The sequence below is a fragment of the Pinus tabuliformis genome, chromosome 4_1, assembly GCF_031772625.1.
Source record: "Pinus tabuliformis cultivar Carrire ecotype Pingquan chromosome 4_1, CPIR1, whole genome shotgun sequence".
NCBI classification, from domain to species: Eukaryota; Viridiplantae; Streptophyta; class Pinopsida; order Pinales; family Pinaceae; genus Pinus; species Pinus tabuliformis.
In genome coordinates, this window is record NC_142303.1 from 735,428,069 (window position 1) to 735,500,157 (window position 72,089).

General features: G+C 34.5%; 4 protein-coding genes across 4 annotated transcripts; 1 reads left to right on the top strand and 3 right to left on the bottom strand.

The window, feature by feature from the left end:
* Positions 1-15,165: 15,165 nt before the first annotated feature.
* On the top strand, positions 15,166-16,879 carry LOC149178246 (WAT1-related protein At2g39510-like). The gene is made up of 4 exons (XM_089422034.1): positions 15,166-15,438; positions 15,552-15,703; positions 15,807-15,977; positions 16,690-16,879. Exons 1-4 carry the CDS (start codon positions 15,166-15,168, stop codon positions 16,877-16,879), a joined length of 786 nt encoding a protein of 261 aa, XP_089278160.1.
* A 5,474-nt stretch (positions 16,880-22,353) lies between these two features.
* On the bottom strand, positions 22,354-22,698 carry LOC149178247 (putative 2' cyclic ADP-D-ribose synthase BdTIR). The gene has a single exon (XM_089422035.1). It carries the CDS (start codon positions 22,696-22,698, stop codon positions 22,354-22,356), a length of 345 nt encoding a protein of 114 aa, XP_089278161.1.
* Positions 22,699-22,835: 137 nt separating this feature from the next.
* LOC149178248 (galactolipase DONGLE, chloroplastic-like) lies at positions 22,836-24,462 on the bottom strand. The gene is made up of 4 exons (XM_089422036.1): positions 23,531-24,462; positions 23,215-23,305; positions 22,992-23,076; positions 22,836-22,855 (listed from the first exon to the last, which is right to left on the bottom strand). The coding sequence occupies exons 1-4, from the start codon at positions 24,460-24,462 to the stop codon at positions 22,836-22,838; spliced, it is 1,128 nt and encodes a 375-aa protein (XP_089278162.1).
* Positions 24,463-31,244: 6,782 nt separating this feature from the next.
* Positions 31,245-33,163, bottom strand: LOC149178249 (uncharacterized). Its single transcript, XM_089423576.1, has 2 exons — positions 32,808-33,163; positions 31,245-32,053 (listed from the first exon to the last, which is right to left on the bottom strand). The coding sequence occupies exons 1-2, from the start codon at positions 32,995-32,997 to the stop codon at positions 31,467-31,469; spliced, it is 777 nt and encodes a 258-aa protein (XP_089279702.1). The 5' UTR covers positions 32,998-33,163; the 3' UTR covers positions 31,245-31,466.
* Between the last annotated feature and the right edge of the window lie 38,926 nt (positions 33,164-72,089).

The window sequence follows — 72,089 nt, forward strand, 5'->3', positions numbered from 1 at the left end:
AATCATTTGCATGACTTAAATCAAATCTTTCAGCGATGCAAAAGATATGGTATTTCTCTAAACCCAAAGAAGTCTTTCTTTGCTCTTAATCAAGGAAAACTCTTAGGCTTTATAGTATCCAAAGATGGCATTTATATTGATCCTGATCGGATTAAGGAAATTTCTGAAATCCCTTTCCCACACAATAAAAAATCGATGCAGTCATTTTTGGGTCAGATTAATTTTGTCAAACGATTTGTTCCATATTTTTCTCAAATTGTATTACCACTTCAGACAATGATTAAGAAGAATTCAGTCTTCAAGTGGGGATCAGAAGAAAAGCAAGCTTTTGATGTTATCAAGCAATCAATAATCAATGCCCCAGCCTTGAATACTCCGAATTTTTCTAATCATTTTACATTGAATACTGTTGCATCCGATGTATCCTATTCTGTAGTTCTCACGCAGCCAAATGCTCACAACTTGGAAGCACCCATTTCATTTTTTAGCTCAAATCTTCAGGGTGCTGAATTAAATTATTCCGATGTGGAGAAACAAGCCTTTGCTGTATTTAAAGCAGTCAAACATTACAGGCCCTTCCTTTTGAAAACTCACACGAAAATTATAGTCCCTTTCCCAGCGGTAAGGCAACTATTAATTCAGAAAGAACTGGGTGAAAGAAGGGCCAATTGGGTCACAGCGCTTCAAGAGTATGATTTAGAAATAAAGCCAGCAAATATTGTTAGGGGCCAAGGTTTTTGCAGGATATTGGCAGGAGCATCAAACATTCCTGAATCAAGCGATATGGATCAGACCGAATCAATCAATCAGATAAGTGCCACCGATTCTGAATCTCAATATGCAGATTTAATATTTTATTTGAAGAACGGTTATGCTCCTCCAAATTTATCTTAAAAAAATTAAAGGGCCATTAGGTTAAAAGCGAAGAATTTCACTCTTATTGATGATGTGCTTTTTAGACAAAATTATGATTCTATCCTATTAAGATGTCTTGAGAAACCTGAAGCTCAAAAAGTTTTGCAGGAGCTACATGATGGACCAGCAGGAGGACATTTTGGAGCAGACACAACAGCTCACAAAGTTATTCACGCTGGATATTATTGGCCTACTTTGTTTAGAGATGCTCATGAATACGTAAGAAAATGCTTCAATTGCCAAACTTCTAGTGGAAGACAACGGAAATCAGCTTTCCCTCTGCAACCTGTCAACATTGAACAGCCATTTGAACAATGGGGATTAGATATCATCGGGGAAATTACTCCTCCATCTTCCAAACAACATAGGTATATCCTCACTGCTACCGATTATTTTACCAAATGGGTAGAGGCTATTCCTTTAAAGGCAACAAATTCAGAGGCAATCATCAAGTTCATAGACCAATTCATCATTACCAGGTTCGGTGTCCCAAACGCTCTCATTTTTTATAATGCTTCCTATTTCTCAGGAAATGCTATATATGATTTCGCTATTAAAAGGGGATTTAAACTGAAATATTCTGCTAATTATTATCCCCAGGGAAATGGTTTAGCCGAATCTACTAATAAGAATCTCATCAAAATCATTAAGCGAACTGTTGAACAGAATCATAGAAACTGGCACAAATCTTTAGTGTTTGCATTATGGGCTGATAGAATAACACGAAAGGCTTCTATAGGTTCCTCCCCATTTAATCTGGTATATGGAAAAGAAGCAGTATTGCCTACGAATCTTGTTTTACCCTCTTTAGCCCTAGTACAGTACATTGAAGAGACTCCTTCTTCCTCTATCCAACTTAGACATGACCAAATTCTCAAATTAGAAGAAGAAAGGGAAAAAGCCAGAATCACTCATGCCAAACATCAACAAATCATCAAAGCATCCTTTGACTTAACCTCATCCGGTTCCAAACACTTTCAAGTTGGTGACTTAGTTCTCAAATGGGACAAGGCCCATGAAGATAAAGGTAAGCATATCAAATTTCAGAAAATGTGGCTTGGACCATTTCAGATCTGTGAGAAGATAGGCCATTCAACCTTTATGTTGCAAGACTTATCAGGGTTGAGAGATTCTCTCCCTGTTAATGGCCTGATCCTGAAGAAATTATTTAATTGAGAAGGTAATCCCTTCTCCTCTTTGTAGATTTGTGTAGTTTGTAGGATCGGTAGGAAATAAAACTGTAGAGTATCCCCATTGACCTTTTGCTGTGTTTCAACAAGCTATCTCACAAAAAAATAATAAAAATATTTGCTTTTAGATAGTAGAACTCTCAATCAAAAGGAATAATTTTTAGGAAACTAGATATCCTTGTGTTCTGAAATTACAATCTAACTTTTGAAGACTCTTCTCAAGAGGTAAAAGTTCTGTGAATCATTTTCTGTTTTCAAAACTGGTCCCCAAAGGTTATCTATTTTAAGATAGAAGCTAACCCATTTTCAGCGTCTTCAACTCTTCACCTGTCATCCATCAGCTCATAAGGAGAAAACTGTTCACCCCATTCACTAAAGTTTATGGTTACTCAGAGTGTAATTCTAAAATATAAAAGATTAAAGATAAGAGGTCTTATTACAAGCCTGCTTACCATGTTCACAGGAAAATAGTTTGACTGACATTACCAATACTGCCTACCAAAACAGGGTAATGGCTTGGAATTTCAAGACAAGAGGTCTCATCACAAGCCAGCTTGTTCAGTTAAATTATTACCAGTGAATGGCATTGTCAACAGCTGGCCACCAAACCAGGACAATGGCTTTTTATCTTATCAATGACAAAGAAGAAAAAACAGGTGAAAATTAAAATATGAGAACATATTTTGGATTCATTCTGTTAACTACACTCTTATGTGAATGGAAAAGTGAACAATACTATGGTTAAAAGGTATCCCTGTCGAGACTATAAACGTTTGCTGGCAACAGAGGCTCTACCTATGACAGAGGGGTTAATTATAAAAGCTGATTTGGGAAAGTTTTTGTTTTATCATTATAAACCAATAAAGGCCTATTTTAAAGACTTAGAATGTATTTATTTTTCTTAAAACCAAAAGGAAAGAAGTTAACAGGATAAGTTCACTTTGTTCAGAACGCATGAATATCCAGTTAAATTAGAAGTTTTCCCTTCTGATTGAGTTTCTAGTTTTGAAAAGCTTAAGTGTTTGTATTAGTTTCAGAGATAATTGGTTCTTCCAGCAAATCGCCAATTGTTGTGCTCTACAACAACCCCCCATTTCATAACATTTTCATTCACACATAAAATTAATATATGGAATGGGTCCCTTTTAAAATTTAATTGGCACCAATGCTTTTGTGTTCAAAAAGGTATGATAATCAAATGAGTTTATGTATTAAAGCCTTTTTTAATAATAGTGTTCCAATAATAAAGCAATCTTTTATTATTGCGATAGAGCGATCGCAAGATCGCATATCGCAATGACATGAGAAATACATTCAAATGGCACCTTGTTCTCCACCGATGCGATATCGCTATCGGCGATCGGTGATATTCCATGCACACCTAATAAAGGCACATAACTCACGCCCCGACGCGACGCGATATCGGTGATCGGCTATTGGCGCTGCCTCATGTGGGAGAAAAACACTTTAAGTTATACACCCCGACCCGATGCGATATCGCTATCGGCCATCGGCAAGATCTCATGCACTTTGATAAGACGCTCGGGTCTTACCCCCGATGCGATGCGATGTCGCAATCGGCACTCGGCAAGATCTTTTCCTAATGATTGTGTTGCATCTATTCCCCGATGCGATGCGATATCGCTCATCGGCACTCGGCATTCTCAAAAAACTCATCGCCTGAAGCCTTAAAGTTATATCGCCATCCGGTTGATAAAGCGCAAATTTCAAAATACCGTTAAATGCAGGGATAAGGTAATGCATGTGTATTTAAAACTTTGCCCCTTCGATTAACGAACACTTGCGTTTAACCGCCAAAATATCTGTTGCACGCTTAAGGGGGTCATTCAGCCGGATAACGGTGTGATACTCATTTAATGGGTAGCAGGCCTTAAATCACCATTAATGCATCTGCAATATTTTCCCAGTGATTGGATCCGCAGCCACTTTTGAGAATTAATATCACCACGCTTCAAATGATATATCTTTCCCTTTATGGATTGTCATCGTTATTTCCTTGTTACGATTTCTCTTGCCTTTGTGTAGAATTCATCTGTTGAGAGAAGTCTGAGCATGATGGGGAAGAAATCCAAGAGGACCGCGGGCTCCGCTGCTGCATCTGTTGCAGGACAAGCTGCCGCGGATAAGAAGAAAGGCCTAATTTCAGACACTACGTGCACTGGTCTCAATAGGACTTCATGGCAGGGCACATATAACCTATTAGAAACTGAGCAACCTGAAGTGACAGTGACAGAGGCTAGTGTGGATGTACTAAAGAAGTCTGATGCTACTCTCAAAGACTTGGCCGATTCCTTCCTACACAAGATAGCAGCCAGAGAACAGGTCCTTCCCTACACTGATGTAGTGCGCTGGGCAATCGAGGAAATTCCAATCATTGATAGAACGTTCCACACAAGAGATGGAAGGATTTTCGGGTCGTTCAAGCCAGAGCACCTAAGGCAAATGTATCATTTGCCCGAGCCGGAGAAAATCTATAACAAAGCCTTCGTGGAGAAATTTGCAGCCGAGAATGAAGTACAATCTGAACCCATCCGGGATTGGAGGCAGAATCCGGCCAAGCACAAGCACGAAAGCTCGGGTAAGTACTCCGTCGATTCTTTGGCTTCTCCCTATTGCTATGCGGGGATTATGATGTGTAGGCTATGGGGGTTACATGACTCTGCTAATTTCGACATAGAAATGGTTCCTCTGATGGAAGCAGCTGTTAATAGTACAATCATGGATTGGGCCACCATTCTTTCTGATAAGTTGGCCGTAGCTGTTCGTGACTTTAGAGCCAAATCCAGAGTTTCCGAAAGGAAAATCCCACCATTTTATTATAGCGCTTACATTATGGACACTTTATGTTTTAATTCTGAATTTCCTATCCTCGGTTGGAGGTGGACCACCCAAGACCCCTCACCCATTCATTTGTATCATCAGAAATTGTGGAAGTCCTCTTACAAGGACCATTTGTATCAAATTTGCAATGGTTTTATGGTTCCCATTCATTATTCCATTTTTGATCGACCTATTCCCAAAATTTCCTATCTCGCTTCCTTCGACTTACCAGCTGTAGCAAGTTGGTTTGGAGAAGAGCATTTTACCTATATTAGGGTTTATGGGAGCCAGGCCAAGCCGCATGTTCTCCCTTTATATGTTCCAGACAAATTGTTGGCCCGAGAAATCTCCTACCAGATTATGGCCGAGAGTGTCACACAAACTCTCAAGAAAGAAAAGAAGAGGGGCTGGCCCTCTTTTCCCTTGAGAATTGGTGTTTATACTCTGCATGATCTCAAGCATGCAGAAAAAGAGGCAACAAAGATGCAAGCTTTATCCCTGGCCACTCTCCCAAGCAGACTCTATGATCCACGTAAAACTGTCTACACTGCCCTAGAACAGGCCAAATTAACAAAAGTTGACCATCAAGAGGATATGTTTGATGACCTGTTCGCCGCCGCCGATACAATCGGTCAGGCCAAAGAGCTTGCTAGAATGAGATATAATGATGAGACGTTAACTGAGTTCAATAAACTTAGAGAGCAGAGGTTGCAAACTCTGCCTCTAGATTTATTGACAACAACCCCAGCGTCTTCCTCAAGTGAGCCTGGTCAGCAACAGACAAGCCAACCTCCTGTTACAACTAATGATCAAAAGAAACAACAGGAGGAAAGGCAAAAGAAGCTGCAGGCAGAAAAGAAAAGAAAAGAGCAAGTTGAGAGGCAGAAGAAGGAGCAGATAGAAAAACAGCAAAAGGCATAGAAGGATCAAGAACAGAGAAAGCAGAAAGAGATAGAGGAACAGAGGAAGAAAGAAGAAGAGGAGAAACAAAAGAAAGAACTGGCAGATAGGCAGAAAAAAGAATTGGCAGATAGGAAGAAAAGGGAGCAAGAAGAGCAACAGAGAAAAGAACTAGACGAGCAGCAGAGAAAAGAGTTAGAGGAGCACCAGAGGTTAGAACAAGAAAAAGAGCAGAATAAATCCCAGACAGAGCAACATAAACAGACCTCCATTGATCCTGAATTGCTTAAACAATGGAACCAATTCGATTCCATTATCAGTGGAAAGGAAGGCTCCAAAGATACAGACACCTCTAAAACAAGCGATGCGCCAGAAACCACTTCTTCTCAGGTTCTAAGCGGAACCAGCGGCCCACCCATTTCAAAGGATGTTGAGGTAATTACTATAGATCCTTCCGATCAAATTGTTCTCCAGGTCGAAGATATTCTTCCCCTGGATGTTTTCTACAGCCCAAAGTATAAAGCTGTTGTTAAGCGCTCAAGGAAGAGACGAAGGCTTGATCAACCTTCTATCTTTCCTGAGCAAACAATCACGGGCAATGTAGTGTGGAAGGAGGAATTGGATCCCTCCGATGATCTAACAAAGTTGTCGCAGTATGCGGGAGCTTATTCTGCAGCGACTATTGACAAAGCATCAGAGGTAAGTCTTCTATTGAAGACTAAGGACCAGGAAATTTGTGCGTTACAGGCAGAAGTAACCGAGGCGAAAAATAAAGCAGCGCAGGTGGAAGAGCAGTTGCTGGCACAACAGCAAGAAAACAATATATTAACCCAGCAACTGCAGACTGAAAGACAGAGAATCGACCAGAGCGCAATCCAGAAGCAGAAAGAATTATCGGAGGCATTGGCACAGTTGAGAGAGGCGAATGAGCTGATGACAAAATCAAAAGACGAGCAAATAGCTCGACTATTAGCACAACTTGAAGACATCAAGGGCACCCGGAAAGTGGAGGATTTCAGAGCAGAAGCAGCTCAAATAAATGGCGCATTAATATCTCAGATTAGACTCCTATGCCAGCAACTTACAGAGGCTGAGCCATTATGCGAAATATCTACAGCAGTATGTCAGCAGATAGAGAAAGCCAGAAATGAGCTAGATCAGGCCAAAGAAACCATAACCGGGTATCTTGATTGGCAAGATATTGATGTGGGGAAGGCAACGAACTTGCCTAGAATCTATGAGACATACAAAGACATACTCTTCGTGGAATGGAACACTCAGATGATGAAAGCGGAAAGGGCAGCTTCAAGGTGTAAGATGATTGCCAATAATATGATTTATTTAGTCAATAACGCACTCTATTTGGCAAACATGATTTCCCAGTGTACACCTGGAAGCATAACAACAGCAAACATGATTGAACAAACAAGTTATCATGACTTGGAGGAGAGGGGAAGGTTAATCGCTGGAGTAAATACTTTAACCTCCGAGGCATATTGGCTCTTTCTAATCAAGCCGCACACTCAAAGGTCGGCCCTCAAGTGTTTAACAGATGCTCTCGGATGCCTGATCCCCGACATTCAGGATGCCACATATGATGCCCAGCTCACTTCGCGTCTCAACACTCCACCGGAAGTAGAGCCAATGCTGGCGATATGTCAGCTGAGGTTTAAAGGCAAAGAGCCCACCGAATGAAGCATTGCTGCCGACTGCCAGATCGCCAAGGAAGATGGAAAATATTTATTGATGCCAATTTAATAGCTTTTCAGTTTTTGTTAGATATTTAGATTAGATTAGTATTTATAGACCCTTTCATTGTTTTGGAAAGGGTCGTAAAATTTTGTAATAGACTTAAAGGCTGAAGTGTGCACTACTGTGCTTCAACCTATATTCTTTTATGAAACTCGACCGATAGTTCTTAATTTAACGAGAAGGCTGTTTTATACAATTGTGCACTATTGTATCTTGTTTGGAATGCTTTCTGGTTTGAAGGAAGGACTGCGACATAGCGATTAATATACTGGATTGTTAAGCAGCTTACATGGTACTTTTATCTGCATCTGTTTCCTTTCCTCTTATATGAATTGCTGTGTTATTATTTTTTCTATTGTTGAATACATGTATGCGCTGTAACAGCAAATCTTCATTTCATTCCACTATTGGATGTTTTGTGATATGCCCTTTCTTTTAATCATGCATGTAGCAATGATATGAATGACAATGTGTAGTAATTCGCTATTATCGCTCTGCATAACTAATTATGCAGAGCAATCTTAAATGGTTTAAACATCTATGCTTTAACGTTAGAGTCATCTATATGCCTGCCTTAAAGCACAGATTATCAAACGCTACGCTTTGAAAGATTGATAAGTCCCGGGATTAGATTATAGATAATATATTTCGCCGATAGTTTTAGTTGTTCGCTTATCACCATCATACATCATAAGTTACTCATCTATCCCACTTTTATCCATTATTGGGAAACTGGTCGCATTATCCCCAGTCGGAGCCACTATTCCAAACGGAAAAGGAGCTGTACTAAGGTCCGGACCGGGTGGTTTCCCCTATGTTGTTGCAACGATTTTCATGGCCTCAACAGGCATCTATGTGAGAAAAATTATAAAGTAGTCTTTGAAAATAAGACATGTAGTATCTATGATAAGAATAAGGGAAATAGGGTGATCATTGTTGTGCCTATGACAAGAAATAGGATGTTTCCCTTGACTTTTGATGAACATAACAACAATATTTCACATATCGCTTATTAGAATTCAAGTTGGTTATGGCATCTCAAGTATGGGCATTTAAATTTTCACAGTTTGAAGTTTCTAACCTCACATGCATTAGTTTCTCGTTTGCCCAACGTAGAAGAGCATAAGGAGGTTTTTGAAGGATGTGCTAAAGGAAAGCATGCAAGGGAAAGGTTTCCAAAGGGCACTGCATGGAGGGCTCATCACCCACTTCAGCTTCTTCATTCAGATATATGTAGTCCTATGTAGACTAAAAGTTTGGGTAAGTCATCATGTTTCATCACCTTTATTGATGATTACTCACAAAATTGTTCGGTATATTTTCTAAAGGCCAAAATTAAAGCCCTGGATACATTCAAGAAGTTCAAAGCCCTTGTAGAAAATGATAAAGGGTGCAAGATCAAATGTTTGTGGACTGACTGTGGAGGATAATTCTTCTCAAAAGATTTCCAGAGTTATTGTGATATGAATGGCATCAAGAGGCAGCATACTATGGCATACACACCCCAATAGAATGACATAGCTAAAAGGAAGGATCACACTATGGTTGAAATGGCAAGATGTGTGTTACAAACAAAGAGTTTGATCAATTCTTATTAGGGAGATGCAGTTACTACAACAGTGTACATCATCAACTGTAGCCCAACCAGTGCACTTGAAAATATGACTCCTTATGATGCTTGGTATGGAAAAATGCTTAATTTTTATCATTTCAAAGTTTTTGTTTGCTTGGTTGATGTGCATGTACCTAATCAGAATAGAAAAATGTTAGATGCAAAGAGTGAGTTATGTATTTTTATTGGGTATAGTGAGACAAGCAATGCTTATAAATAGTATAATCCTCTAACTAACAATCTTATTGTATCAAGAGATGTAATTTTTGATGAAGGGGGAGTTTATGGTCATCAAAAATGCCATGTTGAGATGACAAAACCTGTTTTGAATGATGATATAACTGCTAATATTGATCATGAGCAGCCAACTAATGTTTCTATAACTAGTGGGTTAACTCCACCAAGCATCCCTTCATCAATTTCTTCAATATCAAGTTCAAGTCCAACTTCTTCTCCATGTTCTACAAGGAAGGTAAGAAGATTGAATGATATTTATTAGAGGACTGCAAATCAAGCACATGAATAAATCCCAATAGGTGAGATAGTCAATTTCGCTTTATTAGCAAAGGCTGATTTTGAACCATCATGTTTTGAAGATGCATGTACTAATGAGGTTCGGATGCAAGCCATGCAAGAAGAGATGGATTCCATTCAAAGGAATGACAATTAGAATTTGACAACACTTCCACATGACAAGAAAAGGATTGGCACCATATGGGTATATAAGACTAAATTTAAGAGTGATGGAAGTGTTGAAATACACAAAGCAAGATTAGTTGCTTAAAAGGATTCACACAGAAGTATGGAATTGATTATGAAGAGACATTTGCACCAATATCAAGACATGAGACCATTAGAATGTTTGTTTCGTTAGCAGCTTAGAAAAAGTGGAGCACACATCATATGGATGTGCAAAGTGCCGTCTTGAATGGGTACTTAGAAGAGGAATTAAATGTGGAGTAGCCACAAGGTTTTGAAGTGGAAGGAAAGGAGAATAATGTCCACAAGTTGAAGAAGGATTTGTATGGTTTCAAGCAAGCACCAAGAGTGTGGTATGCTAGGATTGATGGATACATTCAGGGAAATGGCTTCCAGAGAAGTAAGAGTGATCCTTCCCTTTACTACAAAAAAGAAGGTATTGATATTCTAATCATAAGTTTATATGTTGATGATCTATTGTATACGGGTAGTAGTTCTAAGATGAATGATAAATTCAAAGTTTCTATTATGAATGAATTTGAGATAAAAGATCTAGGCATCATGAAATATTTTCTAGGAATGGAGGTTTATCAAAGTAAGGATGAGATTTTCATTTGTCAGACAAAGTATGCACATGATATGCTAAATAAATTTCATATGCTTGATTGTAGTCCATCCCCTACTCCAAGTGCTCATGCAGATATGTTATGTAGAGATGATGGTGTCAATTTAGTTGATGAGAAAAATTATAGAAGTATTGTGGGGGGCTTGATATTTCTAACCCACACAAGGCCTAATATTACATATTCAGTTTCACGTGTTTCAAGGTATATGAAAAATCCATCTGAAATACAAATGCAGGCAGCCAAGAGGGTTTTAAGGTATGTGAGAGGAACTCTAAATTTTGGTATTCATTACTACTCTTATGAAAATTTCAATCTTGTTGGATTTAGTGATTGAGATTAGGGAGGTAGTATTGATGACCGTAAGTTCACATCTGTAAATTGTTTCTCTTTTGGTTCTAGTTTAATTACGTGGACCTAAAAAAGAAAAAAGCATTGTTGCCCTCTCATCCACAGAAGCGGAGTATGTTGCAATTACCTCTCATCGACAAAAGCGGAGTATGTTGCAATTACCTCAATAGGTACACCAGCTCTTTGGCTCAGAAAAGTTTTGGAAGAAATTGGAGAAAAACAAATTCAACCTACAATGATTTATTGTGATAATGTAAATGTCATCAAGTTAGCAAAGAATCCGGTTCATCAAAGTAGGACAAAGAATTTTGACATGAAATATCACTTCATTCGAGATTTGTTGTAGAAGAAGGATATTGAATTGAAGCATATAAATACTTAGCATCAGCTAGCAGATATCTTCACCAAAGCAGTTGCAAAAGCTCAGTTTTTGACACTACAAGATAAGATAGTACACCCTCATTAATCATTAAGGGGGAGTGTTTGGAATAATGCTTAATTTTGTTATGTAAATTGTTGACAAATTAGTCAGTAGATTTTGTGTTCTTTGTGCAAAATTAGGGCACTGAATTATTAGGGTGGTGTGCTCAAAATTAGCTTTAAGAAGATTCTTAGTGTCACTAATAAGTTTACCATATAACAATGTAGTTAATGATTTAATTCAATATGAGATTTACAATAGGTTTGAGCTCATACAGGGAGTGTGTTTTATTTCTCCATTTTTTTTTTATACGTTTTTTCTCCAAAATTATATTGGCATATTGGCATTTCATATTCTACACCTTTGAGCTTCTTGATATCAAATAAACTATCTTTATATATTTTGATCATTCTTATTATTATAATCATTATATATATCTTAAACTGTCAAAAAATAAAACGTTAAATCTTCCTAGCTTCTACATAAAACTAGCATTTGCACCTAATGTTGCAAAGGAAACGCCGTAAGGCATACAGTGTGGAGGAATATTGAAATGTGAATGGGCATTTTTGAAAGAAAGGGTCGATGATAATGAGTTTCAATTAAGGAAGCCATGCCTAAAACCCTATTCGGGGGTTAAAGTGGCTATAAAATGGAATACAAATCGTCATAAATAGCCATTGAAGTTGTTTAAACACCTTTGTATCTAGATAAAGATTGCCTAGTTGAAGGTGAAGGTAAACAAACGAATCCAGGTGAACAGGTTGATGATAATGAGTTTCAATTGAGGAAGCCATGCCTAAAACCCTATTCGGGGGTTAAAGTGGCTATAAAATGGAATAAAAATAGTCATAAATAGCCATTGAAGTTGTTTAAACACCTTTGTATCTGGATAAAGATTGCCTAGTTGAAGGTGAAGGTAAACAAATGAATCCAGGTGAACAACTGGGTATCCATATCGATTTGGATAGGGTTATTTAAGAAATCATTATTTAAACGAAAAATTTAATTAATATCAAGATATATTTAAAACATGTATTATATTCATTAAAATAAATTGATTTTTTTTTTAAATATGTTAAAACCCATTGATAATGAATTGGTTGTAAAGACATAAACTATCAAAATGGTATTTCATCTTGAAACATCATTTTTCAAGTTTCAGTTGGAAAATACAAGTAGTAAATTGTAACGGAAGAGGTTAGAGAAGAAATATAATATTCTGAAGAACATTGTGGTTGTCATTCCATATTTGAAGTTGCATCGAAATTTGTTGGAGGCATCGAAGACCTGAAGAAGCAGTAATGAACCTGCAAAATGTCTATTTTTTTAGGATTTGTAATATGTAAATTAAGTGTGGAAATTTATTTGTAATATTTTGCATTTGAGATGTGTTAAAATGAAATTGGAATGAATGGAAATGAAGTTACAAGGGAGAGAAACAAGGCGCAGTCTAAAGTTTGGAGGGGAAATGAGATATGAAATCTTTTATAGGAATGTGCCTATGTAATGATGTATGGAATCTAGATTGTACATAAAGGTGCATTGAATATATAGACATTATTACAAGCCCATTCAAACCCAAGTGTGACATCAACTTTAGATTCCCTAAACCCTCAGATGAGTTTGTGCTAATTATAGCCCAGGTTGGATTGGTAATAAATTTGGGTTTTACTTGGATTGAACGTACTACTAAAATAGCAAAGGTTTTGGTCTTTTGTGAATTAAAATTCATGCAATTTGAGTGTTTTTGCAAAGTAATCTGCATTTTCTTTAACATTGTACATAAAAAAGGTTTGGTCTTTTGTGAATTAAAATTCATGCAATTTGAGTGTTTTTGCAAAGTAATCTGCATTTTCTTTAACATTGTACACAAAAAAGGTAGCTGCTCTATAACAAGCCTGGGAAAGGTGTTCATGATTATTAAATAAAATGAGGTCAATATTCAATGTCATTGAATAATATTCTCAGTGTTAATAAATCTAAATATATGCTAGTTTATTTCATGAACGGAATAATCAGAGCTAAGAATAGTCGCCAAGGGCTTGCAGACTACTTCCTCAATTTATCCTCTGCACTCTGACTTATTTGTAATGTAGCCTAGCATGTGAAGGGTGTGCTAGTTAGCAGAGTAGGGTAAAGTCTAAAAAAGGCTTAAATACTCGTTATCATCTCATTTCTCTAAACCCTCTCTCCCTTGCTTCTGCACTCTGTTCATTCAATATTTCAAGTATTCACTCCCTGTTATCTTCCTTAATCGCTTAATCCATTGAATTCAGTCCAAAACATAAATACCAAGATGCCTACAACTACTGATACTCATTCGAGGAGGAACATCCCCAAAAGAGGGCAGGTGAAGGCAGCCATTGCCTCTTCCCTCGCCCAATCCATCAGATCAGTGTTAGGATCCCCTAAATCATTCAACCACTCTGTTGTTTCCTCTTCCTCTTCTCTCGTGACTGCAAATCGTTTGAGAGCACAATGAATGACTTGCAGATCAAATGGGCTTGAGTTTCTTTCATTACAAATTCAGTGATGCAGAAATTAAATCATTATGGATGAAAGCATGGGATCCATAGATCTGTTTTCCAAATCATTTGCTCATTTGTCTAACTCTTTTCCCTAGATTTGAAGCCCTGCAACACCAATGAAGTTTGCTCTTTATGCTGTAGTGAGTCACCAAATATAAAGAGGGGAATATTTTCTACTATAGCAGCTTTTCCTAGTTGCAGTTGAAAAGCTCTGAAATACAAAGTTTGTTGATCAGAGATTTTGAGTTGAAATATATGGCACTTGATTCCCCTTGGCATGTGTAACTGATTTTGATCCATTAGTGGTGTTTATAAACTTCATCTATGTATTGGATTGATAGAAATACCCATTAACATGTAGAATAGACTTGAATCTTGTTTTTTACATCCAACAGCTAAGAGTTTACTAATTCATCATGCTTTTGATCCATAAGTGAGTGGCTATAAACCTTAACTCTGCATTGAGTGATGAATCATTTGCATGAATGTGCTTTGAATGTGTGGCTAATTAGCATGAATGTTCTTTGAATGTGTGGTTAATCAAATATGAATCGTTTGCATGAATGTGCTTTGAATGTGTGGTTAATCAGATATGAATTGTTTGCATGAATGTGTGGTTAATCAGGTACTCAACACTCACTTTGAATGTGTTGTTAATCATTTGAATGTGTGGATGCATGAATGTTCTTTGAATGTCTGGTTAATCAAATATGAATCGTTTACATGAATGTGTGGTTAATCAAGAACTCAACACTCGCTTTGAATGTGTGGTTAATCATTTGAATGTGTGATTAATGAAATATAAATTGTTTGTATTTTGGTAGTGAATGTTAATGATTGAAGTTACATGTAGTTGACGTTATTAAAAAGCTAAAAGATTTTCTGAATGTGTGGTTAATCAAGAACTCAACACTCACTTTGAATGTGTGGTTAATCAAGAACTCAACACTCACTTTGAATGTGTGGTTAATCATTTGAATGTGTGATTAATGAAATATAAATTGTTTGTATTTTGGTAGTGAATGTTAATGATTGAAGTTACATGTAGTTGAAGTTATTAAAAAGCTAAAAGATTTTCTATTGTTTATCTTATAACTGTTTAAACTAGAAGGAGATTATAACTGTTCACATAGTTGAAATTTGGAGGAGATTCTTTCATTTAGGTTAATGAAATGAAACTCTGAACAATTTATTTTGATTTAGGTTACTAATGGTCAAAAAATTATTTTGAGCTTATAATTGCTCACCTATATGATGCATTCATTTGGAGTTAATTATATCATTTAGATTTATTGTGACCAAAATCTAATGTGAGTGTCAAATATGTAGGATGGAGAAAGTAGACGTTATGTGTATTCGCAAAAGAGCCAAAATTCTGGGAACTGTAATTTGTGTGGGTGGAGCAATGGCTATGAGTTTCCTTCAAGGTCCTACTCTAGCCCAACCTTGGCCTCTGTGGGGACAATCAACCTCAGTTTCCAACACTAATACAGTACACCTAGTGGAAACCATTCTACATGAGGGAGATTCAGGCAACCAGATTAGAGGGTGTATTTACCTTATCTCAGCAGTGATAATGTTATCCACTACCATGATATTGCAGGTCTCCCTACCACCTTGCATATTAAATTGATACCCAATTATAACCCTTTTCTGTATTTAGAAGTTTCAAAGCTCCCCACCCAATCAAATGTATGATTATAATTTCATGTGTAGGTTGAGACATTGAAGAAGTTTCCAGCCACACTATCCCTTACATCAATTACTGCCATTCTAGGCTCCATCCAAACTGCTCTCCTAATAGCCATTCTTGACAGGGGCATCATTCCAACATCATGGATACTGGATAGGGCTAATATTTTGACTGTGTTCACTGCAGTAAGTCTACATACATGAATGATGTTCTTCCTCAATTTTCCCAACCATGAATAACTTAAATTTTTGTTAGGTGGTTAAGCTGATTTGTGGAAGATTAATTCAAATTTGGCAAGGAATCATATTCAATGCAATGGCATTTCCATTACAGTTACGGTGTTTGCGGAAACGAGGGCCAGTATTCGTTACAGTATTCAACCCAGTGTCTACCGTGTGCTCAGCAATTTTATCATCTATAGTTCTGGGAGACACGTTGCGTCTAGGAAGGTGGGTGGTTTGTTATATTCTCAAATATTCAATTCGGTGGTTTTTTATATACTCCAATATTCAATTTGTGTTAGAGTGGTTTAGGTAAAATTAAACTTGATTAGATAAAGTTATTAGTTGTTTTTGGGCTAATGAGAATCTATGGTTTTGTCCATGGCATTAATATGGAATATAGTATATTCTTAAGTCTTCAATTTCTATTAGAGCGGTTCAAGTAACTTTGATTAGTTAAAGTCATCAGCTATTTTGGGGTTCATGAGAACCCATAATTTTGTCTATGGTATTCATGTGGAATATAGCTTGTTTAAAAACAGAAAGACTCCATAAGTGAAAGAAATTAACATGGAGGCTTTTGGCTTTTAAATAGGTTATATTCCACAGGAATATCATGGGCCAAACCAAAGGTTGGAGCCAGAAAACTACTTATAACTCGACTAAATCAAGTTTACCAGAACTACCCTAACAATTTACATTAAATTTATTATTTCTTCTCTCATTTTGCCTACAAATTTACAAAATTAAAATTTACAAAATTAATTAATTGAAATGCTTGATTTTCCTACACTAGAACAGTTTGATGGGTGTGATTCTTATATTCATTGGTCTCTACCTTTTTCTGTGGGGAAAAAGCCAAGACGATGCTACCCAGATCAAAATATCTTCTGACGAAGAAGCAAATATAGCCATCATAGCAGAAGGAGAAGAAAATCAGCATGGGTGTGATTCTTATATTCATTGGTCTCTACCTTTTTCTGTGGGGCAAAAGCCAAGACGATGCTACCCAGATCAAAATATCTTCTGACGAAGAAGCAGATATAGCCATCACAGCAGAAGGAGAAGAAAATCAACACCCACCTCCTGCTTCTGAAGTAGTGGATGTGAAAACACCTTTACTACAGTAACATTCTTGACATTTTGTTGAAAAATTGCAATGTTTGTAATAAACACTTAGTCTGTTCGAACAAAGATGGCAGCTCAGGCACACAATAGTACTAGGTAAATCTTTGATGTTTGTACGGAACAAATTTAACTTTTTCAAAGACGGTTGACTTCCAACCTGGGAAGGCAATAACTCCATTTGGAGGCAACTTGATAGATCTAAACATTCAAGAGTGGTGATATCTCCAAGTGTGGAAAGAGTCAAATTCAAACAATCACTCAAATGTAGATGTCTAAGTTGCAATAGATTTCCCTGAAAGCCTGGAAGCATTTCCAGACATTTACACCTAGAAAGATTGATGTATTGAATATTTTTTAAATTTTTGAAGGAACTTGGAAGCATCTTCAAACTTTTGCACAATGTCAAATTCATGGTTTGGAGATTTCTCAGATTTTGAAACAAATCTGGAAGCATCTTCAAACTTCCGCACAGTGTGAGATTGATATGTTGGAGAGTTGTTAGATTCCCAAAGGAATTTGGAATCATCTCCAAATTGCTGCACTTAGAAATATTGGCGTGTTGGAGATTTACCAGATTGCCAAAGGAATTTGGGAGCATTTTCAAACTTCCACAGTCTGTCAGATTGATGTGTTGAAGATTTGTTAGATTACTAAAACAATCTAGAAGAATTTCCAAACTACTGCACTTGGACAGATGGAAGTATTCGAGCTTTTTTAGATTCCCAAATAAAATTGGAAGAAGCTGCAATTTTAGGCACCCTATGAGGGTTAGATATCTCAAAGATCTCAAATAACAAAATTCTTTTGATAGCATTGCTACATCTGCGTATGTCAACAATCGCGGACAATTCAATACAATCTTTTCTAGGTGCTTCATCGACCTTAATGACTTTGGAAACTCGGAAAATGGAGCTTCAATATTTAATTCCCGCAAGTGGAGAGGTGCCTGCAATGTTAAGTACGTTTCGATTATATAAGAAATTGAAAAGATAGGAGAATTCTTGCTCTGCAAATTGCTGCATCTATATGTACGTACCTCAGATCGAGATTGCCACAATCTTTTAAATTCCCAACCGAACATTTCTAAAACTCTTAAATCGCACAATGGAATTCAAGAAGGCAGTGATGAGTAGATCGACACATTCCAATGAAGCCATATGAGTTTTGGTGACCACACCGAAGTCAAGATGCTTTCAAAGTTGCCTTCAACTTCAAGAAGTTGCAATTTCCTGATTCCGCAGACCTCTTGACTGGAACTTGTATTCAAGGGAAATTCTAATTCTGAATGGAACACTTCCTAATCTTCATCCTACCCAATAAAGGTGTACCAAGGAGCCATCCCAAATCCGCGCACTTCTGTTATCACCTGTTTGTGGTTTGAAAACAATAAACTATTATTAACATAATGTGTGGTAGACTGTTTTGAATACAAAATACCAAAAGTTCTTTAGACATTCAACAATTAGGATGGCTCAAACACTTATAGAGGATGATTGTTGCAACAACTCATGAAGATGAAGATTCTTTATCGGTCGCCAAAGCCAACGTGGTAATAATTCTAGACAATCCGCAATAGCTCTTCCCAAATCTATGAGGTGATCATGCATTCTTATTCTATTTTCATCGTCCAACTCGACAAGACACTTGTTGAGCAGATTTTGAAACCCTACCAAACCATTCCATCTTGAACCCCTCCATATTCTTACCCATGTATCCTTGTCTTTTCCTATCGAAAAAAGGCGATATCTAAAAATATTTGCCGCTACTCATGATTGAGAGAGTCGTTACTAATTTTAAGGCTCCTTTCTATCTCTGTAGGTAATGTTTGGTGAAGTCCATTCAGTTGCTCTTCCCAGTAAAGTTTGTCATGTCCACAAACAAGCAACCCAAAAACTTTCAATGATAGAGGCAAAACATGGCATGCCTTTAAAAACTCATCTACAAGATTTTCAAATCTTGGTAGTGGATATGGCTGGAAAAAGGCATGCAAGTAAAACAACTCTTGGGAGTGTGATATATTGAGGCCTGGTAACTGATAAATTGACGACTCTTCAATTCCTGCACTTCTAAGGATATGCTTGACCCTAAACGTAACCAAAATCAAGCTCTTGGGGTGAAGGACATGCTTAATTGGCAAGAAAGGATCTAGTTGATCCACATGACCTACATCATTTAATATTATGAGTGCCTCACAAGCTGAAAGATTCTTTTTAAGTATCTCCACGCCTTCTTCCCACCTCTCAATTTTGATATCTCTATCCTTCAAGTCCTTAATGAGTTTGCTTTATACATTGTTTAGAGACATTTTATTTGCATTTTCCCTCACATCAAATAGAAAACAGGATCTATCATAATCTGACCTCTTACGATTAAGAAGTTCTTTGGCCAACATTGTCTTTCCAATTCCACCGATGCCCACAATCCCCACAACCTTGACCTCCACATGCTCACCATGATGCAGTTGCAGTGTACCTTAAAAATCTTGTAACTTTTCCGCCAAACCAGTTGGATATTTTGCCACATCCAATGGCATTGCAACATTCACGGTAGGCAGAGAGGCAAAGAGAACTAGTTTTTTGTAACCATTCTAATCTAATGGCTGAAATCTTTGCAATCGTCTTACATATAATCCTCTGGCATATAAAGATGACAGGTAGGCAGAGAAAGGAGTTGATTTCAGAGGGAAATGCCTTACGGCGTAATTAATTAATCGTCAATGGTAAAGGTGACATACAAGGTGACATACCCATCCTCAGGTTTGATTTCAGAGGCAAATTCCTTACGGTGTAATTAATTAATCGTCAATGATAAAGGTGACATACAAGGTGACATACCCATCCTCAGGTTTACCAATACGTCAAACAATATTTTCATATATTATTCAAAGTATAACACACCAATATACATGTTCAAAAATAAAAATATCTGCAATTATTTTGATGATAATAACAGATTTAAACCCAGCTTACCAGGCTGACCATGACAATACGTCAAACAATATTTTCATATATTATTCAAAGTATAACACACCAATATACATGTTCAAAAATAAAAATATCTGCAATTATTTTGATGATAATCCCTCCATCAGACACATTGAGAAAGGTCAAGCTTATGACAAACAATATTTTCATATATTATTCAAAGTATAACACACCAATATACATGTTCAAAAATAAAAATATCTGCAATTATTTTGATGATAATAACAGATTTAAACCCAGCTTAGCAGGCTGACCATGAAAATTCCCTCCATCAGACACATTGAAAAAGGTCAAGCTTATTTACCATGCCCGGTTGGGCTATATATACGCACTGTTAAATTTATATTGGTATAAATTTAATTGTATATGCTTACAGCCCAACCACATTTAATATCCTAAACCACATACATTTAATATCCTAAACCACATTGAGAAAGGTCAAGCTTATGACAAACAATATTTTCATATATTATTCAAAGTATAACACACCAATACACATGTTCAAAAATAAAAATATCTGCAATTATTTTGATGATAATAACATATTTAAACCCAGCTTATTGATGATAATAACAAATTTAAACCCAGCTTAGCAGGCTGACCATGAAAATTCCCTCCATCAGACACATTGAAAAAGGTCAAGCTTATTTACCATGCCCGGTTGGGCTAATTCCCTCCATCAGACACATTGAAAAAGGTCAAGCTTATTTACCATGCCCGGTTGGGCTATATATACGCACTGTTAAATTTATATTGGTATAAATTTAATTGTATATGCTTACAACCCAACCACATTTAATATCCTAAACCACATACAATATCCTATAGCAGAGTAAATATTATTTGCCATGGAGAAAAGCAGAGCTTATTTACCATGCCATAGGATCAAGTGCAAGAAAGGAAGCTGCACGTGCTTGAACAGGGCTAGAAACGTTAGGCCGCTACTAAAAGGGCGTAACAAACTTACATGTTAGTCTCCGCTTTGGTCTGTTCCGTAGTTTTAAATGAGAAGGAAGTCAAATCATTAGCACTACGTGTAAATTTTACAACGTCAATCCACTAAACTAATATTTATAAACTAATGTTTTTTTATTTAATGTCAATCCACTAAACCAATATTTATAAACTAATGTTTTTATATTCAGTCCTTCAAGCTATGGATTTTTCCATTTTTATGTAGTTACAGAGAATCATCTTTCCAATTTGCTTCACATAATATAGCTATTGAGATATGTTTTGATTATGCTCATACTTCAGATAGAAGTGAATACTTTAAGTAGATACGATGAATTGAATTTCAGATAGAAGTGATAAAGGGATTGAAGCGTTAAATCCATACTATGAAATGTGCACCTACAACCGACGGTCCTGGGTTCATTATCATGCTCATGCTTCTATCCCTAACAACTCATGATGAGCAATTCTTATATTGCATGTAATAAGAAGGTTAGCATGCTGGGACAAGTTTCTTTCTATGGCTGAGGACATGTGCAATTTTAGAACGTTCTAAACCTCAAAATGACATGCCCGTTTGATATTGAACCTGGGCAATCATCGTGGCACTGCTTTAGCGTACGGTTCATCTTTATCTTTGCCTGTCCCCCTGACCTCCGAGGGCTTCACTTTATAGAAGACCGGAAGAATAATAGCTATGGATTAAATCATCACCCGTTAGCATTCGATGTTCTATTTGATTAAATTCAAAATAATTCCTAAACATAAAATGTTTAAAGATAATTCAATGATTTACTCAAATGTACATAATATAAATCCTTTCAATGGCGTGCACTTTGCCCATTGTATAGCAAAGCAGATCATGGGCTAACAATTGACTCATAGTTAAACCTCAATATGCAGTGATATAAGCAAGATTCAATTACATTCTTACAGACTATAACCTGGTCGTTCTTCATCATCTGTATTCACCATGCCAACGATTTATTCATTGGTGGGCAGCCTCTTTCCTGCCAGTAGACACAATCTCTGTGTTAATGGTGGAGCGGAAACCCACGTCCAATTTTACATTATCCAAGATCCAGGGATGATTTACATCATTCCAATCATCACGTTTAAAGAGTAATTTAGTACCTCGCCCAATCTAAACAGAGTTTGGATATCAAGAAAGCTCAAAGAAAATAAGAACTCACTCGAGATTTGATCGCAAGAAAATCGGCGTCTGCGGTTCTTCTGCTGCATTCCAAGAACGAGTTCCTTCCCGGAATCCGATATGGAAGGCAAGAAGGGGTAACTCAGCTTTGGGTCTGCCTTTTGTATTTGCTCATACATGACCACGGCATCGTTCACTGCCAAAAAGGGTGTCCTCTCTAAAATTGTGAGAAGTTAAGAATATTTTGGAATTTGGCTAACAGTAATACTTCTATGAAATTCTGAAATATCCCAAAAATCGAGATAAATTTCAAGGAAAAATAGGGTAGACTAATCTTTCTATAAAACATAAACTAAAATAAAATTTGACAAAGGAGTGAGAATTCTCACCCATTACAAGCTTCCAGCTCCAAGCCACTTATGTCTGCAACACGACAAAGAGCATCTCCCCATTTTTCAACAGTGCTCGGCTCGTATCTCTTCTTCTTTTCCAGATCGCGAAGGGCTCGTCCATACATTCCATCTTCGCCCTTGCCCATTCTGACCCGTAGATCAGATGGCTTTACATGGTAAAACACCGGAATAATGCTAGTCCCCGATTTCAACATCAGCACGAGCTCTTCCAAACACCATTTTGATTCGGCGTACCTTGGAGATAAAATGGCTATATGAACATAGGCGGTTGCAATAGCTCCTTTTATTTGACAACTTAAGTCGTCTCCCGCCTTCATTTCTGATGCCCACACGCCTTGATAATGCAGCTGTCTAGTAAGTAGACCGCCCAAATCGTGTCATTCGAGGGAACCAGTCTGATAATGACACCACACAACCAGCAATTTTTCTCATAAGTCTCTACAGCGTCCCTAGCCTAACACATTGTGGAGAGACCTGTGCACAAACTAAAAAATTAATAAGCCAGTCAGTTGAACCGCAAGAGTCAGTTAAATTAATAAGCCAGTCAGTTGAGCCGCAAGAGTCAGTTATGAGATAAGTCTGTTATTGAAAAGAAAAACATCCCATATACAAATAATTAGGGCAAATGGCAAATCTACAGAAAAAACCGTCAAGAACCCCACCTTCAACACATTGTGGAGAGACATGTGCGCAAACTGAAAAATTAATAAGCCAGTCAGTTGAGCAGCAAAAGTCAGTTATGAGATAAGTCGGTTATTGAAAAGAAAAACATCCCATATACAAACAATTAGGGCAAATGGAAAATCTACAGAAAAAACCGTCGAGAACCCCACCTTACTGTCATACATCGCATACGCCTTCAACACATGGTGGAGAGACCTCTGCGCGAACTCCGCATACGCCTTCAACATATTGTGGAGACACCTATGCGTGAATTGAAAAATTAATAAGCCAGAAGTCAGTTATTGAGCGGCCAGAGTCAGTTATTGAGCGGCAAGAGTCAGTTATGAGATCAACCGCAATAAAGTTTTTAATCGTCTAACACTAAATCGAATGGTGAATAACCAAGACAGCGCGGATAGAGCAACCCATTTAATCATGCAAACGTGACTAATTACTACTCATTATAAAGGCGATACCTGTACTTACTTGACCGGGAATTCTGAGTTTGCCTGTTCAAGATGTTCATGGCGGTTGCAGCTGCAGCGGTTTAAGAGTTGCAAATACGTCGCCAGGTTATGAACACAGGAGGGGTGATGAGACTTACTGTGGAAAAACTGGGTATGCAGCTTGTGATTCAGCGCTAGCTCAACGCCGACATGAGAATAACTCCATGAATTAATTCTGTCCATCAAGTTTTCCCAGAGCCGAAATTTCTCGTTAAATATTACGCCTGGGATCTTCGTCACCACGTCGTGGACGTTGACAACACGCAAAATCCGGAGCCCGAGCTCCCCACAGCGTTCTCTGAAGGCAGCATTTCCCATGCGGGGCCCAGCGAACGAATACACCGTGATGGGAATCCTGGAAGGAGAATAATAATGAGTACGGTTTAGTTCCAGCTCTGCGATATCATAAGCACACAAGGTAGCCATTGCACTGCCCATGCTGTGCCCTGCCATGGTTATGCTCAGCTCCTCTCCTTCGTATTTCTTCACGAGTCTTGCAATCTCAGACAGAAGCTGCTCTCTGGCACTTCCATTGTTGAACTTGTACGTCGAATCCTGCGAAGTGTACAGGCCCAATAAACCCTTCGCTACCTTAACATCCGCAAGAGGGTTTAAAGGGTTTAAACTTGTAGGAGTTAGGGTATACGTGAGATTTGCCAGCCATTCCGCGTACGTTACAGTGCCTCGCAATGCCACCACAATGTCCCTGCGGCCCAGTCGTTTAATCTCCTTCTCGTCCTCCGTAATTGCAACGTAACCAACCCAGTTAGATCGATCTCCTTCTAACTTTTTCTTTATGACACCGTGAATGTTAATGTCAGGCGTTGCGTAGATGTATTTTGTAACTTTATTATTTCTCCATTTTTTTTTTTTATACGTTTTTTCTCCAAAATTATATTGGCATATTGGCATTTCATATTCTACACCTTTGAGCTTCTTAATATCAAATAAACTATCTTTATATATTTTGATCATTCTTATTATTATAATCATTATATATATCTTAAACTGTCAAAAAATAAAACGTTAAATCTTCCTAGCTTCTACATAAAATAAATATGTATCAACAATTTGGATTGAACCGTGAAGTCATCCACAGTCTATTGTTTCCTTTGTTTTTTTTCCCATATATTAATAATATACTGCAACATCAAATATTTTAATGGCTTCCATTTTCCTATTCCATCATGACTGAGATGCGTCTGGGTAGCTTTGTCCAACTGTAAACTTGGCATAAGCTTCATTTCTCTGGGCCAGATGGTGAAGAGAGTTCGTTTTTAGTGGTTTATATATAGAGAGAAATTTATTAGTTTAGATTCATTTCCTTAAATTAACTTTAATAATGGATTTATGGAATATTAACATTGATCAAAATTATACATATGTATTTTTTTTTTTAAATATGAATCTGAAAAATTTCAGGTTTGTCCTTGAAACGTTAAACTATCCTGAACATCTTCATTTCTAAACTTACCTTTACTGTTTTGAAAGTTTTGAAAGTATCAAGATTTTCAAAACCTTTACTTGTTGATGCGCGGGCCCTGACTGACCACTGTTTCTTTATTGTATTGAAGGTTTTCAAACGTAGACGAGCTAGAACTGCGGCAAATTATTTCTTGCTCCGTGAGGCTTTTTAATTGTAACGAAGGAGAACTGAGGCAACTGTAATTTGGACTCTCGTCAACAGTGGTAACTATCATTATTTGAACCAATATTCCACAAAGCACTTCTTTAGTTGGCCGACGAGAAAAAACCAACATTATTCAACTCAGGCAAACCCTATTAGGAATTTTGAACAATGAAATAAATAGGAATTATAGAGATACTGCTCAGAATTCTGAAATTGTTGATATCATATAGTTAACATTTATTAAAAAAATATATTTAAAATTTTGACTTGGCAAGAAACATAGATCTCAGCGCCTGGGAATGACAGAACCGAAATTATAAAATGTAGAAAATCATTTTTAATTTATTGTCACATATTTAAAATTTATTTAGTAATAGGTATCTATCTCAAAATATATCGTTATAAAGAAACTCAAACTTTATATGTGTCTTCCTGCTGAACAATACGAGGGCTGCATCGTATAACTTACAAAAAAAAAAAAAAAAAAGCCGAACTGACAAATCCCAAGATCAAATTCCAAATGCATTATGTTCATGGATATCCCAAGATCCGATGTCAAATCAAATCTGTACAGTAAAATCACAACTAAATAAACTCGAATTTTGTACATGTGCAAAAGTACTTCCTCTTAGTTTGTAATCGAGTGAACGTTTCTGTCGTTCAAATGCTTTGAAACCGGAAATCTAAGAGCAGGGTTTTTGAATTATCATGATGGAGCATGTCCCACCTCTTCCGAATGTTTCAAACTAGTTTAGGAAGTCCAATCAATCATTTGCTGCTCAGGCAAAATTTCAAATTTATTTGTATTTGATGATGTTTTAAAAAGTTCCACCAACGAGAAAATGGATTTTTCAATTTGTTTATTCATTTAACAATATAACACAAACACACAATATAGTGTTTCAGTTTATTTATACTTTTAACAAAATAGGAGAAATGCACAATGTAGTTTTTCTCCAAAGTCGATTTCTAGCAACCCGATAACCCATCAAGTCTATGCTGGCTGACAAGTCTCTCAGGTATTCTCGAGTACAAGTGCATAAGAAATCAACTTAATACCTTCTTGCAGCTTGCATGATGGGGATGGCCTCCATGAACTTCGAATGAACTTTATGTAGTTTAGCACATAAAAGCAAAAATTATTTTGCCTTGCGTAGTATTTACTATTCAAATAGTCATGGTTTGCATAGAAAAACCTAAAGCAATTTATAGTGCATGATATTTTTCTTTATATTGCATTTTTAATATAAACCCGGACCAAGAAATTGTGATCATTAAATGCGCTTTAGTTCGTCTAATACAGAGGATTCCATAGGGTTTGATTTGAATAAAATTCAGTGCATAGGAATTTCTCTTTTCCTAGTGATGTGTGCAGAGGATAACACCTTTTGGATAAAGACCTATTGCTAAATCGCGTAAGTAATACTAAATTAGTAATAATGGTCAAACCCAGCGATCAAGTATCAAAATAAAAAAAAAAGATTTCAAAGGTTTGAATTCAAAAATTTCATATTGTAAGCCCTCAATTCTGCAACACTGGAAGGTTCTAAGCTTTAGATGTAGTAGAATAGGTAATTTTGCTTCTAATTCTCCTTATCGAATTTGGAAAATATTAACCATGACAAAGAATATAAAGATAAAAGAAAAGAAAGATATCGAAAAAATTATATAAACTTCAGTATCCATTAGATAGAATTTTTTATATAAGACCAGGTTAGATGCTGAACATAAATGAAAATGCATCTTAGTCATCATTTTGCATAGTGATGTGAAACTCTTCTAACTCCTGGATTTTATATATATATATATATATATATATATATATATATATATATATATATATATATATTCCTATTTTTAAAATGTTTAATTTATTTCCGTTAGGCCCACCCCAAGAAACACCTTATAATACGTAAAACTAAATATTTGAAACCCGTTTTTTTTTCCTTTTATCCTAGATTTCTTTCTAAATTAATGAAAAATCTAATATTTGAAACCCGTTTTTTATTCCTTTTATCCTAGATTTCTTTCTAAATTAATGAAAAAATTTTTCAATGGTTTTGTTTTACATTCCTTTTTCTAGGTTAGATGTGAGAAAAACCCATTAAATTTAATTAGAATTTATCACTCCATCTTACTAACTTTTCATTAACTTTATTTCTTTGCAATTTCAGCGTTCCTCTGTGCATTGTGATTCCTTACCTTACCGACTGAATTCTGCGTATGTATGAAACATGAGCGCTGCCCGATGGTTGGTTCTCAATTACTGTTTTATTAAAATTTATTTTTCTTATCATTATTATATTTTATCGGGGTTGATATGGTGTCTTATAATTTTCTTGTAATTATAATTATAAATATTAATAATATTAATGTAGTTATAAAAATTAAATGTTTAATAAATATTAATAAAAATAAACTTATATTAAAAAATTTAATTAAATTATGATTTTCTTATTATATAAATAGAATTGGTATATCACTTAATTATATTTATATTAAAAAAAATAACAAAAAATTATAGTAAAGTAACAATAAGCCATAAAATTTTAATGATGTTTTTAGATATAATATTTTATTTTAATTAAATTGAAAAAATGAATATATTTATTTTTGAAATAAATCTCAACTTTATATAATTATTATTACCAAAAATATTTATTAGATATTATAAAAAAATTAAATCATTATTATATATCTAATAATTATCAATAATTAAATTATAATTATAAAAATTATATTTTTAATTTAACACTATATAATTTAAAAAATAAAATACTTAAAATAATATAAAATATATAATTTAAAAAATAAAATACTTAAAATAATATAAATTATATTAAAAAAACTGCTTTCAACCAACCTCTACAAGAATATGTTCAGTCAAAGTTCAGAACCGAAACATGATAAATGATGGTGGTCATCGTTGATCTAACCCAGTGATATGATAGGGTGAGTCTGTTATATCCCATACGAATAGTTGTTCGATATTGCTGGACTAGATGTTTTATATGATAGGGTAAGTTTGTTATATCTTATACGAATAGTTGTTCGATATTGCTAGACTAGATGTTTTATTTTACCCCTTTTTCGTATAATTGTCAAACGCTTTAGTACGTTGTTTAAAAAATATTATGAGGAAAATGATTTTATATAGGAACATCCCACAATCAGTTAGTATGATTTTATATTTTTTTTCGTTAAATACAAAATTTTCTATAAGGTTTTTAGAAGGGATGTTCAGAATTTTAGAGATATAATAGCTATATTTTTTTAAAATGTGTATGAAAATAAATTTACAAAAATCAATCATTTTTATGTTATATGTCAGAATAGGTGAGGCTTTTATTACTCAAATGTTTTTCTAAGAGTTCGTAGATCTATATATTGAACTAAAATACTTACAACATCATTTGAATCTAAACCTGTATTAAAAATGGGATTCACAATCGTTGAAATTCGAAGTGGAGAAAAATATGAATACATGTGGTGAGCGGTGGATTTTCTAATGGGGTAACTAGCTCGAGTGAAAGTTATTTTAAAAAAAGTCTGATTATAGTGGATGTCTTTTACATGGATGCTCCATCTTTCTCTAAAATTTATAAAAATAATTATGTTTTAGATTCGTATCGTAAAAAAAAAAAAAAAATTTATCTTGGCTTCATTTAAGGTGGAAGTTGGAACATAAAAGACCTAATTTTCTTTTCGAAGGTCATTGCAATAAAACTAATTTGGAAGTTAATAGAGACAACATTTAGTGGAAACCAAATATATTTCCCTATGGATTGTGAAGGAATGGATTAATAATCTGACTGATCATGTCCAAATTCTTCTTTACTTGGTCCAAAAAATAAGAAAATTTATCTTGGCTTCATGCAAGATGGAAGTTGGAGCATAACAAACTTAATTTTCTTTTCTAAGGCCATTGCATCAAAACTAATTTGGAAGTTAATAGAGGAAACATTTCTATAAGATCTAGTAGTGGAAGCCAACTATATTTCTCTATGGATTGCGAAGGAATGGATTAATAATCTTATTGAACATGTCCAAATGCTTTTTTACTTTGTAATGTGGTCAACAATGCTTCTTTATTGATTTGATAAAGGAGATAGTTTTCAAAGAGGTCAATATCCATGGGTTGGTAGTAGGGGAAAACATAATGTATCTCTATGATTGATACATGAGCTAGAAAGGAAAGGATTTTTAATGCTATGATAGGTTGTGAAGTGGACCAATACTATCATTTAGCGCCAACCTTGAGTGACCTAAGGGGGAAATACACTAGGGTGAGATAATGCATGTAGATGGTAGAGATATAGAGAATTTTTAAAATATAGTAATGTATGAAATCTACTTGGGATGTAGTGCATGGATGTAATACAATTTATGCTAAAAAGAAGAAACAAAAAATGTTACATATAATTATCATATATTCTTTATTAAAGTAAGTTTTGAAGGAAGTGGAAAAAGTGGTAGGGTAGGAGATATCAATGAAGAGGAATTTGCTATTGTATGTGATAACAAGAACACAAAAGGTACAAGAGCCTATGGAAAATTTTAGTGATGAAATTTTTCTAATTAGCTATTTTTTGGACATTTTCAGGGAAAACAAAATCCCCCATTTGATTAAAAATTCACCTACTTTTTTAAATATATATGATAAATGCATAATATTTGTTAAAAAATTACGAATTTTAATAGTAAATGACAATATTTTTATTGAAAATTGACCTACATTCTATATATATGACTTTTCAAGCCACAATAGTTACCTATAATATTATAAAATAAACATAATATTTGAATCCTTGAAAAAATATTTGAGAATAATCCTTCCTCTAAACAAATTTTAAAACATTTAACTAATATCTTAATTTATTTGAAAATAAAAATATATTAACTTTAAAATGTATTAATAAACCATAAACATTCTAAATAAATACAAGAAAAAAATAAATAACTATAAAATCCATTTTCATTTCGTTTTCATTTGCATACATATTTAAATCAATAGAACTACTTTCAAATAATTAAACAAATAAAATAATAAAACATTACTAAGAAATTTTACATTACAACCTTTATATAATTATATATTAACACATATATTATTATTCTTATATATATATACCAAAACAAAAAACCACACATCATGGTTTTCCAAAACCTAAAACAAGGTTTGATTATGAAATTTAAAAGATAATGGAAAACCATCAAGGAAGTACATCTACAGATGGTCATGGTTTGATTATGAAATTTAAAACATCATGGAAAACCATCAAAGGACTACATGTACAGATGGTCATGAAACATAGTTGGGTTTATAAATGTTGGCTTTATAAATGTTTTTTTCCTTATAGCATCTTGGAAATATCGAAGTATGAAGAACTAATCTAAAAAAATAAATTTATTTAAAAAACATTAACAGGTTATAATATAGAAAAAACATCATATGAAAGATATAAAATATATACAAATTTTAACACTTATAAAAATTTTCAAATAAATATACAAACTCATTAAATTTCTTATATTTTATAATTTTAAACTAACATTTATAGCTATAATATTATATTATATTTATTTGGAAGAATAATTATATTTTAAATATTATTAAAAATAAAATTTAATTTTTTTTATAATTTAATAAAAACTAAAAGTAATATAAGTTGAGCCAGAGGTATGTTTTAAAATTGTTTTTTAGGTTTAGGAGTTTTTTCTCTCAAACAAGTTAACTAATAAAGAAAAGATAGTAAAAACTTAATTTCAAGGTTGTGATTTTTTCTGAATAACAGTAATAAGTCAAATTACATTTGTCTCTTTTATTAAATTGATATCCATTATTAAATTGACAACTAAATTATAATAAATTTTCTCACTATTTAAAAAAAATTAAATAAATCACACTATGATTTAATATCCTTTATATTCTTTTAACATCAAAAATAAAAATCTAAACCAGCCATAAACTAAAATACCGAGAAAGTAAAATGGATAAAATATCTGCCCCAATGTAAACGATTATTATATTAATCTTTAAACTAAGAAAAAAAAACACAATTTCTATCTATTTCTATTTTAAGATTTTACGAATCACATCCAGAGTAAATTTAGGAGGTCCACCAACTGCTTCTTGTGGATGTCTATCACCAGTTTGCTCATATTTCCTAAATGCACTAACATCTTTGTACAATCGCTGTATGTCTAGACGAGAAACAGTGTTAATCATGGCAGAGAATTCACTATCTATTTATCCCATGATTTCAATGCCCTCACAACAACGAAATTATACAGCTGACAATTTGTGTTCAGGGGAAGTTGAGCAATGAGAACCCAGCGTAAGGTCTAGCCCTACTGTATTATACGAAGCTTCAGGTGGACTAGTTTTGAGGTCACACAGATCGTGGCAATACTCCATTTCTGCTCGATCGGCAGCAACGAATTCATCATGTTCATGCCCTAAAATGAACGTGGAGTATCTATCTATGCAACTTTCACTAAATTTACCGTTTTCTGCAGCATTCTGTACGGTATTTGTTACATCACCCCTGTCGTCAGACATGTTGCCTGAATGAATATGGTTACAGATAGGTGCACGTTCGCCTTCTTTTCGTTTGGGTTTCGCGTGCCAGAGGCCCTTCAATCTGCCTCTGGCCTTCACTGATCTGCGCAACCTAGGGATGGCCATGGCTTTCGTCGGTACATCCAGATACGGAAAATTGTCCTCCGGAAGTGCACAGAACGATCCCCGTAGGATGCTGTCCACCCCCGCTTCGCACTCTGCCCAGTTCCCCGACCACGCAAGGCCTACTGATCCATGGACTGGATTTACCATCCTGCCGCATGCTTCATATAACAGGGATCTGAATATAGCTGCACTACCCACCACAAAAACTAAGTTTATCGATTATGATGTGGTCTTTCTCTTCTAACTTTTACAATTGAATAAAGGAACTATTCACGAAACATATAATATAAAAGTACCTGCATGAAACTACAGGGTGGATTGAATATAGAACCTTTCAATTGGGGTTCAGTTTGTGTTTTTGAAACGTTTGGTCAGGTATGATGTGCAGATTTGAAATATGTAATCTACATCTGCATAATCGATATGATTAAAATGGGTTCGTAATTATAGCTGCTTGTTTTGTTATCTAGATTTGCACAAGAAAATGTTGAGGCATTAGTAATTGTTTATTATTCTGTTCATTAGAACTAGAATGTGTAGGCATTAGGTATTGTGTTTATTAGAGATCGCGAAATATGGTATGACAGCCTTGGCCATGTTCAATATCTTGAATGATTTTGAGGGGTGTTAGAGTAATTTTGACGCTCAATCAATTACATGGATTAACCCTACCATCGAATCTTAAAATTAGTTTCTTAAAATTAGTTTCCCTTAAAAATAATGATAAGGGTTTGAAAGTTTGTTATAACCTGCCAGTTTTGGTACGATAGAAAACCTCAACGGAAAATATAAACAAAAGAACCTCGGCTGGAGATTCAATCATTACCGATTAAAGAGGTCCAGAATTAAACCCTACTTTATAAATAAAACATAGAAGGGTTTAGATTTAACAAATTTATAAATGAAGCGTAGGCCTTGTGCTAATATGAGAAAAATTACCAGGTCTCAAATGCTCGGGGCCGTTGCTAATGAGATTTGTCAGCCCTGCGCGGCCATAGAACTTGGCTAAGAATATAGTGGCGTTCGCCTGTGACTCTGCGGTGGTTATCCAGTGGAGGCAGGGCCGGAGGATGCAGGAATCGCTGCAGCCCTTTCGCAATACTCGGCAGCCATTGCAGCTCATCCTCATGACTCGATTTGGTATTGATCAGACAAAAAAGACAGGGCGCCAACAAGAATATTGTGTGATCAACCTCTGTAGTCAAAGGATCTGACAAAATCAGTGATAAATAAAAGGAAATAAAACGCCAGACTGCATATATAAGGAAGACGCCACCGACATAAGTATTCTGCCCTATGAGTTTGTGTATGAACAGCCACTAACGTCTTCCTTGTAAGAGAAATAGTCGTGATTAAGGCGGTGGTGAGGCGGGTCCGGGCTAATGTGAATTTGAAGCGCGCTGTCTGAAAAAAACAAAATAAATTGATTCTTTCTCCATCTAACCAAAACAAGATTGAGGACCGTTCGAATTCGCGAAAAGCTTCGGTCACGTCAACCGCCCTACCTTTAGACTTCCTTAAGTTACTCTAAACGCACTAAATCTTTTACATGATTCTTTTTATCATTTTTGTTTTTGGTAAAATTTAGTTAAAAAATTATAACAATGGTTGAAATCACATATATCAATTGTTAGAAATTTTGTAGAAGAATTAGAGCATATCAATGGTAAGAGATTTCATAAAGGAATAGTATATCAATTTTTAGAGATTTTGTAAAATAATTAGAATTAGAATATATCAATGCTTAGAGATTTTGTAGAGGAATAGTTAATAAAATGTAATTAAATGAAATTGTGATTTTAGATATTTTTTGTAATTATTATAATGTATTTAAAGGATTTTTAGATTTAAATTTTTTAAATTCATTATATTTTTTTAGTTGAGATGTTTATTTTACAATTTTGCATGAAGATGATGTGCAAGTATCTCTGTGGAGTTGACATGTGTTTTTCTTAGAATAAAACTAAAATATTTTCTAGATAGCAAAAAAATATCCACTATAATAAAAAGCTACAAAAATAAATATACCATACATGCTTATTTTAGTTTTCCATATAATTTCATGTAAAATAATTAAAAGGAAAAAAATTATTTTAAAGTTACATATCATAAAAATATTCAATGTGGGTGATCAGTAAAATATTTTAATATAAATTAATATTGATGTATACTTTAAAATATATTAATAATGAAAAAACCAATTTCACAATATTTGGAGGCTCATGGTAGGTAAAATATTTTAAAAAATTGTATAAAGCTACTGACACAAGAAAGATTTTAAGGTTAAAATGTTTGGAGTAGTGTCAATGTTTTACAATTTGGTAATTTGTTAGGTATATATCTTTTTCCCAAAACCAAATTTTTTTTTTGGACTTACAAGTTTAATTTATGTACTTTATATAGCATTCAAAAATCCAACTTAAACAATGAAAAATTACACATCATAGTTTGCACTGTCAAGAAAATTTGCAATTAAAAAAATTTGATCCCTCTCAACTCAAAAAAATTTACAATTGAAATATTTGATCCCTCTCCACTCATATTGATCCCTCTCAACTTTTATTAGATTCATAATTAAAATAAATCTATACCAATGATAATTCATTTATAACTAAATTTTATTAATTATTAAAAAATAAAAAACCCAAAAACAAATAAAATTATTTCCTCAATATATTTCATAATTCTTCCGATATCAATGTTAAAGGTTAAAGAGGATTGCAAACAAAATATGAAGAGAGTAATTGTTTCCCAACAGAATTGCCGTAATTTGGTTATTGAGATTGCAATTACCGAAGTTCATAGCAAGTTCGAAAATAGAAAAAGTCGAATGTGAAATATCAAATCACAAGTATCGTGATAGCATCGAAAAGGTATCTATAATAGCTATCTCGTTAATTTGACTCCACAACCTCCCCAAGCGTAGGGACCGAAGAGGTCCCAAACCGTAGGGACTGAAGCAGGTCCAAGTGACTTACTGAATAGCTGGGGACCTATCTGTATTCAAGTTATCTGTATTAACATATGGATGATTTGTTATACAGTGATATGAGGTTTAACCGTACGTTTCTGGGGTGTAACTCGCAAGATGAGGGTTCAAATTTCATTGAGTATATATATGACCTGTTGTGTCTTGTTTAGAAGAGTAGGCGATCTCTGGGCTCTTGTTGAGGCATAAGTTTCCTGCTATTGTGCAGCTTACAGGCCGTTGCAGGTAGCCTAGATTTATAGTAACAGCCAGTTAAATTTGATCCTGGGTTTGTTCACGGTAACTCTCACCAATTACCAATTATCCTAGATTTAAAAAAACATATAGATGATTCGTTGTCTCATAGGAAGTATCAGTCTGTGGTACAACAAAAACTGCTCGTAATTAGAATCATATGATATTTCGCAAGGTGAGAAATTTTTTGAGAATTCACTTATACACAAAGAATGTGTGAATGCACGATACTGTCAGCATAACTTTCAGTTTTCTTATCTGACATTATGAAAACAAAATTTTATTTTATACAAGTATATTTTATAATTTTGCAATATATGCACATATTTTTGTAGATGTACGCATCTGCTTCTGCATCTGTATCTATGATGTAAAATTTGTGCACTTAATAAATATAAAATTAAAGCTATTTGCTTTATATTTTGCAGCGTTGCTTTTATATGGATGACAAATTTGCAGTAAACATAAACTCAAATACCTCCAACTTCAAAATTCTCCTTCATATGAATTCAAACATGTCATTAAGTTTAGCATATCAAAAAATAAAACTAATCCACCTCTAAACCTACAATATATATTGTTGTTATATCTTTATTCCACCTCGTTGACTATAACCAATATAATATTATTCCTCCTATCCACATACAATGTATCGCCATACAACAATCAAAACATAATATTATTCAACCTATCCAGATACATTGTAACCCCCTCCAATGATCAAACTATAATATTATTCCACCTATCCACATACAATGTTTCGTTTAGAATAACTTTGTATAGATTTAAAATCCAATGTATCAAAATAAAATATTATTTCACCTCTTTCTATAAAACCGCCAACTTGTTTCACTTACTGTAATATGTCGTCCACAATTATGCAATACCGTGAATTAAATTCAAGGTTTCACATGAAAACAATGTATGAGAATGATAATATATAATAAAAGAAAACACATTCTGAACTAAATTGAAATTCGAAGTTTCGTTCGAAAATAACGGATCAAAATAAATATTATTCAAGCAGACAAGATGTGGACAAACATAAAATATCATTTAGGATCGACACTTTTAAATGCTGTACAGAGTTATGAGGGAACTCCTCCTTCCACAAATCTGTGAAGGAGTTAGGTTTTTCGGTTGGCGTTGGAAAGAGAGATGTGGGACCCTTCGACCTAATCATAATCACCCCACTTTGTCGAGTAGCTTTACCAACGTGCCCTTCCATTAGTTTATGTCGTCTTCATGTCTACCACTCAGAATGATCATTTTTAAAAGCCGCTGTCATCTTTGACTTGGAATCGAAAATAAGATCTAAATCCTAGGGGATGAATTAGTAAACAAAAACAAACAACTTTATTACTCTCTCTCTAACTGTGGTCCAACCCTTTTCACTTTCGGTTCGTGCAATTGACAGAAAAACTATTTTTTATATGGATATCCAAAATATGTTATTTAATTAAAATTTAATGAAAGAGAAAAGCCAAAATTTTAAAATTCAGCTATTTTTACAGATATTTTTATTAAAATTAATAGGGTTAGGTAATATGATGTTTTCATGGTGAATGTGAGTTAGTATTACATCAAGGTTGCTGCAAGTTCCCATGGCTATAGTATGTACAGTAAATCTGTTAAGGGAGATTTTTTTGGATTCAAATGAAGGTCCAAATGTGAGGTCTTTGTATGGATATCATATTTATTGTTAGAGATTTTATTTGAGGCCTTCTCATTGGCCTAAAATAAAGAGATGAACTTCTTACAAATTTCTAATGACCTAGGTGAAAACATATACAAGGTAAAGAGAGAGGAGGAAAGAGAGACACCTCAATTTTAAAAGTTGATGGGTCGTCAAACCAAAGACCTTTTCCTTAGTATTGCAAACAAAGACCAACCAACATCCGAAATTTTATCATCCTATTTAAACTAAGGCTGGTAGAATAAAACATAACATGATAAGAAAAATGCATTCATTTGAAGATAAGAAACAAGTATATTTGGAGAAAGAAGTGTCATTACACTAACAAAGTTCCTACATGAAACAATCCCTCCCACAACCTAGATCTCTCTAGGACAAATGAGAGGTGTTACTTTACTCTAACATCATCTCCATAATCTCATTATAGAAATGGGGTTACAAAAGTCCTCCTCTCTCCAAATTGTGGAATTAAATTTCGAGTACACTGTGTTGTTTAGCTTGTTAGGAGCTTTTTGGTAGTATATTGTTTTTAAAAATCCCTCATCTTGATAAAAAAATTGCGACCATTTAAAGTTTTACCACTTAACCTTCTCGCATGGCCAAGGCCCTGCCACATGGCTCCCACGTGGCAAAAACTTGGCAACTCCACCTCACACAGGTGGTTCCACATCATCCTAGGTGCCAACATCTCTCTGGCTATTGCCACGCAACATGCCACATCACTAAACCTTTCGGGCCCACACGACAAACCCTTAATATGCAATGCAACATCTTTATGCTATAATGAATTTTTGGGAATCCAAATTTTTTCACATAATGGTGCTTATGAAAGGTTCTTGACCCGAAACATCTACACTAGCACCTCGTTACACATGCATACAAGTTTGAATGACATGTTGGCCTTCAAACTAGTAGAGATGAGTGCTCCCATTTTGATTCCATCCCTACACCTACTTTTCAGTGCGAGGCCCAACCCTAAACTTCCACTTAGTTCGGTTTGCCACAATTACATCAAGCTAAGTTCAAGGCCATCTACGATCCAGTCGCATAATGGTAAATCTCTCACCCTTCATCCTTGATGTGTAAAATTTTGTACCTTCTCAAACTAAGCCAACTTCATCCTCCAAACACAGTTATTTCCTGCCTTATCATCCAAAATGATTTCTATATTTTTCTTGAGTTAATTCAGGGAGTTAACTAGGAATTCAATAAGAACCTGTTTCTACCCCAAACTTTCATAATCATAAAAAATTGCTTAGATACATCAACACATTGATCTCCATGTGCTAACCATGAAAAATACACATTCATGAGGATACAAACTTACTTTCTACTAACGAATCACAATTAAGCCAATTCGCGGCTACTACATCCTCTAGATTCAATTATAGCAACACTAGAAATATATAAAATATGATCTTCACTAAATTCTCCATGCCCTTAGCATATACTTCCATAATGCATTATTTTAGGAATTGATCCAAAACAAGGAAGAAACAATCAATCATACAACAAAGATCCATATTAACTCATCATAAGAAAGACACAACCCTTAAAATAACCATACCTAGGCATATTCAAGATATACATCCTCTGATAATGGTGACAATTAAACCACGAAATGTTGGGCAACCATAAAAATTAAACTTGTATTCTCAACACTCAGTCTAGTCCTGTAATTAACGATATAGAGATGGAAGCATAACAATATATACAGGAAGATACAAACTTCTCACATCCTTGAGCACAATCATGCAATACATCCACTTGCAATCATATACATGAACACACATTCCTTCATTAACAATGTTGATACACACCCATTGTTATACATCAATAAAATTCAATATTGAAGCGAAAGAAGTATACTCATATAAACTTACCCTATTATCTTTGAATAACTAGAAACTAAGGGAAACTTCAACTCTGTTAGACTAAATTGGTGTTGATATTAAAGGGTGAATGAGCCAACATTTTTTTGACCATTTATGTGAACAAATTAATGAGTTCATATGCAGGGACCTTCTACATTGGTATCCCTTCTCAAACCATTTTGTATGATAGTTGGCATGCTCTGTGGGCCCTCTTGGTTGGAGAGATATTGATATTTGAAGTTTCATGCCCCAAATGGATGGATTTAGCACTAGTCTTTTCCCTATTATTTCATGGCCTTAATACTTCATTGCTGTTTTCAAATTAGGTCTGAAATTGTAAATCATTTTTCCCTTAGTCCATTTGTCCAATTAGCCTTGAAGGAATATTTCATGGAAGAAAAAAATTAATTTTTTAAAGAAGCCTAAGCCTCCTTGTATTGGTCAGCTTGATAAAGGTTCAAGTTTTCTCCCAGAATAGTTGAGCATTTTCAAAAAGAATTTTTTAATCTTCAAGTTCAGTTTGTCCCCAAATTAGGCCTCCTTCATCACTATATATATCCATGTTGTTGAAGCTCAAATTTCATCAATTTTTCACTTGATCTGATCAAGTAATTGATTGAAGTTGTCTGAGGTGTTGTGATTAATGAAGATTTGAAGAAGAAAGATCGAAGTTTCTAAAGGTTGTGGATTTGATTGGCTTTAAATTTCTATGGATATCTCATTGTTTTGGAAAAGATTTTGTGAGGTGTTTAAGGGTCATTCCTAACTATATTTTCTAAGGAATTTCAACCTCCCTGAAGCTTAGCTCAGTCCTACTTGTAAGGATATTTTTAGCCTTTTTATAGGGAGTTTATAAGACATTTTTATCCTTCGTTTTATGGCAGCTTCACACCAAATTTATAATCCTTATATAAGGAATACATTGCAGTGATTCTGTGATATATTTCACACTACTTAATAGGTGGAATCGCAGACCTATTTTAGTGAAATGCTAAGGAACTTCTCAGACTCTCTGTGGTATAAAAGTTCAACCTTCCTAAGGCCTCATGTAAGGCTCTTCTTGGCCTCTCTCTGACAGTGAATTTCAGCCTCCCTAAGGCCCAATATGATGCACATATCAGCTTTCTATGAGGTGAAAATATTGACATTGTTTACAACATACCTAAAGAATGTTTCTAGGTCAATTTTAGGATACGATTGAAGTTTTTGAAGTTGAGGGATAAGCCAAATTTTGGACCAGAATTAGAGCCCTATTCTATGATGTTCTTTAGACCTTTGCATAAGGAATCAAATCATTGACTAGGGTAAATCTGAGGCATCAGTTTGGAGAATACCTTAAATATGTTGGGAGAAGATCCTAAAGTTATTTGGAGAAGACCTTAATAATAATCCCTTGATGAAGTTTCAGAGAAGGCTTTGACAATGTTTCAACAAAATTCGAAGAAATTGTGAGAAAAAATCAAAGGGAGAGTAAGGGCACATGTATGATGATCTGAGGTATAAAATATATTCTTGAGTTGTCCATAGATTTTTATTGGACAAGGCAAGGGTGTAGTCCTAAATTTGTGTGAATGTTCTTGTAATTAGGCCATTATCCCTCGTACGGGAGCCCAATTTTCTTTATTTTTTAATCTTTTACTCTCTAGGGTGGGAAGGTGGACATGTTTGAGAAAAAATTGAAGAAATTATGAGGGAAAATGAAAGGAAGAGTAAGGGAACATGTATGATGATCTGAGGTATAACATATATTGTTCAACTATCCATTGACTTTTATTGGACAAGACAAGGGTGCAGTCTTAAAGTTGTGTGAATGTTGTTGTAATTGGGCCATTATCCCTCGTATGGGAGGCCAAGATTTTTTTTTATATCTTTTACTCTATAAGGTGGGAAGGAGGTGCTAGGGAAGGAAGTTGTATCTTACTTCAGGAGGTTGTCACCTACTTCCAGCATGAGCTAGTAAACCCAGGGTTGTCACCCTTCAAGTTGTAGATGGAAAATATGGAAGTTATAGCTTCCCTTGTAATATAAATAGATTATTTATATAGACCTTATGTTCATTTCATGTGATGTTATTGGTTAATTCTTTTGACAGTAAATTGTAAGAAACAGAGAAGTATTGATTCATCTCCCCTCTCAATAGTTCCAGCTATTACTTCAGAGTAGGTTATCCTCTAATAGTCTAATCACTTGAGGGAAAACCATAAACAATCATGAATGATATGGAAGACATGTCTTCATGGAAAATTCTACTATTTGATTGAAATGATTATCTTCTATGGACAATTTTTATAGAAACCTAATCAAAGGCTATATGAGTGGATTTTTGGCTCTCCATCCTAAATCGATGCAAAGTTCTTAAACATCCCCGATTTATCTTAACGAGAAGAAGTTTTTTTAATTCCAATGAAAAATCTATTCATTCCATCAGTGGTGGATTATTGCTCGAAGGTGATGACTTGCACCATAGCCAAATAACTTTGGGATAAAGTTAAAAAACCTTATGAAGGCGTTGATAACGTCAAGCAAGTTAAACTTCAATAATATAGAGTTTGGTTTGAAAATATGAAAATGAAAAAAAAGGATGATGTTGTGACTTATTTACTTAGAGTAGATGAAGTTGTTGACTCCATCACAGGGTTAGGTGAAGACATTCAAGATCCCTTGATCATACAAAAGGTATTGAGATCACTTCCCTTGAGATATAATGCCAAATTACATAACATAGAAGAAACAAGGACTTGAACAAGATTAAAATGGAAGAATTTCATATCATCGTTATAGCATAAGAAATGAGAATATATACAAAAGATGGAGATTCAATCAAATAAGCACACTTTAAAGCCACAAAGAACAAAAGAAGCAAAAAGCTCAAGCTAGAAGATAGACAAGGCGATGAATCAAATATAGAAGAAGAAGATTTCATTAGGAAGCTCAGAAGAGGAAGCAGAAAAATCAAAGGAAAGTTAACTTCCAAATGTTTCAATTATGGCAGAGCATATCATTATGCTAAAAAATATTGTTTTTTGGAAGAATAAAATATCCTATAAGAAAAAAAAGTATTCTAAGAAGATAGTAGTTCTTTAGATGAAAGTGACACAAATTAAGGGGATGCAAGAGAAGTTCTCTTCATAAGCCAAGAAAAAAAAGAGAATGATCATGATGATGAAGAGAATGAAGAAGAACAACATTTAAGGTTAGAGCCTTTCTAGGGATTTAGAAATTATTATTGGTTTGAACAAGAAGATGAAGATCTTAAAGAAAAATTGAGAATAATGAAATGGAAAATGCTAGGCTAAAAGAAAATAGATAATCTAAAAACATACTTGAAAACCATGATAAAGAAATTATCTCCTTAAAGGTTCAACATGAAGAAGTAAAAATAATTGAGGAACTAATGAAGATCTAGATGAAGAAGAAAGAAGAAGAATGTAAGAAATTTGAAGAAGAATTTGGGTCATTGAGAGTTGAAGTTGATAAGCTCAATAAGAACTTAAACAAATCGCTAATGTTGGATAACATTCTCAACTTTCAAATATCTCTACGTGATAAAACAGGTCTTCGATAGGAAGGCACATCTTCAAGTAAAGAAGGCACAAGTTCCAAACCTCGGAAGAAAGAAACTCAAAGGGAGTCTAAAAATGATGCTACTTAAACAGAAATTATTGGTCAAAAATGGATTAAAACTCCTCCAATATATAACAACATCAGAAGATCATCCTACTCTCCCAAGTATGAAAACATTTTTCTTGGTCATTATTACTCTTGTGAAAATTTTAGACGTAAAGCAATCCATTGTAAAATCAATACAAGATATAATTATATAATAAGAAAGAGTGATTATGGATTTGCAAGAAATGACCAAAGATTAGGATCTTTTCATGGATCTACCAACAAAATGTACAATTGATTTGAATTAGTAATGAGCCAAAACATTGTATGCTACAAGTGCAATAATATTGTTCACAAGACATAGAATTGCAGGGTTGAAAATGATCCAACCATAAAGACAGAGAATCCAACTATGAAATGGGAAAGGAAAAAGAAGGAAGATTGCAACCTAGAATGGATGACTACAAATAAATAAGATGAATGGTACATAAATGGTGGATGCTTGAAACATATGACAAGAGATCAAAACAATTTTATCAACTTGAAATTAAAAAGGGGTAGTGTTGTGTGTGGATATAAATCCTCTGTCAAGATACATGGAAAGGTGTGGTAAGTCTTCGAAGAGAACATATGAAAGAAATAAATGTTTTTTTCTTAAGGATTTGAAGAACAATATTGTCAGTGTTGTAAAAATGTATGATCAAGGATACAATATCTTGAACATAGGCTCTCCAAAGTGTGAAGTTATAGAAGAAGACTCAAGAATATTGGTTGTGAAAGCCACCATATGACGAAACAACATATACACTCTATATCAAGAAGAGAGGAACAAAATTGCAGCGAAGAAAAAGAACCATGGGGATAACAAAGAAGGGAAGGATAAGAAGACAAAAGCCTTGTTAAGTTCCATATGTTCAATGGGATAAACCAAAAAGAAATAAGCCACCCTTTAACATTGATGTCAAAGGGGGGGAGAAAAGGCAGTGTAGCATGGAGACAAAGGATGTGCAACATGGAGGCAAAGGAAGTAAAGCATGGAGATATGTGGAGTGTGATGATAGGGGGAGTGTGACTATTGAAATCAAAGAAAATAGAGGGGATTGTTGGAAGAAATTATCATTGACGTCAAAGGATGAATGGGATAGAATATTTTTAATATATTTGCATGCACAAATTAGTGAATTTGGATGCAAGGACCTTCTGGATTTGTAACCCTTGTCACATCATTTAGCTTTATAGGTGGCACACCTTATGGGTCCTGTTGGTTGGAGAGATATCGATATTTGAAGATTGATTCCCCAAATGGATGGGTTCAACATGAATCTTTAACGCTCAATTTTATGGCCTTAATACTTCACTACTTCTATAGAAAAATCTCTAAAATTGTAAATAAATTTTCCCTTACTACATCTATCCGTTTTGCCTTGAATGAAGATTTCATGGAAGATAAAAATATATTTCTTAAAGAAACCTAAGCCTCCTAGTAAAGGTAAAATTGATAAAGGTTCAAGTTTTCTCTAGGAATAGTTGTTCCTTTTCAAAAGGGAATATTCTATCTTAAAGGTCAGCACACCCGAAATGAGGGCTCCTCCATCACTATATATATTCAAGTCATTGAAGCTGAAATTACATCAAGGTGTAGCATGATTTGATCAAGTAATTCGTTGAAGTTGTTGCAGGATTTGTGCTTAATGAATATCTAAAGAAGGAAGCTTGAAGTTTCTAAAGAATATGGATTCAATTCCATTTTAATTTCTATGAAGGTCTCATTTCTTTGCAAATTTTTTTGTGAGATGATTAAGGGACATTTATGAAGTTATTTTCTTAGTAATTTCAGTGTCCCTAAAGATTACTTTGGTCCTTCTTCTATAGGTATTTTTAGCCCTGTTCTAGGGCATGTCTAAGACACTTTGAGAATCCCTTTTGTGGCACCATCACACCAAATTCTTGAGGCCCTCTATGTGGAATAATTTTCACTAATTCTCTGATAGATTTTGTGCTACGTTTGAGGTGGAATGTTAGCCTTGCTTCATTATAGACCTAAGGCACTTATTGACCTCTTCATGGAATTGAAAGTCATCCACCTTGAGTCCCCATATGAGGCTCTTCTCATCCTCTTTTTTCGAGTGAAATTTTGCCTCCCAAACATCCCATATGAGGGACATCTCAACATACTTTTAGGTCAAGTTCTCGACCCTCTTTAGGGTATACCTTAAGCATGTTTCTGAGTTAATATTGAGAGAGGTTTGAAGTTTATGAAGGCTGAGGTATAAAACAAATGTTGGAGCAGAAGCTGAGCCTTATTCTAAGTTGTTCTTTATAGATTTCTGTGGGAAATAAAATCAATAACTATAGTAAATCCAAGGCATAAATTTTGAGCAGATCTTGAATAAGTACGGAGTAAATCTTGAACTCTTCTAAAGCATACCTTAATAATAGCCCCTTGATGAAGTTGTGGAGTATGATTTGAAAAATTTTGAGCAAACCTTTAAGAAATTGTGAGGAAAAATCAAAGGCAGTGTAAGGGAACTTGTATTGATGATGTGAGGTATAAATTCTACTATTGAACTGTATACAGATTCTTATTGAACATGATAATGGGGCAGTACTCAACTCGTTTGAATGTTGTTTTAATTGGGTTAGTATCCCTCGAATTGTAGCCCACCAAGATTTGTTTTATCTTTTAATCTATACAGTGGGCATGTGGTTCTAGGGAAGGAAGTTGAAGCTTCCTTTAGGAGGTTGTTGGCTTCTTCCATTGGGAGCTTGAAAACCTAGAGCTCTAGCCTTTCTGGTTGTACCTAGTAAATATGGAAGATGTTTCTTCCTTTGTAATATATATATATATATATATATATATATATATATATATATAATGTTCTCTTGATGTGAAGTTATTGATTGATGCTTCTCATACTAAATTATAGGAAAAAGTAAAATATTGATTCCAACCCCTTCAATATTTCTTAAAATCTCTCCACCCCAACATAGGCCATCTACACTATGATATTTCATGCGGATCACTGCCCTAGACTCGGATTTAGAGAGATGAGGTAATTTCTCACGAGTTTGTCTCACCAAAAATCAATTAACAAATGGTGAGAGGTAAAGTCAATTTCCAAGAAAATGTCTCAACAACCATCAGTTGTACACCAATGTGACTCCCATATCACTAAAACAACAACCACAAGGACTCATCCAAGGCACAAAGAGTTTGAGCTTAGTTATAGGAGATAGAATATGGGAGGTTTATTAGTTGGTTTTGTTGGCATTGATGATGTGTTCTAGATGGATTGATGATGCAATTATCTGATGAAATATTGTTGGTTGGAATTGATGTTAACCTGATATCCTGATGGTAGTTTGAGTTGTAGTTGTTTGTATATTATTGATGGTGTGGGTATTATTTTCTATGAATGGTTTGGTATCATTAGGTTGTGTGTGGACCCTATGGTAGATGCATTGCAGGGTATGTCACTAGTGTTTTGACATTTGTGTAGGTGTTGGAAGAGTTGTGGAGCAGGTTGGCAGAGGTTTGGTTGAGAAATTTTTATTTTTCTCTATACTCTGCCACAACTGAATGGATTTAGACTTGTGCATGCAGTTGTAGGATTTGAACTGCATGGATGTAGTCTTATGATTCTTGTTTCGGTCAAGATTTTCATGTCTTATGGGTGTGGTTGTAGGTTTAATTATGAGTGAACATTACCACGGTATTGGTCAGTGTGTGGAGCAGGTTGGCACATGGTATAAGTGTTAACATGGTACAGGTTCCATTGGTATTTGTATTACCATCGTACATGTTCGCTTGGTATTGTTATTACCATGGTATTTTCCCTTGGTATTGGTTTGGATATTATTGAGGATGATTTCGCATATACTTGTGTGAGACAATTGTGAGATTGGATGGATGGTGTGAGAGTGTGCTACAATGTTTTGTCTAGCATATTACATATTTTAAGGTGTGATGAGTAGAGTGTTTCTATCAACTTATCATTTTCATATTCAGATCAGTGAGGTTATTGGGCTACTCATGTTGAGTAGATTTGAGAGCCTAGTTTGAAAATGCATGAAACATGGCTCACATGGAGGAATTGAAGGCATGGAGGCTTCATAATAGATAGTGATTTGACAGATTTAGTAGAAGTAACAAATTTCTCTATCCAGTAAGAGTTTGATAGTCATATGGGAGTTGGGTGAGAATCACAAGTCGTGGGGGCTTCTACCGGATATATTTATGTAGATCTATGGGAGAAACAAATTTCCTCAATGGTGTGTGCTGACATACTGCGAAAGAAGCCGAGTCTTCCATCTTACGGTTGTAAGTTACTCATGTATAATTTTTTAGGAGATTAATAGAAGAATTGAGTAGCGCAATAATAGTAGGGTGTTTTTTCTCCCAAAAGAGTTTCCATCAGAAATACTTGTGTTGTTATGCATGTATGCTTGTGTTGACGTTTCTCATCGTTATTATGTTATGAGCTATTGTTGCTTTCATGTTTTGATAAGCTAATATTGTGGATGTGTGTTGCAAATTTATAATTAGGTAAAAAGATTTAAAATTGATATAAATGCCATCACTACGTATTCACTCCCCCTCTTAGTGGTGATCTAGTTTCCAACAATTGATATCAGAGTGAGTGCTATTCAATGAAGCTTGACCGATTGAATAGTAGATCGTGGATCATGGCTAGAAACAAGAAGATGATTTCTCAAAATACAAAGAGTTTGAAGAAGGCATTTAATCAGTCCTGCACAAATGAAGCAACAAATTCTGAAATCTCAGCCAAAGTTATTGTATCTCGAGGTAATATTTTGAAAGAATTTTTGAATTATGGTTTTGATGGTTTTTTTTTAGTTAAATGGTGAAGAGTAGAATTATATTGTTTTGTTGAGGCTGAATATGAAACAACAATGGTTTTAATCAAAAAAATTAGTTGCTGAAGTGGAAATACTAACCTCTACATGTAAGGATTAGAATTTGTTTTTTCCGATTAATGATGAGAAGGAAAATGGGATAAGAAAAGAGACCAGTGGATTGAAAATTCAGCTAGAGGGGACAAAGAGGATAGAAGATGATATGAATAAGAGATATAAAGAAAAGGAGGAGGAATGTGAGAGATTAGATGTTGAAGTGGTTTCATTAAGAGGAGATTTAGAGAAGAAAATCACTCAATTCAAGAGAAACCAAAGTACCTCATCTTGTAAATCAGATTGGAGCATGCATAAAGGAAAACATAGCTTAGCTACAACCATAAGTATAATTGATGATAGCACCAATGAAGGTTGCATGAAAGAAGGCCATCAATAGGACCAACAACCAAAGAAGGAGTTCAAATCTGATAAGGCTAAGGTCATGCCAAGGAAAGAACCTAAAAGATCATTTTACCCTTGAAATATGTGAGATACTTCAACTGTTAGGAGCTTAGACATATTGTAGCAAATTGTAGAAGCATGTTGCAGAAGAAGTAGTTGGATAGAAGGCCCTATCAAGAAAACAAGCAAGGAAGACAACCTGCTTCATGGAGTTCAACCAAAATCAGATATAATGGTCATTTTTATGGTTATTGCTACTCATGCAATGATTTTGGCTATAAGGATATTGAATTCAAGTTGCATGCAAAGAGGAGTAGAATGAAGAACATGAGATATGCGCCATTTCCTCCATTTTTATGGCACATCCAGTGTTATGTGTGTGACCATATTGGCCATAGAGACAAATATTGCTTGCTTTATATAAACATTAAGGGACGTAATCATAAAAGATGGATATAGAAGAGGAAAAATAAACCAGAAGAATATTTGACAATGAAGCGGTACATCAGGGTTTAGAGAAAAAAATGATCAAAAGGAAGATTGAGGCCATTTCGGCCTTATGGGGAGCATGAAGTAGAAAGTACATTATCTAAGGGGAATCTCCTCCAAGGAAATGATATTTTTCGAGTTTTGATAGCAATAGTCTCAAAGGCTTCATTTTTGATCTCTGATTTGTCTTAAAAATATCTCAAAATTGGATCTGCTGCGAATTCTTCATCATTGGATAGTCGATTCATCTGTGTTTGCTCCTAAAATTAAAAATAGGGAGTTTGTTAGCAAATGGTTTCAAAATGGTATTAAATATGTGTTTATGAGTTGAGTTCAATGCAATTAAAAGGGTAAAGGAATAGTTAGGGAATTGAGGATACAAAGATATAGTGCACACTTTTGGAAATAAAATTGTTATTGCGCTTTAAAAAGGGAGAGTCAAATGATCATAGAAATATGAAATCATTTTCCTATAGTTTCCCTTATGAACCGAATCCGTTGCAGGTAGTTTTGGTTCTCAATACATATTCTACATGGTTTGCATGATTCTCTGAGGGTATGTGAGCATATTAAAATAGTAACGTTGCAAATAGTGACTTCATCTAACCTTAGGGGACTAAATGGAATGCATCATTTGATCTGCTCGATGTCCCTAAATTTGGTCTCTCAAAGATTTAAATATGTCAATTTATCGTGAATTCGAGCTTCATTTACCTAGATGTGGGCAGCAATCGCTACTCTCTTATAACATGGGTGATTAGGTAAAAAACAAAAAACAATGAGTTTAATCACGGATGCGCATGGACGTCGGCGTAATGAATTAAATGAACATAGTGAATTTCATTTTGCAGTGATGAAGGCAATGATCAAGGATCTGAAGATCAAAATAAAGGCATATTTGGTCAAGAATGGTCAATAATGTGCCTGAATATTGTTTGTTTTGGTCGATGGAGTGATTGGGGACTCAACATCTAAGATTCAATGGAATGCATTAATTATTTAATCTGGTCTACGAATTTAAGGAATCGATCTCCTTTATATGTTTACCAATATGAAATTAATTGACCTGTAGATCTATGGTGCAACTGGTCCAAGTTGAATACTTCGATGGTGTTTGGTATCAATTTTTTCTATAAATAATGATATGCATGCATCTAAAGCCTTTTATGTCCAAAAATTACTCTGAAATTCTGAGGTGACAAATCTTATGGGCTATCTGCTAAATACCTGAGTTTGAACGATGTGAGTCAGTGTATAAAAATGATGTTGAATGTTGAGTATCTCCTGTACATTAATCTTTAAATCGATTGGATCCTGACCACTTGAAGAAATGTCGTTGAAGAGAAAATTTAATATTCACGACTAATCAAAGGCCAAATAAAAAAGTGAAAGCTAACAAATTTGGAATTCGACGAGTGAAAATTGTGGTTCCAAAATTGTGGTTTCCAGATGCATGTTCTTCCAGAACATTTGTGCTCACTTTTACCATGTTCTTCCTGAACATTTGTGATCACTTTTACATGGCAAGATCATTGGGAAATGTTGAAGGATCATTGCAGGAAATTAACAATCATCAACAACAGCACGACATCCAAGATCGAGAAAATCCATTAAGTTACAAAGCTATTGTAGTTTGGAAGAAACCGATGTATATTGGGAGACATGATTTTAAGATCAGTATCATGCTACAAATATGCTCCTAAAAAGACCAGGAAAACTAAAAATATTATCAGTCCAAAAATAAATTGCTAACAAACAATGTTTCGGTTTCTTCAGTGCAATTTTTTTCTTTCAAGGAATGTCGAAGACTACCATTTACACTAGTAGCACTGCTTCTGCAAAACACAAAGATTCTCAAACTCATTCAAAGGTCATAGGTCATATTAGAAGTGAATCTTTCGACTCTCAAGTGTAAGAATTTCAATCGGAACTTGATGTGGCAAGACAAGTCGTTCTAGAGCATCACCCTTATTGTTTTACGTCAGCATATCATGACCTCATTCGAACGGATTGATTTCAGAATAGTTGAAGTGCATTCCCAGAAATAGAGAAGGCAATTTGTTAAGTAGAGGGCTTGTGGGAATGAGTTGTGGTTCAACATGGGAGCCGATAGAAATCTATTATACAAAGCGACATGAACTTGTCAATTTCCTAAATAGAGTGATGAATGTCTATGTGTAAGCAGCGTAATAACAAAGAACGTTGAAGGTATTGGCAGGCACACGCATGCAGCCAATTATCTTATTACTAGAGAGGCAGCTAGTGCTTTGTCTTGAACTCCTATGACTCCTCTTGACCGTTCAAAGGTGATGGAAAGATTGGCCTAAGTGAATATTGTTTGTGTCGAGACAATGGAAGTGAAATAAAAGTTTGCAAGGACTATGAGACAACAGGATATTTGAATAAACAAAGATTGAAAAGTATGCATCATTTCACCCAACGGTATAATCTGAGCAAAATTCTCTCTCTTAGTGATTCTCCTGCGTATTACCTCTCCAGAGCAAAGAATGAATTGGGTATTGTATCTACAGAAAGTATTGCCAGTGTAACAATGATACCAATCAAACTAGACAGAGATGCAATGCTCTTTGATAGAACAAATAGAGAGGCGAAAGTTTTTCAGGGATCTATGATATATAGCTACAATCCTTTGAATTTTCAGTGTACTGCGCATTTCAAAGAGCTGTTGTCAAATGTTTTTGTAGGTATGTACTATGCACTAGTAAGCTAGGAGGAATGATTAATGCCCAAATCTAAGAGATCTAAATATAGGGAGGAATGACGATTGATATTTTGTTTGCCAAATGATTTAATTGCAGATGGGAGAATGATTGGACAGTAAAGTATTTCTCTGATATAATGTAGGGAGGAATGATGATAGATATTTTGTTTGCCAAATGATTTAATTGCGGATGGGAGAATGATTGGACAGTAAAGTATTTCTCTGATATAATGGTTTTATTGCAGATCTAACACATATAACAGAGGTAATGAATGAAAATAATCATGAGATGTGATCATGTTGTAGGCTGCAGAATGCAGAGAATTGTGTCACAATGGTTGGATTTGTTTGAGATTGTTTGCTATAGGTTCTTTCAATAGATGGTTGATCCCTTGTATATGCAGAGAATAGATGGATAGCTGGTTGATTGTGTATGTAGACATCAATGTGCAGATATTTGATTTTAGTATATGCTCTTGACATATTACTTCTTATAGTAATTCTTTGAGTGGGGCAAAATTATTTTATATGCCACTCTCTTCTTTATGATGATGGCTTGTGATGTATGTTGACAGTATTTTATGATTTGGTTTCATGTGTAACACTCAATAGTTTCCTTTCCATTTGACATAACAGTGATATAGATTTCATAATTGGAATTTTATGGTAAAATATGCAAGGACTTAGTACTTAGATTGATGGTTGATTGGCTTTATATCTATATATATATATATATATGAACAATGATTGAATTATATATTGAAAAAGGCTTATATGTTTAGTTACATAACACTACATAGTTCTAGAAAGAAGGCTTTCATTGCATGATGTTGATGATGGTGAGGCAGAGCATGTCTAGTACATGGTTGCTGATTTTATGGTCATATGTATGTTGTTAATGTGGATTGAGTTGTTAGTTATTTTTGTTGTTGCTACCTTAGGAGAAAGAGAGTCATTGATGTTACTTCTCATTGAGTTAAGAGAGAGAGATTGTTACTGATCATGTTATACAATTGTTGATGTTCATGATATATTGTTGATGTTTTGGTTGAGAGTAATATTGATGTAGTTGGAGCTGTTGATTGTGTTTGCTGCTGCTAGGATACATCTTTTTGTTGTTGTTGTTTCTACTTTGGGTGAGATTTGAGTATGCTTTTATTTCTTCATGACATAGTGAGCTATTGTTGCTGATTCTTTTTGAGACCCAACTAGTTCCTAGGGGGAGTTGTTGTTGACCTAGTGGATGATCAGTTGAGTGATGATGCCATTGATGATTTTTATCCCTTTCCATTGATGTCATAGGGGGAGTGCATGTGGATATTAGTTTCATAGGCCAATATGAGTTAGATAGTTTAGTTGGGGTTGCCATAGATGCCAAAGGGGGATATTTTCTGCATTGATGTTCTGTTGCATATGCATTGTTGTTTCGTTTATTGGATGTAGTCTTGTTGGTTGGCATTGATGTCAACCTGGTAGGCTGATGGTAGTTTGAGTTACAATTGTTGTATATTATTGATGGTGCAGGTACTATTTAACTATGATTGGTTGTTGGTATCATTTCCTTGTGTGTGGATCCTATGGGAGATGAATTGTAGGGTATGTCATTGATCTTTTAACAGTTTTGTATGTTCTGGAGAGTTGTGGACATGGAAAATTTTAGGGGATAATATTCACAGGTGGGCTAATTTTCCATGCTTTTTCCAAAAGAAAAACTTCCATGCTTTTTCCAAAAGAACGATTCGCCAATTTCCACCTTTTTCTAAAATGATTTGTAAAAAAAATATATTACACCATTATTTTACCTTAAAAATGGACAAAATATTATACTGACTTATATAAAATCATTGGAAATGTAAATATTTCTATAAAAATATCAACAAAAATTTTACAATTTGCATATTAGGGACTAGTAAGATTCGCCAGTATTTTTAAACTTTAAGATAAACTTCCATCCTTAAAATTTTTCCTAGTTATGGAGCAAGTTGCCAAAGGTTTCGGTTGAGAATATTTTGTTTTTCCCTATACTTTGCCCCAACCACATGGAGTCAGTCTTATGCGTGTGGTTGTAGGCTTTTAACTGCACCAATGCAATCTTATGGTTATGGTTGGAGTCGAGCTTTTCATTTCTTATGGGTGTGGTTGTACATTTAATTATGAGTGAACATTACAATGGTATTGTTATGTGTCTAGAGAAAATTGGAACTTGCTTTTAATATTACCCTGCTATAGGTTCCCTTGGCAATGGTATTACCATGGTATTTTCTTGTGGTATTGGTTGTGATATTGTTGACGACAATTTGACATATAATTGTGTGAGAGCATTGAGCTGTTGGATTGATGGAGTGAGAGTCTGAGAGTGTTCCACAATGTTTTGGCTAGCATATTTCATATCTATAGTTGTATTAAGTGAGTGTGTCTATCAACTTATCATCTTCAAATTAAAATAAATAAGGTTTTTGGGTTGCTCATGTTGAGTAGATTTGAGAGCCTAGTTTTAAAATGCATGATATCTAGTTTGAATGGAGGAAATGAATGTGTGGATGCTTCATAGTAGAAAATGATTCAACGGATTTAGCGGAAACACTAGATTTCTCCATCTAATAACATTTAGATAGTCTAATGGGGTTTGGGTGAGGATCATTGGTTGTGAATACTTCGAACATATAGATTTCTAGAGATATATGAGCAAATCTTGTTTCCTAACTTATAGGTGCCAAAATACTATGAAGGAAGCAATCTTTTTTCGTATGGTTGTAAGTTAATCCATGTATAAATTTATTAGTAGATTAATATAATAATTGAGCTAGCAATAGAAGGTTGGCTTTTCTCATGAAAGGGTTTCAACGAGAAATACTTGTGTCCTTATCCTTCATGTGTGTGTTGATGTTTTCCATGTTTATTATGTTATGATTTATTGTTTCTTTAAAGTCTTGATAAGATAATATCATGGATGTGTGTTGCAAATTGAAAATTCAGCAAAAAATATTTAAAATTGATATAAAATTCATCCCTACTGATTCCCCCCCCCCCAAGTAGTGATCTAGTTTGCAACAAGTTTACCTATAATAAGAGAAAAAACTACACTTATCCAAGTAGTTTACCACCTTTGAGCTACCACTAGTGTTTATTAGGCCCAACGGTACACTTATTCATTTATCAGTCACAACTACCACTTGAGTGTCTCATCCTAACTAGTATTTTGTTATCCCAATAACTTTCCCAGTGCTTTATCAAACGAAAGGGTAGTGACTACTCATGTGTTTATCAACCAATAATTCCTTACATGTTTCTCAGTCTATCTAGCACCTTAGCATCTCAACTCCACTGAATTTTCTTTGGCACTCATTTCAAAAGCACAAGAATATACCTCAACAAACATAGGGAATCCAATCCAAAATCACAGAACACAAACTTAGAGAAAAAGTTAAATCTTTGAGGAGGATCCACAACCACTACCAAAATCAAGCTTTTCCTGCCCTACATATTGTGCTCCCTAATTTTTTTCTCCGCTATTATATATCCACTTATTCACATGATAACATCGAATGGCATTCCCCCTTCCAAAACCCCCCTTGTTGGACCTATTTCCTATTCTTCTCTTGCGTGTCGACCATGTCAACACGATGTACAAGAAGAAAACTACACACTTGTCGTCTGCTCAAAACACCCATTTCATCCATTCAATGTTTACACAATAGTTCCATTAAACTAGTAGGGAGATATGTAATTAGGTAAATGCAAGGCTTGGTTTTACGACCTACTCGTCCTCCTCAATCCCCTAAATTTGTTGTAAGAGCATTATATTTTCCCCGAGGTATCATGTTTTTTTAAGAAAAAGATCCAGAAAGGGTGTCAATATTTTCATTTTTATACAATAGTTTTACAAAATATATGGATTGGAAATATTTTATTCCGAAGGAAAAATAAAATCTTCCTTTTGGGGCATGAGTGATTTATAGAATAAATCAAGGAGTATTTAGGGATCTATAAATATTTTCTTTTCTTCTAAAGTTGTATTTAATCATTGTAAGTCTAAAGGGAAAAATGGTGAAAGGAATGTATAATAAGGCTAAGTAATTATAGTGTATGTTGAATTTGGATTAATAGAGAATATGTATATGCCTTTTCTATTATGATAAATATATGTCTATTTAGTTATAGGGTAATTATTGGTTTTGTTCAAAGTATGAATGGTGTTCTAATTGGACATGAATGATTAATATGGAATTTATATGTCGTCTCCACAATAAAACATGAATGCAAGGATTTGATAGTAGGTTGAGTTTCCAATTATTATTGGGTACATTCCACACAAGTCAAAAATCCTATAGAAGGGTTTAAAATTTTCTTTGGAGGATTGAAGTCGATTTGGTTGTGGAAAAATCGCACTTCTTGCGAGTGTGTGTGTGTTTCCAGCTAAAGAGAGTGAATATGAGGGTAATAACACCAATGATGATGCTCGAATTAATATTTTGATCAAGGTGTGGTTAAATCATTACATATTAATGGTTGCCATTTGTGGGAAAGTGATCCAAGACATATGATCTACTTTCCTTAATTTAATTTATGCGCATGTTTAAACCACGGTCATAAGAATACAAAAAGGAAAAGAGATCTCGTTTTTGTAGGGTTGATTTGTAGTTATTGAGGTTATTCTAAAGGAGGAGTCTAGAAATAAGAGCATGGATGTAATATTTTGTATGTCGAAGAGGTGTGATGGAAGCATTCAAGGAAATAACTTAAGTAAAAAATGCAATCTTGGCAAGGTAAGATGGTAGATCTATTCTAAGTTATTGTTTAGCCATTGCTTGAATTAGAGATATATTGGAATCTATGAGGTTGAGTTAAAAATATGATGGGTGTCCAAGTGGGAGCACAACATTCTAGTGGAATCAAATTGTTTCGATTTTGGAGCATTGAAAATGTGGTTTAACCCACCCATGTTCCTATCCAAGGAGGATAGAAATTTGTTGACAGATCATAGACTCCAATGGTTAAGATTAAGATTATTCTAATTGTTGTTGACAAGAGGAGATGTAATTTTACAGAACTAAATCATGTGGACTATGAATACATGTCTAAAGATTGCATTGCTGATTGAGTTAAAGTGAAGTTGCTAATCTTGAAATGGTAGCCATATTGATTGATGTTTGAACATACAAAGTCCAATATAGTTATAATTGATCATACATGTTCCCGTAACAAATTTCTAGGAAGAAATGATTTGGAGACAAATTTATAGATATATCCCAATAACTACAGAAACAATAAACTCAAACTATGAATTCTACAATTTATTTGTGCATATAATTTGTTGCATACAAAGTTTAAATATTTTAGGAGTTGGAACTACATATAGGACTATAAAGTGTAGTTAAAATTAGAGAAGGTGAACAAGCAATAAAAATTAAGAATTTCCTACCATCATAGTGTTATCAGAGCAGTGAGTTATGTGCAGGAAAATTAGAGAAGGTTGATAATCTGTAGGGTGAAATTGGTTGTTTGGTAATTTTATTTTCAAATCTTTCAACAGTTCAAGTTTAGAAATATGCGAGGTAAAATGTTTTTACATTTTAATTTGATTTGACGAAAATTGATAATTGCATGGATTGAGCATTTGGAGAAAGAGAAAGGACGTTGATGTTCTTATATGAAATGAGAGGATTTTCTACTTTGGGATGAAAGTAACAACATTTTCTTTGTATGAGAAATAATAGTGATGGATGACAACAGTAGAGCCAAAAAAAGGACTGGAGAAGACTATGACAACAATGTATGTTTCATGAGGATGAACTAGAGGTTTATTGGTCTTATGTTTTTAGTTAATATGTGAAGTAAATAGTTGATTATAGGTAGCAATTGTAAGGGATATTTATAGCAAGAGGATTCTAACCAAGAATAAGGGAATTTATTGAATAATTATGGAAAAGAAACTTTGCAAGGTCCAGATGAGATTGGAAGGAGGGAAACTGAATTCTCTCTGACAAAGTGAAGATCTACAAAATCCTAAGAGGAGCAGAGAAGCTCAAGAGGTTCTATAGGAGAGAACCAAGGATACCAGGAGGACAGGTTCAAAGATAGCTTGGTGAGGTATTGTGACAAGATCAAGGAGTAACTTGTCATTACAAAGGCTTGGATGTAATCTACAAGTGGGCAAGATACAATTCACAAAGCCAAAGGGAGGATGTCTACTGATAATTATGTCATGTGGTTAGGGATAATATATAATAGAAGAAAAGAAGAATCGAAATAAAATGGCATAAATAGAAGGATGGGTCAAGAGGAATTGACTGAGAAGTTGCTGAGATAAAATTAAAACTAAATATACTAAAGGAGCCACTATAGGAAGGTAACGAAGACCAAAGGTGTTGATGGATTATGTGGAATAAAATGAAGTGGCCTAGGTGGAAAGTGAAGTTGGAGCATAAGTTGAATGCTCAATTAGGATGAAAATCAAAAGAAATAGAGACAAATCTTCACTACTGTGAACTAGAACAAGGACTTATCCTAGTTAAGATGACAATGAAAGAGTTGTCGGATCCGAGGGTATCATTATTTTAAAACTAGAATGAAATTCATGTAGGTTTAGATGAGAGAGGTTTTCATCATGAAGGAAATATTGAGGAAATTCTAGTCAATGGAATTTTCAATGAAATTCCTATGACAGAGTATGGAGAAATCCTTGGAGAGGAGGATGAAGAAAATTAGAGACTTACTAAAAGTCTCATGAAATATTGTGAAAGTTCAAATTATCATGACGATTTGATGTCTGAAGAGTCAAAAGAGACTAGTGATCATTATGATTTTAATTCCAATAAATAATGTATGGTTGTATATTTTGATGAAGATGTACATACATCTACAACTATCAAAGAGGTAGAGGAAAAAAAATCTAAATTCTATTACAAGTAAAGGAAAAGGAGTGTTTTTACAAATCATTGAAGAAAGATGTTGTCAAAAACCTGTGACGAAGGAAGATGAGGTAGTATAGTCTCATAAAGTTAACATGAAATAGTTTCATGAGGAATAAATCCAAAAGGAGGACAATGATAAAGGACAAGATATGTATGTAATGGTTGTAAGTGATGGTGAAGGTCTTATTCCAAAGGAAGAAGATGTAGGATTTGACGAATAAGCAACTCTCTTAGAGGAATTGTTGACAAAGGACACAAATGTTGATTATGAAACGAAGGCTATAAATTTAGTTCAAGGTAATTTTATTGAATTGTGTGCATATTTGAAACTTTTTGAAGAGATATTAGTAAATACAAAAGTGAATATTCAATTTGTAAAAATGAATATGGAAGAAGAGGAAATTTTCTTGGAGGACAATAATGATGAGGAAGCTACAATGCATGAGTATCAGGTTGTAAAGAAGGTGCATAAAATAGAGTTTGGAAAGGTTTTTGAAGCTCTTATGCACAAGGAAAATATGTAGTAGCAAGTAAGAGATGTTAACAAGTTTTAGTAGTCAAGGACATCGTTGGATGGGGAAATTAAGAAGTTATGTATACGAATGAAGACTATGATGAAGATAATATACAACAAGAGGAGAAAGAAAACAAGTAGAAAAGTAAAAATGACTGAGAGCTTTGCATCAACATATAAAAGTGGACAAGAGAAACATAGAATTTGGAAGCTTAGAGAATTGAAGGCAACATTAGTAGTAGGAAAAAAACATGATAGGATGAATGGATAATTACAATATCAGGTTTGGGATCCTAGAGGATTTGGAAATTAATGATAAATTACCAAGAGTTCGTGATTTTTTTCTATCTTGGGAGTCGGATGCAGGAGCATTAAATCTTCCCAAATTTATTATGCTTTTTAAAGAAACGCTCCAAAAGGGGTTTCAATATTGAAAGGGAATTCTAGTTCCTTATTTGTAAATATTCTTAGTTTCTTTTAATTATTATATGATTGTTTTAGAAAAATAATGGATATGAAATATTTTATCCATAAGGCAAAAGGAAATATGCCTTGTGGGGCATGATAGATTGAGGGAATAAACCAAGGAGTAATTTAGGGATCTAGAAATATATAGTTTTCTTCTAAAGTTTTATTTAATTATTGCAAGTCTAAGGGGGAAAAAAGGCCAAAGGAATGTATAATCGGGACAAGTAGTTCTAGTGCATGTTGAGTTTTTATTAATAGCTGATATCTATATGCCTTTGTTATTCTGTGAAATCTTTGTTAATTTATTGATAGGGTAATGATTTCTATTATTGAATTATGAATGATGATTTGATTGAACATGAACGATTACTCTACAATTTGTATGATATATTTCCAATAGAATATGAACCCAACAATTAGATAGTGGGTTTATTTTTTCATTATTATTGGCTACTGGTGACATAAGTCCAAAATTCTGCAATAGGGATTGAAATTTCCTTTGGAGGTCTTAAGATAATTTTGTTGTGGAAAAATTGTGCTCCTTTCTGGAGCATGTGCATGTTTTTTTCTAGTTTAAGAGAGTGAATATAAGGAAGAAAATACTTATTCTTATGCCTAGATATAAATTTTGATCAATGTGTGGTTAAGTAAATTAAGATGAATGGATGTCATTTGTGGGCAAGTGAACCAAGCCTTACACTCTATTTTCCTTAATTCAATTTATGTATATGTTTAAACCACAATCACAAGAATGTACATAGGAAAAGAGATATTATTCTTGTAGGGTTTATTTCTACCTATTGAGGTGATTATGAAGGAGGAGTTGAGCAAGAAGAGTGTGGTTGTAATATGATGTATGTGGCATAGGCATGCTCGAAGCATTCAAGGAAATTTCTCAAGTGAAAAATGCAATCCTTGAAAGGTAGATGATAGATATACTTTGAGTTAGTGATTTTCCATTGCATGAGTTAGAGATCTATTGGAATTTGTAAGGTTGAGTTAAAAATATTATGGGTGTCTAAGTGGAAGCACTAGTTTCAATTGTTTTTTAATAGCAATAAATTCCTATTCCAATTCCTTAAACATATCAGGTATGATATTTAACTTGTTCAATGAGTAATTCCATATGATGGGATTCTTTCATTTCATGGCATAAAGAGCCTACAATGAAATCGTATGTAATGACCGTTGATACCCATTGTTGTATGAAAACTCTACCAAAGGTAGAATTTCTTCCCACTTCCTTAGTTAATGCATGACATACATTCTTATCATGTATTATAAAACTCTATTTACCCTTTCAATTTATCCATTCATTTAATCGTGATACATGATGTTGAATGCCAACTCCCTCCCAAGTTTGGTGAACAATGCCTTCTAAAACATGGAGGTAAACTTAGGAGCCATATTCAAGATGATATTATTGGGTACACCACGAAATTTCACTATTTCCTTTGTAAAAGTATAGGAAATGACAACTCACTTATTAGAGGATTTAACAACTATAAAGTGAGTTACATTTCTCAACTTAGACACCACCACCATTATGGCATCATGTTTCCTAGTTGTCCTTTGTATACCAGTGATGAAGTCCATTAAAATCGCTTCCCACTTCAATTACGGAATGGTGATTGCTTGTAGAAATCTCACTAGGTTTTTACATTCCACTTTTACCTATTGGAACTCTAATGAATTGGCAATGTACTCTACCACATAATTTTTCATGGCTCGTTAATGATGCAACTTTTTCATGGTTCTTTATATCATCTTGTGATAACCTAGATGACCAGAATATGGTGTTTTATGAAACTCATTAGATATGATCCTCTTAAACTCAATGATACAAGGTATACACCACCTTCCTTTGAAATTTAACAATCCTTCTTATATGAGACAACATTTCTTTCTCAATTACCATTTTGGCTCTTGCTACAACTTTTCTTTTATTTGTTGATAATAAGAATCTTCTTGTTCTACCTCCTTAACCTTTTCATGAATATTAATTTCACAATAACTTACAACTTCTATGTGGGATACATGTAACCTTATGTTAAGTTCATTAACTAATTTCATTTCATTTTATTTGATCTACTTAATCTCGAAATCAAAATCACTAATCAGGGATAACCATCTTTCCTTCCTAGCATTATCTTGGGTTAATCGAAACAATACTTCAACCCTCCATGGCCTATCTACAATACAAACATCCTTCCAATGAGATAATTCCTAAACATCTTTAATGCATGTAATATTCCTTCCAACTCTAAATCATGAGTAATATAAATTTTCTCATGCTCATTTAGCTACACACCACTTTCCCTTCTTGCATGGGGACTCCATTAAGGCCTTCCTTGCAAGAATTTATGCACACCATGAAATATTTGCTAGGAATTTCCATCCTTAGTATTGTTACATGTATGATCAAATACTTGAATTGCTTAAAAATTGCTTCACATTCTGACATCCTTTTAAATTTTACTCCATTCCTTTGGAGTGTTGTTATTTGATGCCGAAGTTTTGAGAAGTTTCAAATGAACCTTCAATAGTACCTAGCTAAACCCACAAAGGATATGAATTCATTCATGTTTTGAGGAGTATTCTATTCCATAATGGCTTTAATATTATCTAGATATATTCCCACTCCCTCTTTGGAAACAATATTTTCCCAAAATTTCTCCCAAGATATGAAAAATTCACACTCAATGAGTTTAGAATAGAGCTTGTCCTTTCTAACCAATTCCTATATAGTTGAAAAAAGATCCTTGTGCTCCTCCATGACCTTAGAATAGACCAATATATCATTCGCAAAAACAAACACAAACTTGTCCAGGTATGGACTGAGAACATTGTTCATAAGACATATGAGTGTCGTTGGGGAATTGGTGAGCCCAAATGGCACTTCCATGAACTCATAATGCCTATATCTAGTATTAAATGTCATATTATGAATATACCCATAGTTAATGTACGATAGATGGTATCCAGACCTTATCTTCATATTTGAAAATATAGACGCCATTCCCAATTAATCAAACAAATCATCAATCCTTGGTAGAAGGTATCCATTCTTAATTGTGGATTCATTTATTTGAATCTAGTCTATACACACCCTGAATGTGCCATTCACCTTTTTCATAAATAATATGTGTGCTTCCTAGGGAGATACAATGGGTATAATATATCCTTTTTCCAACATTTTTGTCAATTGTAGTTTCAACTCTACTAGTTCTCGTGTACTCATTCAGTATGGTTCATTGGAAACTAGTGATGATCCCAAAAATAGTTCAATTTAGAAGTAAATTTCTCTTCTTGCGACAGTCATGTAATCTGTTTCGGGAATATATCGCTAAATTATTTCAAGATGGGATGTTATCCCAACTGCTACTGCAGCCTTTAGAGTTGTTGGTTACTTCAAGGGTGAACAATTCACACATTATCCTATTGCACCACTTAAAATATAGCACACTTATTTTCCTAACCATCACAGACTTCCTTTACACTTATAGCTTCATTATTTCTCCATAGTCGTTAAGGAATTCAGATAATTTTCTAAGGCATACAATTATTGTCATGTGCCTTTTTAACCAGGGCATGTCGATTAATATGTTGTATGAACCTAATTATTGTAGGTCCAATTCAACATTCATGGGCATACTATCCATTACAATTGGACATGAACTTACTACATGCTTAGTCTACTTCTTAGTCCCTATGGAGAAGTTGACCAACCATGAACTATCATGTGTTGTGCTCTTCAACTCATACTTGTTTACAACTAATGTACTCACATAACCAAAATTTGAGCTAGGGTTAATTCAAACTTAAACATATTGGTTACTGATTATACCTTCTATTTCGATCATTGAAGTTTGGTGATCATCCTGCCTATTGTCCAACACTACATAGATGTGTGGTAAGCTATGAACCACATCACTCACTGTCGTTTCTTTATATACATTATAGAGTATTGAATGATCCCTCAGTAGCCAAGAAAAATCCCTTCATGATTGGTATTCCGCACATTTCCACTACTCTCTAGTTTTTCTCCCTGCTCCACTCATTTCTTCCCTTGTAGAGAGAGCTAGTCTAGACTAGTAGTAGTGGGTTTCTACTATGCTAATGTTCAATAATTTTTTGACCTCTTCCTTTAAATATACACCTTCCCTTTTTTTTCCATGTGGCCTTATACATGGACCTGTGCTTGGATTACTCATAGTAGTAATTCATTTTCTTGATAGCATCCTCTAGATTTTGTGGCTTGTAAAACTCTATTCCATCCATAAGTGCTTGTGGCAACCTACTGAGATACTTTGAATATTTGTTTCTTCTTCCTTGAGGGAGTGTACATACCAAAACAAATCCAACAATATGGTTGAATATTCATCAGCTGACAACTACCCTAGCTTGTGCTCATAAAATTTGTTGGCCTTGCTATGGTCGTACCTCTCAGATAAGTACTTCAACTAAAAATACCTTTCAAATATCCTCCAAGAAAGATCTTACTCTTGAATGGTCTTCAAATTCTTCAGGTATTCCTATTGGATATCATCCTTCCTTTTCAAGCTAAAGATGGCTACTCCTACATTCATATTTTTATAGTAATTATGGACCTTGAAAAATTTCTTCATTCCAAGCAACAATGCTTCAAATTCTTCAACCTTCTCCACCTCTCCATCAAAGGTAGGAGCCCTTTCCTTCTCAAATTCTTCTAGCATGAAATCATTTCCTTTCCTTTTAGTTGCAAGACTAAGAAGCTACTCATGACTTTATCTCCTCCTCTCTTGAGTGCTTAAAGGAATTCCACCTCTCATTATGTCTTTACTTCCATGCCTATGCAGTTGCATGGATATAATGATTTTTTCAACATTATTATTCAATTTTGTGGGGATTATCGATAACTCTTTGGCCTTTATGTCACTCCAGACCATGATCTTGTCACACTATGTCAACTTGGATCGTATCATACTCTTGGTGATTGGAAGTAGAGTTACAGGAGGATGTAAATGTTCATGGCTAGGTTGTGTATTATGATGATGTCTTGATGGCTAAAAAGGAGTTGCAAGAGATTATATAGGCTCTAGACATGCGTGATGAAGTGAGGAAGAAATATGCCAGAGTTCTAGGAAGTGGATCTCAAAGTTTCTTCCATTTTACCTATTATCACAAGAAAGAGAGTATGCATAATGAAAAAATGTTGTATTTTCGCTAGGAGCACAAGTTGTTCGTGCTATGATATTATTTGGGAAGTCATGTGATCCCGAAAATGATGCTTATAGGTGAAGAAAATTAAAAAAATGGCAAAATTAGAAAAATTCCCAAGGTATTCGTGCACGTGAGGATTTTCTAATAACACCATCAACAAATCAATGGTTATTTCCCAAGGTACTTGAAGATCAGAGGGCCTAAAAATTCACTTGGAAATTAGACAGTGTACAAGAGTGCAGAGAACAATCTATATTAAAATGAGGATTATCATATTTTATTTGGTTTTTCTTTCTTGCATAGGTTTGAAGGAGGCTATGTATAAGAGTGATCTACATAAGATAAAAATGATTTGATCCTATTTAAAGTGGGTGTGTGACTCATTGTGTTTTTCCTTTTTGATCTAGCACAAGGAGGAGGCCCAAATTTAATTACTTAATGAGATATCTAAAGGAAATTATGACAAGATTTTGATGGTTCAGTTCATTCTTTGATATATGGTGAGTAAATATGGTCTTGATTTGATAAAACATCATCAAACCCTTAACTATTCTTAGTTGATCAAAATGGTGCATATTATTTGATAGCTGGTGGTATAGCTATTATATGCATCATATAAAGTTTTTGGAATTTTTTTTAGTATGTGCACATCATATCTACCTCAGAATGGCCAAAACATTATGGTTGAGTGTTTAATGATATTTTGAATTGAATGTACACCTAGATATCAAATTGTAGTGTTCCTGAAAGACTCGTGTGTCTTGTGGAAAATTCCATGAGGATTTGTTTATCGAATTTCATGGTAGGTATGAGTCTGTATACTTGAGAAGGTGTAGAGATACAATAGTGTATGCGAAAGACAAAGTTTTTGTAGAGATCATTTGCTTGTGATGATTTTTTTGTAGGGATATACACATAGATCTAACTGGATGGGCACAATGAGTTATCCATGTACAAATCATCAAGACCAGAGGATTTTGCAATGATTTGAAATAATACTTGAACAATATCCATATGCATACATGACCTTGTTAATAAATATTCATGTATGAATAAACACACTAATTATCTCCTCTTATGTACTACAATTGTATTGGAGAAAGGTCTGATAGAGGTTTAACAATGGTTTCTTGTTAATGTATTTGATTGTTGGGATTGATATCTATTAGTGCAGAGCTCAACACCTTGTTCAAGAAAATAAGGATAAAGGTTCTATATGAAAAAGTATTTATTTTCAGAGATTAGTTAGTGTAGACATTAGCATATTGTATACTAGAATAATGGAATTTTTTTATCTATGGTAAGTTTTATTTTAATATATGTTATGTTGTTGCTTGTATTTAGGGATTGTATGCATGATTGAAGGTGGAGACTATGTTGGAGTGCTTGAATTCTTTTCATGTGCGCATGATGCAAGGGTTTTATGTTTGAGAGTGCTAATGTGATATATGTATATTCTATAATTGTACTAGGAATATTTGTTTATTTGTTGTCATGTTGGGTATGTGTATGGTGAGAGGTGTGTCAGAGTCTTCTACTGAAATGTTTTGAGAATTAAAATGTTGTTATAACTTGTTGATTTTCAACAATATTATGCAGAGGTATGGATTGTTACGGGCATGTGGATTGGTGAGATGCGTGAAGGTTAACATGATGGGCATTTTTAATCATTGAGTATTACTTGTTATTGAGGAAATTTTTTTTGTTGCTAATTGTTTATGTTGATGAATAAACGAGCTGGGTGAGGCTTGATGATGACTAACTGGATGAGTAGTGTTCATATTGGCTACTAAGTTTTGATTAGATACCATCAAGGTTTGGTATTGGATGCACATGTTGATTTCAGTAAAAAAATTATTGTTTATTTATACAATCAATGGCTCATTAATGGTGTATGTTAGTATGATTTTATTTTATTATTTCAGAGAGTATGGTTTGGTGTCATTGAGTGCATGTTTGTTCCAAAAATTTAATACTATTGATATGTATGACAGAGATAGGGTTTAATTTTCTATAGAGAAGATTCAATTTTTTTATTCGGGATTTATTCTAAAGTGGTTTTTGGGATCTTTTTATGAAAATTGGGTAGAATGTTATATGTGGGTCCAATTTGAAAATTGGATGAAAATTTAACTTCAAAATTTGTGTTTGAGTCAGGTGGATCTAGTGTGAAATATTTTGAAACCTTGCCCACAAAGGTTCTAAGGGTTTCTTCCTTTACTAAGGAGTGGTAACTTCCTTCTGGTGGTGGCTAGTAAATTTGGTCCATGAGTGGTCACTTCCTTCATGTTGTAGGTGTAGAAACAATAGGAGGTGGAAGCCTCCAATAAAGAGGAGGCTAAGCACTAGTAATATTTTTTTCTAGTGCAAGAAGTAATAAATTTTTTCCTTTATAATAATAACAAGAAGAGTGAGTCAAAAACAAAGGTGGTTTTTCCCTGTTGGTTTTTTGACCTAATCCAGTGTCCCTATGTGTTGATGTGTTTATGTGTTGATGATGTATTGCATTATTATGGTTCACATGAATTAATGATTAAATGTTTCTCATGGTTTACTTTCTCATGCTCATATTTATTGCATGATGTGTTGTGAATTAAATGATGGTTCACTTAACATTGAAAATAAAAGTGTAAACCAAGTAAACTTTCATCACAATTTGATCCAACACGAAATATTGATTCATTGCCTTTGTTAGTATTTATAACAATTGGGATTATATCACAAGTGCTTCAAGAAGTAGCTTGATCACTAGAAGGAATATATAGCAAAAGAATCAGCTAGAAAAAATTTCTCACAACCAATATAGATTTATTCAATGGAGAAAACTTAATATGTTGGAAGATAAAAATGAGGTATTATTTGCAATGTCTTGGAGCCTATGTTTGTGGAGAAGTAGAAAGTGGGTACCAATAGACTAAATCCATCCCAACAAATGATGCAGGCAAGAAAAAGTATGAAAACAATAACAAAGTAGTTATTACCATTCTGGAAGGTATTACAGAATCAGAATTCATGAAGATAATGCAACGGAACACCACAAAAGAAATGTGTGACAAATTGGTGACTTACTACGAAGGGAATAAAACTGTAAAATGTGTTAAGTTACAGTTGTATAGAATTCAATATGAATCTCCTAAAATGCATGAAGATGAAAATATTGATAATTTTTTCCTCAAGTACATGAATAACCACCATTCAACTATAGGTAACCACATGAACCACTCTATGTTTTTATCATATACAAAGAAACAAAGATATTCCACCAATTATTTTTCACTATCTCAGTTCACTCGTTAGATTGAGGATGATAAGATGAGCTATGGACTAATTGAGTAACAAGGCAAGAAAATAATTGTCTAAAAATTTATAGTGAAAATGGGACCTTTGTCACTTATGATAATATTTGGGTTTCCATGTAGCTTTTCAATTCTTTCCATAAATGCAGCAACAATTGTACTAAGTTTAAAAGGATGAGATAATGAACAAAAATTTTCATACTTGGTAATTCAATCAACTAATTTTGGTGCACTAAGATGTCTTCTTAAAGGAAATCTTAATTCCTACATTAATTGTCAACATGAGGCAAGTCTTTTTATTTCAAGAGTTTCAAAACTATATGTGCAATGAATTCAGAGGTTAAATAATAACAAATCGTTGCAATTTATAATGACTATATTCTTCAAACTTAATCCAAACAACTCTAAAAGAAGTAATTCTGAAAGAAATTCATAACGCACTCTGCGATTCTACTTAACCTATCATGAAGGAAAATGGATCTAAATACCTTATAAAGAATCATGCTTGGAAGCCTTAGATAGAATTGAAGCTAACTTGCTCACTCATGAAAGAGAACTGTAACGATTGACAACAATGGTAATTGAAAAACAAATCCTAATTAAACAACAAATCCAAATTAAGCAGCAATTCCGAATTGAACATCAAATCTGAATTGAACAACAAATGATACAGGAATATCAAACATTATCTAAATATCAAATGACTGTAGAAGCATAAAGTGCTCAATTCTATTTCTGAAATATATGATAACATTACTTAAAATGAACAATAAATTTGAGCTAGAACTATCATAACCAATTCAATCAAAATTATTACTCGTATACGACACACGGATCAATCTAAATCTCGAATGAGAAACAAAATCAAACCGAATCAACAATCCTTACATTAATCAAAAGTAATATTAACTTGACATTAACAAGCAATCAAGAATGAAATAGAAAATATTATGACACCGATGAAGAAGTAGATCTTCTCTTGATTGGGCAAAGAGTCACCAGAAGTATCCGCTAAGAGATACTCATAATATAAGTATGAGTTAAACGCAGTCTCTCTTCATTAAAATAAGTAACCAGTTACAGCATCCAAAATAACAGTATTATATGTCAAAAATAATAATTCCAAACTGTGAAATTTTGAACTCTATGTAGTTTTGCCTTTCGGCTTTATATATTAGATTTATAAAGTAATAGATATAAGTGAATCCTCAGGATCAAGGGATCCTGAGGATTTCACTATACTTGATCTAATCCTATCATAAAATAGTCATTGGTTTACCTAGTCTTCCATTGTCCTATTGTGCCTCTGACATTGTCGCTTCCCTTATGAGATGTTGTTGTTCTGTCGATTGAGAAGCTATTGATCAATTCATGACTTCTACACATAAAGATAGTAAAAATTAGTTTTTCCTGCTTAGATTTGTCTAATCTGTTATTGATTACTTTTACTCGACTTTACATATTATTTCCTCTACTTGTATTCATAAATAGAGATAACCATGTGAGGATTAGTGTTAAATGAAGCGATTACCAAGGAGAAAACATACCTTTTCCTTGACCCAACATATTCCCCAACTTACCTTGTTGCATGACCTCATGCAATTAAATGGTTGAGTTGTAGTTGAGTTAGGGAATAGGCAGGATATACATCCTCCTTATAAATTCTGAAACCATTTTTCTTCTTAAGTATAGCAAAAGCCTAGTCAACGTCTTGATCCCTCAAGGTGTAGTCACTGCGATACTTATCTTCAAGATACCATATGATTGGATTTTTATACCAACATCCTATCCATTCAAGCCCCATGGTTAATACCATGTTATTGTACTTATGGAAATGAGAGGAGGCAAATTTAAAGTTCTGGTACCCAAATGGTTCTTGGTTTCTGACAATAGTGCTTGAGACTTCCCACCTTTGTCTGGCTATAGATAATGCTTCCTCCTTGATCTCTTGGAAGTACTGCTTTCCATCTTGTATAATATTTGTGTGAAATGGCCCCCAATTGGCCCACAAAACCATCTCACTTCATGAATTGCTTGTGCCTAAATGAGACATGCAAGGGTTTTGTAGGTTCCCCTCTAACCCATAGGTCGATTCCATATTCATGCTTTCTAAAAGTATTGTGATCCTTGGCCCACTTGAGTTGGTTAGTAGAAAAAGAGAGAAATGCATGGAATTGGGCATCCCCTATAAAGGGGCTACGGTTGTTGTCTCTGTTATCTTCCAGAAAGAAATTATGCATATAAAATTCACAGAGTAGTTGATGTACCTGCTTTTTCTGTTCTCTTAAGCACTTGACAAAGTCCAGGGTAGTTTTTATTCCACAAAATTCCTAGCCTTAATAGCTTTGATTTTTAGTAGGAGGTATCTTTCTAGGAGGAATAGGGCATAATTTGTAGTAGGGGCTCTGCATGACAGGGTGTCTGAATAAAGAGAGCAAATAGTCTCCAACTTCTCTTTAGCCTTTTGTAATTTGTCCTATGCTTTCTCAACATTTTGATGTTCAGCTTTGTACTGAGTGAAGGTCTCATCCTCAATCACTATGAGTGTGTTTCTAGGAAAACTAGTGCCTTTTCAATCGGCTAGCCCTCTAGGTTTGGTAGCTACCTTAGAAACAACAGTTCAAAGTAATTCAATGATTTCTTCTATGCACAATAGATAAGAGAAAGATGAGAGGACCAACCTGGAACTTCCACTTAATCCTTTGCTTGATCTTTCTTCCCCTTGACAGAGCTTGCATCTCTTCTCCGTACTTATCCCACTTGAAGAGTACCTATAGAAACACAGTAGAAAAGAACAATCAAAGCATCTTGATCTATTGTAACATAAACACTACAGAATCAGATATATAATGAACATTCACAATTGCACAATCATATGGAAGAAACTTGAAGAACTTTATTAAATAGAAGGGAGAATTACAACCCAGATCTTTGATCCAGCATCATCCTCCTAGCATCAATCCCTCTTCACCTCATGAAATAGCAAGATCACACCAACAATACAATGCTCTTTTCCTCAAAATACAAACTATCAGCACTTCCTTGCAATTCCCAATATTCTAGCGTCTGGATCTCTTAGGAAAGGGATCCATTTATAGATGTGTGCAAGGGTGTGAGTCATCTCTGGGGTTTTGATTAGTGTCATTCCACTTGTTACAATTGATTCGACTTGTTACAATTGGTTCCACTTGGAGATTTCTTGGAACTCTTACTGATCCCTGGGCGAATTTAGAGAGGCAAGTGTCATAAGAGAAGTTTCTAGAAGAATCCATGAGCATCCACTTAGCAAACTGTCTCGGACATTTGTCCATCTTCGCCCATCACACCCTACAGAAGGCCTAATCAGTATGCATCACACCTAAGCAGTGTACCACTTAGTATGCATCCCACCTGGCTAGTGTAGCAATTAGTATGGTTCAGTTTGGGCCATTTCTATATGGTTTTTTAGGTGGAACTTTTGGGAAATCATGTAATCTGATGACCATGTTCTTTTATGGTATGAAACAACCCTTTTATGGGTTGAAAATCCCTATTTTATTGACATATAAGATTGGGGTTGAAGTGCCCAAATATGTCTATAAAATTTGCCCCCTAAAGCATGAAGTTGAAAATCTTGATGTCGGGTGAAATGCTTTATCATGAGGATCCGAGGTTTCGAACTAGAAGGTGACCTGTATAAGATACAACACAATACATCATCATAATATAATTTTTCATGATTTAGCTAAGGTAGGCATTCCCATGCTAAGCTTTATAAACTTATTTCATGTACATAGATCAGATAGTCGTCTGATGATTCTTCAGATGTAGAGTCATCATCCTTGGTTCGGATGACCATCTACGCAGCTTCTTTGTACATTTGATGTCTTTATATCCCTGAATATATCACAGCCCGGATGGATGAAACTAGATCTGGGGTCTTCAAACTCGTTTAATCTTCACCCGATGTACAAGTCAATCCATGTGAAGAGATGTTCTGAAGTCGAACATGGAAAGGCATTGCCTGATTACCAACCAATGATGTGAGTTGTTGACAAGCAAGAGAGGAATCACCAATAATGATAATGACCCTCAAGGTACTATAGTACAATTCACGTGGTGTGAATTTATGACTCGATGTCAAACACCACGCAAAATTTTTCAGTCCAAGGCCATTGATGTTGACCTATTGCCGGAAGTGAGAAACTTGCCACTGAGGCATGCAAGCTTCAAAGCACTGAAAGAGGTGTTTCTAAGTCAACTTCTTGGATAAAGAGCTGATGTCAACAAGAAGAAACTCGTCGTAGGAGGGCCTTGATGTATCCCACATCTATGACACAAAATGAAGAAAATGTTTTCTAGAGGTGAAAACGATTTGACGACACAAGGTTCAGGAATGGAGGTCATGAAAAAAGAAGGTTGAAGGTATTGTTGTGGATGAGGCAGTAACTAGATTGTGGTTTCTCAACTAAATGACTTCTCTTGAACATGTCGGCGACACTGAGATGGATTTCTAGTGTTAACCCCAAAAGATGGATGGTGTGGAAGACCAACGGTTAGATGACCGGTGAATGAAATAACCCAACCCAACTCAATAATGGTGATGGAGTGAAAGTGTCATGTTCAAGAGCGACCTACTACCATAAGTTTCTTCAAGTTTCTTCCCCTTTTCCCCAGTCATTGATGACCAGTACCTCTTTATTTTTTTCAAGCTTGAGGAGGATAACATATGCTTGTTCTATAATTTTCCCTTCGGGCAAACTTGTCGCTATGTTTTAACGAGTCTAGCGACAGTGAAACTTGGTCCTGTCTAGAATGGAAAAGTTTGTCACTATTGTTTTAACAAGTTTGACGACCATATAACTCGGTCCTTTTCATGTTTAGAGAGTTTGAAAAGGGATGAAAAGAGGACTCCAGAA

Bases quoted from the DNA above. Each gene is read 5' to 3' on its own strand.
- LOC149178246 (XM_089422034.1), top strand. From the start codon at position 15,166: ATGGAGAAAGTAGACGTTATGTGTATTCGCAAAAGAGCCAAAATTCTG. The intron at 15,439-15,551 runs GTCTCCCTACCA...TTTCATGTGTAG, and splicing joins CCACTACCATGATATTGCAG to GTTGAGACATTGAAGAAGTT. The intron at 15,704-15,806 runs GTTCACTGCAGT...GATTTGTGGAAG, and splicing joins AGGGCTAATATTTTGACTGT to ATTAATTCAAATTTGGCAAG.
- LOC149178247 (XM_089422035.1), bottom strand. From the start codon at position 22,698: ATGAAGGCGGGAGACGACTTAAGTTGTCAAATAAAAGGAGCTATTGCA.
- LOC149178248 (XM_089422036.1), bottom strand. From the start codon at position 24,462: ATGCCAATATGCCAATATAATTTTGGAGAAAAAACGTATAAAAAAAAA. The intron at 23,306-23,530 runs GTAAGTACAGGT...ATTCACGCATAG, and splicing joins AACTCAGAATTCCCGGTCAA to GTGTCTCCACAATATGTTGA. The intron at 22,856-22,991 runs GTATATGGGATG...GTTTGTGCACAG, and splicing joins GCCATTTGCCCTAATTATTT to GTCTCTCCACAATGTGTTAG.
- LOC149178249 (XM_089423576.1), bottom strand. From the start codon at position 32,997: ATGAGGATGAGCTGCAATGGCTGCCGAGTATTGCGAAAGGGCTGCAGC. The intron at 32,054-32,807 runs GTAATTTTTCTC...TGGGTAGTGCAG, and splicing joins CCCCGAGCATTTGAGACCTG to CTATATTCAGATCCCTGTTA.